Source organism: Cyprinus carpio, chromosome A22 (genome assembly GCF_018340385.1).
Source record: "Cyprinus carpio isolate SPL01 chromosome A22, ASM1834038v1, whole genome shotgun sequence".
Lineage (NCBI taxonomy): Eukaryota > Metazoa > Chordata > Actinopteri > Cypriniformes > Cyprinidae > Cyprinus > Cyprinus carpio.
In genome coordinates, this window is record NC_056593.1 from 19,901,213 (window position 1) to 19,962,160 (window position 60,948).

Below are 60,948 nucleotides of genomic sequence, written 5' to 3' on the forward strand. Positions count from 1 at the left end.
TCCTGTACACTGGAGGGAGTTTGAGGCGGACTGCCACCGGGCTAAGGATCTTGGTGACAGTGAACGGGTCGAAAAATTTGGGAGCAAGTTTATTAGAGACGGAGCGCAGAGGAATGTTCTTGGTAGAAAGCCACACTTTTTGACCAACGACGTATACGGGAGGCCTAGACCGGTGGCGATCGGCTTTGGCCTTGGTGCGCGCTCCCGCTTGGAGTAGAGTTTCGCGGGCTCTAGTCCAAGTGCGATGACACCTCTGGACGAAGGCGTGAGCAGAGGGAACCGTGACTTCAGATTCCAGACTAGGAAAAATTGGTGGCTGGTAACCTAGACTACACTCAAATGGATATAGGCCCGTAGATGATACCGGTAACGAATTGTGGGCGTACTCCACCATTGACAGTTGTTGTCTCCATGAGGAAGGATTCTTGGAAACCAGACATCGCAACGTTCTCTCCAAATCCTGGTTGGCTCTCTCAGTCTGGCCATTGCTATGGGGATGAAACCCAGAGGACAAACTCACAGTCGCCCCCAGTAATCTACAAAACTCTTGCCAAAAATTTGGACACAAATTGAGGTTCTCTGTCGGAAACCACGTCTGTCGGGAGGCCATGTAACCGAAAGATGTGGTCAACGACAATTAATGCTGTCTGCTTGGCTGAGGGTAATTTGGGCAAGGGAATGAAATGGACCGCCTTCGAGAACCGGTCCACCATGGTCAAAACTACCGTGTTCCCCTGAGAGGGTGGGAGGGCGGTGACAAAATCTAGTGCGATATGGGACCAGGGTCACGAAGGGATCGGCAGCGGTTGAAGGAGCCCATCTGGGGGTTGATTGGAAGTCTTACCAGTGGCACAAAACTGAGCAAGCCAAAACAAAACTGTGAACGTCGCGAGTCTTACGTGGCCACCAGAATCGTTGCTTGACTAAAGATGTAGTGCGACTGACTCCTGGATGGCAAGCCACATTGGAACAATGCCCCCACTGAATAACGCTGGACCGTAATCCCTCTGGCACAAATAAACGGTTCGGTGGACAGTCGACCGGAGGCGTTACCCCCTTCGATTTGACCTCCCATGAGAGTGTGGAGATAATTAGGGTCTCCGGACAAATGCACTCGGGAGTAGACGTGCGATCGGAACGGTCAAAAATGCGTGATAAAGAATCGGGCTTGATGTTCTTGGAGCCCGGGCAGTACGAGAGAGTAAAGTCAAAACGTCCGAAAAAAAGTGCCCACCGAGCCTGCCTGGAGTTCAATCTTTTAGCAGTTCTAATGTATTCCAGATTCTTATGATCGGTCCAAACGATAAAAGGTACCCCCGACCCTTCTAACCAGTGGCGCCATTCTTCCAATGCTAACTTGAATGCCAACAACTCTCTGTTACCAATATCATAATTACGTTCGGCAGCGGATAAAACGGTGAGACAAAAAAACGCGCACGGATGCATCCTGTCGTCTGCAGAAGAACGTTGGGGATAGCACTGCACCTACCCCCACCTCTGACGCATCGACCTACCACCACAAACTGACGTGATGGATCAGGGGTGATTAAGATGGGGGCTGAAACAAAGCGAGCCTTCAGTTTGGCAAACGCAGCCTCAGCTGCGTCTGACCACCTGAACGTAGTTCTGGGGGAGGTCAAGGCAGTCAGAGGCGAGGCTAGTTGGCTGAAATTGCGAATGAAACACCGGTAGAAATTGGCGAAACCCCAGAAACCTCTGTAGGGCCTTACGGGAATCTGGACTTGGCCAATCCACCACAGCCTTAACCTTCTCAGGATCCGTACGTATTCCTTCAGACGACACGATGTACCCTAAAAAAAGGAACAGACTGTGCATGAAAAGCGCATTTCTCCGCCTTGACAAAAAGCCCATTCTCTAGCAGCCTCTGAAAAACTTGTCGAACGTGCTGCACGTGCTCCTGGAGAGAAGAAGAAAAAATCAATATGTCATCCAGGTAGACATATATGAACTGGTCGACCATATCTCGCAGTACGTCGTTGACGAGTGCCTGGAAGACTGCTGGGGAGTTGGACAAGCCGAAAGGCATGACCAAGTATTCAAAGTGCCCTCTGGGGGTGTTAAAAGCAGTCTTCCATTCATCTCCCTTCCTGATGCGGACCAAATGATAAGCATTACGTAAGTCCAATTTAGTGAAGATCGACGCTCTCTGTAACCTCTCGAAGGCTGTAGACATCAGCGGCAAAGGATAAGTATTCTTTACCGTGATGCTGTTCAACCCCCGGTAGTCAATACAAGGTCGCAGGGATCCGTCCTTCTTCCCCACAAAAAAGAACCCCGCCCCCACTGGAGAAGAGGAAGGACGAATGAACCCCGCTGCTAGAGAATCAGAAATATATTTCTCCATAGCCTCTCTTTCTGGAACAGAAAGTGAATATAACTTGCCTTTAGGCGGAGACGTACCTGGCAGTAACTCTATGGCACAGTCGTAGGGACGATGCGGAGGGAGAGAAGCAGCCTGAGACTTACTGAACACTTCCTTCAGGTCCTGATACTCCGTAGGCACGTTTGACAAATCCACTGCTTTCTCCTGAAACGCAGAAACAGAAACAGACGAACAGGCAGACACAAGACAGGACTCATGACATTCACTGCTCCATTCCACCACTGATCCTTGCTGCCAGTCAATCCTTGGGTTGTGCTTGATGAGCCAGGGGTGCCCTAAAACAATGGGTGCGAGGGGAGAGACCAGAATGTAGAATGAAGTAGTTTCCGTGTGGTTGCCAGATACGATGAGGGTAATGGGTCCAGTGGTGAATGAAACGTTAGGTAGTGCTTGGCCATTAAGGGCGTGAACGGCAATGGTGCGGGTGAGAGGTAACAGGGGAACGTGAATCTTGTGTGCAAACGTATAGTCCATGAAGTTCCCTTCTGCCCCGGAGTCCATAAGTGCCCGACAGTTGTGAGTGTTGGCTGACCACCTTAGTCTTACCGGGAGGAGTGTAGATGTTGATGAGGTCTTCTCAGCGGAGATCCCACCCGACAGTAGCCTCAGATTTACTGCCGGGCTCGCCCCTTTTACCGGGCAGTCATAAGCGAAATGACCTGCAGTCCCACAGTAAAGACAAAGGCCCTGGGATCTCCGCCTCTCCTTCTCCTCCCGGGAAAGCCGAGCTCGGCCGACCTGCATGGGCTCGTGATCGTAGACGGGGCTGACCGCATCCGCGCCACTGGATCGCCTGGTTTCTGCTGCTCCAGAGAACTGAGTGGGTACCTTCAGTCGTTCGACTCGCGAGAGTCGGGAATCCACGCAAAGTGCCAGTTCAATTAATCCATTGAGTGTAGCAGGTAAATCCAGCGCGTAGATCTCTCTCAGGACGCGGTCAGCCAGCCCATGCAGGAACATATCCCACTGCGCTTCCTCGTTCCACTGACACTCGGCCGCCAAAGTCCGGAACTCGATAGAGTAAATCTGATACCGATCCTCCGCCTTGTTTGAGGTCCGCGAGGGTCCGTGCCGCTTCTCTTCCTGCGGCCGCGCGGTCAAACACTCTTCTCATCTCGGCAGCGAGTGTCTGAAACGAGGCACAGCATGGATCTTGGTTTTCCCACACCGCCGTCCCCCATAGCGCTGCCCTCCCAGTCAGTAGCGTGAGCGCAAATGTCACCTTGCTCTGTTCCATGGCAAAAGTCCTGGGCTGCAGAGAGAAATGCATCAAACAACGTGTCAGGAATGCTCTGCAATAGTTCGGCTCACCGTTGTATGATTCAGGAACCTGTAGGCGGGGCTCCGACTGGGAGACGCTCGGTGGTGGTACGGGAGGAACGGCCGGTGTGGGCAGCGCAGTGGGGAGCTCGTAGATGTTGCATTTGCTGGGTGAGCTCGGACACCTGCACCACAAGAGCTTGAATAGCCCGACCCGACTCCGTCATGTTCCTCTCCTGTGCATCCATCCGTGAAATGCTGGACCTGATTAATTCCTCCAAAGACGAAGAGGATCCGCTTGCTGCTTCCATCGTTTGGTCAGATCGTTCTGTCATGACACGAGAGGCGGAAGCAATGATGCAAGGGTTTCTTTATTAAGAGAAACAAACACAACGTAGAAATTGGAGCTCGGGTGGGCTGGTGGTGCAGGGACTAGGTGGTCAGCGTGCTGGTGAAGACAGGTGATGGTGGATTTCCAGACAAGATGAGACGAACATCACAGGACACCGAACAGGAACTAGACTCAGGAACAGAACTGGAACGGATCACGACGACACAACCTGTGGACATCCAAACAACAATCTGACAACGAGAGGAGAGTGCGGTGAGTCCTTATAGTTTGAGTGAATTGGCAGCAGCTGGTGAAGTGAATGAGATCAGCTGGCATGCTGATCAGTCGAAACGAGCAGACACGCCCACTCACACACTCATTCACGCACAGAGCAACAATACACGGGACACGAAGAAATCAGTGAATTCATGAACCGTGACAGTACCCCCCCTCTCCTAAGAACGCCTCCTGGCGTCCCTTACCTGTCGATTGTAATCATCATAAGGGAGTGATCCAATATGTCCCGGGCTGGAACCCAACTTCTCTCCTCGGGACCGTAACCCTCCCAGTCCACCAAGTACTGGAATCCGCGTCCCCTCCGCCTTGAGTCCAGAATCCGACTAACCGAATAAGCTGGTTCCCCATCTACTATTCGCGGCGGTGGGGGAACCGGGGTAGGCGGATTAATATGGGAGTGAAACACAGGTTTTATTTTGGAAACATGGAAGGCGGAATGATCCTCCTGTACACTGGAGGGAGTTTGAGGCGGACTGCCACCGGGCTAAGGATCTTGGTGACAGTGAACGGGCCGATAAATTTGGGAGCAAGTTTATTAGAGACGGAGCGCAGAGGAATGTTCTTGGTAGAAAGCCACACTTTTTGACCAACGACGTATACGGGAGGCCTAGACCGTGGCGATCGGCTTTGGCCTTGGTGCGCGCCCCCGCTTGGAGTAGAGTCCCGCGGGCTCTAGTCCAAGTGCGATGACACCTCTGGACGAAGGCGTGAGCAGAGGAAACCGTGACTTCAGATTCCAGACTAGGAAAAATTGGTGGCTGGTAACCTAGACTACACTCAAATGGAGATAGGCCCGTAGATGATACCGGTAATGAATTGTGGGCGTACTCCGCCATTGACAGTTGTTGACTCCATGAGGAAGGATTCTTGGAAACCAGACATCGCAACGTTCTCTCCAAATCCTGGTTGGCTCTCTCAGTCTGGCCATTGCTCTGGGGATGAAACCCAGAGGACAAACTCACAGTCGCCCCCAGTAATCTACAAAACTCTTGCCAAAATTTGGACACAAATTGAGGTCCTCTGTCGGAAACCACGTCTGTCGGGAGGCCATGTAACCGAAAGATGTGGTCAACAACAATTAATGCTGTCTGCTTGGCTGAGGGGTAATTTGGGCAAGGGAATGAAATGGACCGCCTTCGAGAACCGGTCTACCATGGTCAAAACTACCGTGTTCCCCTGAGAGGGTGGGAGGGCGGGGTGACAAAATCTAGTGCGATATGGGACCAGGGTCACGAAGGGATCGGCAGCGGTTGAAGGAGCCCATCTGGGGGTTGATTGGAAGTCTTACCAGTGGCACAAACTGAGCAAGCCAAAACAAAACTGTGAACGTCGCGAGTCTTACGTGGCCACCAGAATCGTTGCTTGACTAAAGATGTAGTGCGACTGACTCCTGGATGGCAAGCCACATTGGAACAATGCCCCCACTGAATAACGCTGGACCGTAATCCCTCTGGCACAAATAAACGGTTCGGTGGACAGTCGACCGGAGGCGTTACCCCTTCGATTTGACCTCCCATGAGAGTGTGGAGATAATTAGGGTCTCCGGACAAATGCACTCGGGAGTAGACGTGCGATCGGAACGGTCAAAAATGCGTGATAAAGAATCGGGCTTGATGTTCTTGGAGCCCGGGCGGTACGAGAGAGTAAAGTCAAAACGTCCGAAAAAAAGTGCCCACCGAGCCTGCCTGGAGTTCAATCTTTTAGCAGTTCTAATGTATTCCAGATTCTTATGATCGGTCCAAACGATAAAAGGTACCCCCGACCCTTCTAACCAGTGGCGCCATTCTTCCAATGCTAACTTGACTGCCAACAACTCTCTGTTACCAATATCATAATTACGTTCGGCAGCGGATAAACGGTGAGACAAAAACGCGCAGGGATGCATCCTGTCGTCTCCAGAAGAACGTTGGGATAGCACTGCACCTACCCCCACCTCTGACGCATCGACCTCCACCACAAACTGACGTGATGGATCAGGGGTGATTAAGATGGGGGCTGAAACAAAGCGAGCCTTCAGTTTGGCAAACGCAGCCTCAGCTGCGTCTGACCACCTGAACGTAGTTCTGGGGGAGGTCAAGGCAGTCAGAGGCGAGGCTAGTTGGCTGAAATTGCGAATGAAACGCCGGTAGAAATTGGCGAACCCCAGAAACCTCTGTAGGGCCTTACGGGAATCTGGACTTGGCCAAACCACCACAGCCTTAACCTTCTCAGGATCCATACGTATTCCTTCAGACGACACGATGTACCCTAAAAAAGGAACAGACTGTGCATGAAAAGCGCATTTCTCCGCCTTGACAAAAAGCCCATTCTCTAGCAGCCTCTGAAAAACTTGTCGAACGTGCTGCAGGTGCTCCTGGAGAGAAGAAGAAAAAATCAATATGTCATCCAGGTAGACATATATGAACTGGTCGACCATATCTCGCAGCACGTCGTTGACGAGTGCCTGGAAGAATGCTGGGGAGTTGGACAAGCCGAAAGGCATGACCAAGTATTCAAAGTGCCCTCTGGGGGTGTTAAAAGCAGTCTTCCATTCATCTCCCTTCCTGATGCGGACCAAATGATAAGCATTACGTAAGTCCAATTTAGTGAAGATCGACGCTCTCTGTAACCTCTCGAAGGCTGTAGACATCAGCGGCAAAGGATAAGTATTCTTTACCGTGATGCTGTTCAACCCCCGGTAGTCAATACAAGGTCGCAGGGATCCGTCCTTCTTCCCCACAAAAAAGAAACCCCGCCCCCACTGGAGAAGAGGAAGGACGAATGAACCCCGCTGCTAGAGAATCAGAAATATATTTCTCCATAGCCTCTCTTTCTGGAACAGAAAGTGAATATAACTTGCCATTAGGCGGAGACGTACCTGGCAGTAACTCTATGGCACAGTCGTAGGGACGATGCGGAGGGAGAGAAGCAGCCTGAGACTTACTGAACACTTCCTTCAGGTCCTGATACTCCCGTAGGCACGTTTGACAAATCCACTGCTTTCTCCTGAAACGCAGAAACAGAAACAGACGAACAGGCAGACACAAGACAGGACTCATGACACTGCTCCATTCCACCACTGATCCTTGCTGCCAGTCGATCCTTGGGTTGTGCTTGATGAGCCAGGGGTGTCCTAAAACAATGGGTGCGAGGGGGGAGTCCAGAATGTAGAATGAAGTAGTTTCCGTGTGGTTGCCAGATACGATGAGGGTAATGGGTCCAGTGGTGAATGAAACGTTAGGTAATGCTTGTCCATTAAGGGCGTGAACAGCAATGGTGCGGGTGAGAGGTAACAGGGGAACGTGAATCTTGTGTGCAAACGTATAGTCCATGAAGTTCCCTTCTGCCCCGGAGTCCATAAGTGCCCGACAGTTGTGAGTGTTGGCTGACCACCTTAGTCTTACCGGGAGGAGTGTAGATGTTGATGAGGTCTTCTCAGCGGAGATCCCACCCGACAGTAGCCTCAGATTTACTGCCGGGCTCGCCCCTTTTACCGGGCAGTCATAAGCGAAATGACCTGCAGTCCCACAGTAAAGACAAAGGCCCTGGGATCTCTCCGCCTCTCCTTCTCCTCCCGGAAAGCCGAGCTCGGCCGACCTGCATGGGCTCGTGATCGTAGACGGGGCTGACCGCATCCGCGCCACTGGATCGCCTGGTTTCTGCTGCTCCAGAGAACTGAGTGGGTACCTTCAGGTCGTTCGACTCGCGAGAGTCGGGAATCCACGCAAAGTGCCAGTTCAATTAATCCATTGAGTGTAGCAGGTAAATCCAGCGCGTAGATCTCTCTCAGGACGCGGTCAGCCAGCCCATGCAGGAACATATCCCACTGCGCTTCCTCGTTCCACTGACACTCGGCCGCCAAAGTCCGGAACTCGATCAGTAATCTGATACCGATCCTCCGCCTTGTTTGAGGTCCGTGAGGGTCCGTGCCACTTCTCTTCCCGCGACCGCGCGGTCAAACACTCTTCTCATCTCGGCAGCGAGTGTCTGAAACGAGGCACAGCATGGATCTTGGTTTTCCCACACCGCCGTCCCCCATAGCGCTGCCCTCCCAGTCAGTAGCGTGAGCGCAAATGTCACCTTGCTCTGTTCCATGGCAAAAGTCCTGGGCTGCAGAGAGAAATGCATCAAACAACGTGTCAGGAATGCTCTGCAATAGTTTCGGCTCACCGTTGTATGATTCAGGAACCTGTAGGCGGGGCTCCGACTGGGAGAGACGCTCGGTGGTGGTACGGGAGGAACGGCCGGTGTGGGCAGCGCAGTGGGAGCTCGTAGATGTTGCATTTGCTGGGTGAGCTCGGACAGCTGCACCACAAGAGCTTGAATAGCCCGACCCGACTCCGTCATGTTCCTCTCCTGTGCATCCATCCGTGAAATGCTGGACCTGATGAATTCCTCCAAAGACGAAGAGGATCCGCTTGCTGCTTCCATCGTTTGGTCAGATCGTTCTGTCATGACACGAGAGGCGGAAGCAATGATGCAAGGGTTCTTTATTAAGAGAAACAAACACAACGTAGTAACGGAGCTCGGGTGGGCTGGTGGTGCAGGGACTAGGTGGTCAGCGTGCTGGTGAAGACAGGTGATGGTGGATTTCCAGACAAGACGAGACGAACATCACAGGACACCGAACAGGAACTAGACTCAGGAACAGAACTGGAACGGATCACGACGACACAACCTGTGGACATCAAAACAACGATCTGACAACGAGAGGAGAGTGCGGTGAGTCCTTATAGTTTGAGTGAATTGGCAGCAGCTGGTGAAGTGAATGAGATCAGCTGGCAGCTGATCAGTAGAAACGAGCAGACACGCCCACTCACACACTCATTCAAGCACAGAGCAACAATACACGGGACACGAAGAAATCAGTGAATTCATGAACCGTGACAGTTTACTGCCAGTGCATTAAATATCCTCACTGTGCCTTATGACTGAATGTAACTGAACTCTTCAGATGAAGGGTGAGTTAAAGTACAGCAATGTGCAGTCTTTACCATGGTAATGCCTCTATATACAGTATCACATGGAATAATGTAATGTAAAATGCTTTATTTGATGACATCTGTCATCCTCCTTCTGATACATCTCTGATCAGTCTCTGATCAGTTCCTCTCCCTTGTCTTCTGCTGTATGTTCACAAATTACAAAACACACAGTTTTACAAATGAGGACGTTCCTCAAAGAGAGATTTTGGGTGATTTTGTTAGGTTTTGCTCACTTCTGGGTTACAATTTGTCCCCAAAATATGTAGGCGCACACACACACACACACATCTGGTTCACTATCCTTGTGGGGACTCTCCATAGGCATATGTATTTTCTGTATTTTCTATCACCCTACACCTAAACCTACCCCTCACAGAAAACTTTGTGCATTTTTACAATCTCAAAAAAACTCATTCTGTAAGATTTATAAGCTTTTGTACCCATGGAGACCTCAATTTACGTCCCCACAGTCTTCATGAGTTGGTGTGTATTCAGGTTTAAGTCCCCACCAGTGTAGAAAAACCCGTTAGTTAACAGTGAGAATTGGTCCCCAAACTAAAGTGGGACCTAATATTTTCATTTATTATTATTATTATTATTATTATTATTATTATTATTATTATTATTTCATAATTTCATCTTTATTTTATTTTATTTATTTATTTTGTTTTTAAAGTTTCTAAAGCAGAAGAAATTTAGTTTTTTAGCAGTACAAGCACTTCGATTCTTCTAGACTTGACCCGATACCTTTATGTTTTCATTATACAGCTAGATGGTGTGACCTCAACCACGGATATCCACTTATCGTGTGTTTGTTTGCTCTTACTCAAGTGCTCTCATAAAAAAGGAAGTACAGTAGGGCGTTTTTTTATTCTTTTTTTCTGTGAGGTAAGAGGGTCTATATATAGTACTATGTGACCACCATGGACGCCTAAAAGATTTTTTTCATTTTTTGTCAACTGGACTGGATTCTGATTGTGGCAGTGCTGTTTTAAAAACTCAGCTTCCCAGGATCAGAGCCAGCTGCTAATGTGATGACAAATGATGGTAATAATTTAGAAAAAAATCTCCTCATAGAGATGGTGGCCTTGAGTCTTATAAAGCCGAGAGCGTTTGGTTTATAGCAGCCCACTTTCCCGGTCACTGCAAGGGCTCCCTTCCGCTCCTCAAAAGACTTTACTGGCAAAACATATAAAACACCAACCCACTTTTCCTTTTTTTTCTCGAATTTGAGCTATTGTCAGACACAGTGCATGACTCATGGAATATATGAATGTAAAAAAAACATAGACAAAAAAAATTATCAGACCGCATGAAGTCAACCAAGATTGTTTCTGCAGCCCATTAATGAGGAATACATATTTTTAAAATGAACTGAATGAAGCTAAACGTATTAAGTAACAGAAATAACAGTAGCAAGTTATACAATACTGATATTTTACATACCTGCAAAGCTTGAAAAAATATACCAGTGAATAAAAACTTTAAGAGTGTATAATGTCTAATTGCTGGAATAATACACACACACACACACACAAAACCTCATGCAAATGGTAGAACAAAAAAAGAGATGTTTTGAAGAATGTTAATGCTGCTCATTTCCATATAATAAAAGTTGGTTCATATTGACTTTCATTGGATGGAAAGGAGCAGCTTGAACTTTCCGTAAAGTTAGAAAGTTCTTTTTTTATTTATTTTTTATTCTAGCAGGATACGATTTATTTATAACTATTGTTTGGTGGAATAGCTAATTGTTTTCTATATATATATATATAACTACACCATTTCACACTTGTCTTAACTTGAAAAGAGCACTGAAATCGAAAGCCAGACACATTTTGAAAATTGCTGAATGAGACTGAATCAGTTTCCAAAAAAAAAAATTGGCTTCTATTCTCAAAAGGCAAGCTGTAAATCAATTTTAATTAAAAAAAGAAGAAAGTATTAAAAGACATAGATAAACAAGCAGATTACTTAATACTTAGAGACATTTTGCGGCCTTGATGAGGTTTCAGAGAGAATGAAAACATGCTCCGCTATCTTTCAGGTGCAGCTGGGGTTTGAGCGGCTCTCAAAAGGCTGTCAGCTACTTTATTGATCTCAACCGACTGATTTAATGCTTATTCCACCTAAAACAGGACTGTAGCAAACAATGCCAGTCAAGATATACAGAAAGCCATTTCATTTTTAATAGTGACATGACAGTCAAACCCAAACTAATTAAACAAGAATATTAAATTTAATGGTTTGGTTTGTAAATTCCTGATGTGGGAATGCTGCCTTTCTCTATTTCACTTTTTTCCACAAAATAAATGTTGTTTATGAGATACTTGTGCAATAATATCCAATGTTTCCATGCATGATGTCTACATTTTATATGCAACATCAGTTTAATGATGAAAGGGTATGGAAATAACTTTTTATTGTCCAGGTGTCCAAAAGCATTGCCTGAGAATAGTAATTTATTCAAAATTCCAAGAACTTGAATGAATAAAATACAAAATAAAATTAATCACTTGAGTTACTGAAGAAAACGCGAATGGTATTCTTGAACTGACATGATGGTAGAGTAGGTGTTTGCCAGGGTGTTGTAATGCAGTTCCTAAAGAGTTGAAGTGGTTTCTTAGTGGTACATTTACTTTTGTTTGCAAATTTTTGCAATTATTTCAATAGCAATCAACACAATTGGAAATATTACGTGAAAGATTTCCCCACACAAAAGGTTCAAGTTTGCCATGTACATTTTTGTTATGTTGTGCAACAGAAAGGGTTGCCAGGTCTGCAAAACAAAACAAGCCCAGTGGTTGGCAGGGAAGGCGATTTTTGCACAAGTTACACTTTAAACAGATGCATTTTTTTTCATAGCTTAATTGCCCATAACTTTATATAGCAATAATGCAAATTATTTTTTTCTTTTTTTTATTGTGCATTTTATAAATTATATGTATCTTTAATTCCATGAAGTTTAATTTCTGTCTCACAGTTGAAAGCTGTATGTGTTCGATACGTTACAAAGAATCAAAAGTCATTCATTCAGGAATCAGACTTCACAGGTTGTGCTCTACATTTTTTTATTTATTTTTTTTGGTGTAGATTCAGTAGTGAAATTCAATAAATTGTTGCAAGAAACATGAGACCAGATTAACTAAACAGGGCAAATTAGTGTGAGAGTGCAATCCTATAAAAGTGTGGATGGAAGTGGAAAGTTCTGGGGATTTACTGATAATGCACAAATTAGATTTCCAATTAAAAATGAAAAACTTTTTGGCCATTTATTTACACGTCAACAATGTTTTGTGCGTCTGAAATGCGACATTTTGAAAACGTTTCAAAGTGCACGCTTTTGAAAATGTTACCATTGTCGTCTCTGTGTAAACTACAAAAACGCAAATTTGTGAAAACAGTGATGCCATGTGTATGCAAATTCCGTGTTTCAGTAGTGTTTCTTTGCTATCTCCATCTACTGGCCTGGCATGCATAATACAGCATTTTAAGTTGTGTTCGCAGATCTATGTGAACCAGTATCATTTTTAACAGTGCTGTCTGTATGCACAAAAACGCAAAGGAAAAAATTTCCATTTTTAGCACATTACTGTCGCGTAAACTACCCTTAAAGAACACAGATGCAGCCAGATCATTTCCATAATGACCAAAGAAATCCACCAAGAGCATCAAAAATTACAGTAGAGTCAATGATAATCAGGTGTAGGTAGTCTACTCACAACACAAAATTACTTAATGGCACAAGCACTGACTACCGCCAACTTTAGTAAACTACCTTTTAAGGTGATATTATTTAAATCTCCTTCCATCACTTTTACAAATGCATATGCAATAAGTTCAGCTGAAAAAATAATGCCCATTTCCTTTTATTGCTAAATGTATCATTAGTTAATCCTAAAAAAAAAAAAATTACGCCAAAAGAGGGTTTGCACTGACACAAGCTATTAATAAATTGGGCCCTTACAGTATTCTATTTGAGTCTTTGTGTAACAATGCACAAGAGAGAACCGTTAAATTTGAACAGAACATTTTTAATGGATTTGGAGAAGAACTTGTTCTCAGTTCCCAACTCTACTTATAATGGAAAAAAAAAATCTACTGAGTTCGTGCTTTGGTGTATGATTTCCCAAAATAGACATTAAATGCATTACAAGACACAAAGTATCCGGAACAATCAGCTTTGGGGTGAACAAAGGTTTGACATAGAGCGAAAACTACTTGGTGAGTGGAAGTGTCCTCAGGAACAGCTGAGTCTGAGTTTACCACAAGGTTTGACAATGGGTTTAACATGATTCATTGCGATATATGACCCTGCTTTTATTGAAAAAAAAGAAAAAAAAACGAGGTCATGTTGAGTTCTTATTCGTTGAACTTTTACATGGCAACACAACCATCGTCTTCGGGAGAGATGATGGAAACTTGTTTATCACTATTGCCATAGCCACTAACTGCTTTTCCATGCAATCACGTCGGTACCTCTGCTGCAGAAAAGGGGCCAAGAGATGCCGGGTTTGAACCGCAGCCCAGGCCCGCCACCATTTAACTGGTGATCCCAGCATAGTGGTTAACCTCCAGATGTTTCAGTCCTTCCTACTGTAAATTTGGGGTTTAGGCAACAGGCACAACCCTACTTCCATCCTTACGGATGCCATGCCAGTGCCAAATTCAACCTGCAATGTCCAGACTCATGAAAATTATGGAAGCTGTTGTAGTTTTGAAAATGTCGCTGTTTTTTCTTAATTTTTTTAGTTTTGTATGTTCACTTTCAATTGCAAGTTAATTGGTTCTGATGGAACATAAATAGTTTTAACTTTTCTTGAAGCTTTTGAAAATTAATGTTTTTGGTCAACACTTCAAAATAAAAATTTAAAAATGCTTCAAATTTTTTGGGTGAAGTTTCAGAACAAATGACAACTTTTTGTCTACCACTTTAAATGTATTCAAAAAAAATAAATAAAAAAAAATTATATATATATATATATACTTCTAATTTCATATATATATATATATATATATATATATATATATATATATATATAAAAAAAAATAAATAAAAAAAAATGAAATTACAATAATATATATATATTTCTCAATTTTCACTTGAAAATTACTACTTTAGGTTTACACCTCAAATCAATTCAATTAATTTAATGCATCCTTGGTGAATAAAAATATACATTTTCTTTAAAAAAAAAAGTACTTACCCTCAGGCCATCCAATATGTAAATGAGTTTGTTCCTTTATCTGGACAGATTTGGAGAAATGTAGCATTACACTTGCTCTGCAGTGAATGGGTGCCGTCAGAATGCTTTCTCCATACTCAATAATGTAGCTAAGATATTTGAAAAGCTGATTTTTAGGCAATTGTCTAAGTATATTAATGACTTTTCCCTCTTATCTCCAAATCAATCAGGATTTAGACCTCATCACTCGACAACAACAGCCCTTACATTATTTACCAATGATATTTTTTCAGCACAAGATAATAACAGGTCTACTGGTGCAATCTTTATTGACCTCACTAAGGCATTTGACATGGTCAATCATTATATTCTTCTTGACAAACTATATGCTATTGGTCTTTCCAAATCAGCTGTTCTCTGGTTTAATTCATATCTGCATTACAGATGTCAAAGCGTGTCTTTTAATGATGTTCTCTCCCAGACTAGAATTATTGAAACAGGTGTCCCTCAAGGTTCTTCCTTAGGGCCTCTTTTATTTTCCATTTTTATAAATGATCTTCCACAATTATGCTCAGACTGTCAGATTCATCTATATGCAGATGACACAGTTGTGTATACATCCAGCTACGATATATCTAAGATTCAAACCTCACTTCAATTTGATTTTAATCTTATTCAAACATGGTTTTCTTCTAATTTACTTCTGCTGAATAAAAACAAGTCTTATAGCATGCTTTTTGCAACTAGATCTGCACTCCATAAGCAAAATAATTCTCTTCATGTTAAATTTGTGGATGGTACACCTCTAAAGAATGTTGAGGAGTTTAAATATCTAGGCCTTTGGCTCGACTCCCAACTTACCTTTAGAAATCATATAGATTCTATTGTAAAAAACATAAATTGTAGTTTAAGAATATTATACCACTCAATTAATTGTTTTACAAAACAGATTAGATTAAAAATTATTACTCAACTATTATTGCCCGTAATTGATTATGCGGATGTTGTTTATCAGAACACAGCTGATCTCAATCTTAAACCTTTGAATGTGATTTATAATAGTATATGCAGATTTGTTTTGAGGTGTCCATTTAGAACACATCACTGCCAAATGTATCAGTCATTGAATCTTCTTTCACTAAATTCTAGACGGCAGTTTCACTGGTTGCAGTTTGTTTACAAATGCATTTTTTCAAAATATCCATCTTATTTGAAACAATATTTGATTCCATACCAAACATCTTATAGCCTAAGAGACACGGACTATCTTTTCTTTTCTGTACCAAAGATATCCAAGGAAAGTGGTAGGAGAGCATTTAAATTTAAAGCCCCTTCTGATTGGAATGCTTTACCTAGGTCTTTTAGATCAATTTCCTCCTTCTACCAGTTTAATATGTCTCTTCTTAATCATTTGCACACCAGTTGCAACTGTTTTCCTAATGTTTGACATGAATATATTTGTCTATATGAATGACTCTAATTGTTTGTTTAATTTCTAATGGTTGAATTGGAGACGAAATGGGTGGTTTTGATGTGATGGAGAGCTTTTGTCTTTGTTTTGTTAGTATGTAGGCTATGTATGTATGTGAAGTATGTTTTGTTTTTTTTTGTTTTTTTTGAGGTCCCCTCGAAAACAAGATGTTACATCTCAAGGGGTTTTCCTCTTCACAATAAATTTAACAAAAATACTGAATATTGTTTCCTCCAGTGAAAAAGTAATCTCATCTGAATCATGACAGAAATATGCACAGATCAAGCACCATTTACAAGCCAAAACAGCTCTAAACAAACATGTAGGTGAATTTTTATTTGAGAAACAACTGGATGAACTTTTTCCACTGAGCGTCATTATGGTTTATAGACTCAATTTTAGCAAGTAATGACGGTTTAACATTAAAAACACCTTGATGGATTTTTTGCTTACAAACTCACAGCTTTTGTCTTCTCAGGATGTTAACTGATGGACTGGAGTGTGGTGGATTACTTGTGGATTATTGTGATGTTTTTATCAGCTGTTTGGACTCTCCTTCTGACGGCACCCATTCACTGCAGAGGATCCATTGGTGAGCAAGTGATGTGATGCTACATTTCTCCAAATCTGATGAAGAAACAAACTCATCTACATCTTGGATGACCTGAGGGTGAGTAAATTTTCATTTTCCTTTAAAGGAATAGCTCACATATGAATTATAATTCAGTCATCATCTCATGTCTCAAATTGGTCAAATATTTACACTCACTAAACGGCAGTGTATGATCTCCATAATTGTGTGTAGGCTCTGCGTGGGACTGTATGCAGATTTCAGACTGCACACATGGCTTTGTGTACATAACGTGAATTAGAAACAGAAGTTTCAGAAGCCGGACTGAAGCCTCACTTACTACTCATTACAAAGCAAACACAACGACTCAACCCATTTTTATTTCCATACTGTGATGGATATCGATTGGTGGTTGTTTAAGCGGGTGGTTCTTGGGCAGAATATGCAACAATTTGCACCAGACTTTATGGAAACTGACAAATTGTCTACTTTTTGAAACAGATGTACCTTAAGTGGAAACTAACTGTTTAAATAGATCATCAGCTACTAAAATGAATGTTTTTCCTTGCACCCGTGTTATAATATGTAGATGAGTCCACAGCAGCATGTGGAATTTTTTTAATGTAAGCAAGGCCCTGTCCCTCTAAAAAGGGACTTTTATATCACAATGAAACACATTATTGCGTTCCTTCACTTGCAATGACATACATCCTCCAAAATGTTCCATTTGCATTTAGTTTTACAACAACACGTCTCACCCAAACCTCCAAAATATGGGTTGTTTAATGGGCGTTTAGGAACAATAAATGTTTTTTGTTTTTTTGGGAGGGGGGGTTGTTTGTTGTCAATATATAGATAATTATCACATTTTTGTATTGTGAAACTATTATAGGTCAAAGCTTGAGGTCGTTTTAGTTGTGGTCTAAACATACGGCTTTTAAAGAAAGAAGGATAAATGATGATGCAGTAAAACTTGCTGTGACTTCTGATTTAAAATTGAAGCCATGATGGCACTTCCCTAGTGTACTTCTCAACACCGTTTGCATTAAAACAGCCATGTTAGCTGTAACAGATGCTTTTACAGTTATTGCAAACTGCTAAACACAAACCACACTAATATTAAAACCAGGCAGCTCTTATGATGAAGCAGGCAAACTAATATTTGCCTTGGAATAGCTGTTGACCTAAGCGTACCATGTGTCATACCTCACTTTTTCATCATGTGGTGACTTTACTCAAGTTCGGTTGACAAATCAATGAAACACCTCATTAAACTGCGAGTTGAACACTGACAGAAGTATTTGTTCATAACACAAAGTTTAATGACATCAACAATATCCAAAGGCTGATATTCTAATTCCATATAAAATATATTAAAATGTTCAAACGCTCTACTTTTTTTAAGTTCAATGCTAAGGAACGTTACTTTTAACAGTAAGACATTTTGGACAGTCTAAACCGTACAGTATCTGAAATGTCAATGGGGATTTGTAATGTAAAATGTGGGAAAAATTTGATTCATTACATTTATAGTGTACCTCATATATTAAAAGTATATATATTTTTAAAAACTGTATTTATAGACAAAATAACATGACTGAAATAAAAGGGCTCTTAAAAGAGTACACATTAAGTAGGGGAAATTTGTCATAATGTTAAATTAAATGTCATTTTAAACAATCATGCTTCAATAATTTTAACTGTAGTGTGTTATTATATATTATATGGAAGCCCTGAACCGCAACTTGTACAAAAAACAAAACAAAACAAAAAACAAATTAAGGTAGGAGAAAAAATATACCTAGTGTCTTAGACCTTAGAATGTTTTTTTTTTTTTTTTAACCTTTTTTTTCTCTCCAAAAACATTTTACCCCTCTCTATCAACTGTTGTATGGGTTTTGGGTCATGAAATAATTATTTTGATATAAAATATGGAAGAGGATTAGGGCATCTTGAGATTAAAGTCAGTATAATGCAAGATTAAACTCTTTAAATTTAAAGAAAAATGTCTAAATAAAATGTTGAGAATAAACTCATTAAATTACGCTAAAAAAAGTCATTGTGTTTCGAGAAAAAACTAATAAGATTTTGAGAAAAAAAACGTTGAAATAAAATGTTGAGAATAATCTTATAAAATGATGAGAAAAAGTCGTGTTTCGAGAAAAAACTAATTAAATTTAGAGAAAAAAAAGTCGAAATAAAATGTTGAGAAAGAACTCGTTAAATTTCAAGAAAAAAGTTGAAATTAAATGATGATAATAAACTCATTAAATGACGAGAAAAAAGTCATGTTTTCAGAAAATACTCATTAAATTTCAAGAAAAAAGTCAAAATAAAATGTTGAGAAAATATTTGTTAAATTTCGAGAAAAAGGTTTAAATTAAATGTTAAGAATAAACTCATTAAATTTCGAGAATAAAGTCGAAATAAAATACTGATAATAAACACTCTCATTGGACAGTGTTAATCAGCGCAGGTCGTAGAGAGCGATGCTCGTGAATGAAGCGTATAATACGGTAGACCAGAGTTCGAATTTGCCTTTTGCTGAACTCTCTCTTCTTCACTTTTTCATTACATATCACATCGGATGCAAATAGATGCTATTTACACTAGGTGAAAATAGTGATATATTCTATTTACACTAAGTGACAACAGCAGCATTTTTAGCGATGTGCTATTTACACGAAGTGAAAATAGCTATTCTATTTACGCTGTGTAAAAGTAGCAGATCTTTGCAATAAGTGTCAATAGTAATTAATTAGATGCTATTTATACTTATAAATAGTGACAGATATTATTTGCACCTCAGTATTGTTGTATATTAACAGGATGCAAAAATAACAGAGTATAAATTATTTTCTTTATTAAAATTATTAAATAGACGCTGACTTTTCTGGAAATTTAACGAGATTTTTCTTTGAAACACACCGACTTTATTCTCGAAATTTTATTATTTAATTCTCAACATTTTATTTAGAGTTTCATCTCACATTATAATGACATAATCTCAAGATGGTTTTATTATTATTATTTTATTATTGCTTGGCCCTAATCCTCTTCCGTAGTTGAGAGGAAAAAAAAAAAAGATTCTGAAGAGAAAAAAAGTTTTTGAAGATAGAACAAAAGTTTTGAATAGAGAAATAAAAACGTTTCGAGGAGAGAAAGAAAGTCTACGGACTTAGGCTTAGGAAGGATCTAAGTCACTATATTTAGGGTTTTCCCTGCGTGGAATTTTTTATTTATTTTTTTTTTTCACGTTGCGGTTCAGGACTTCTGTAATATGACATTTTAAATTAAAATATTTTAAATGTACTAAATTGCAACTTCATTATTACAAATGTGTAATTGCAAATATATTTGCAAACACTGCATACAAGTTTCAATAGAAATGCCATTGAAGAATGGTTTATTTTAGTTCATCATAAATGCTTTAGGCGATACTTTTGCCATATTTCAAAACAATAGATGTAATTATAAAATTACATTTATAAATTTACTTGCATCCTATTTAATTGGGTCTTAAAAACACTCTAAATTTCAGCTAATTGTATTTCATATAAATTTAAAAAACTAAAATAAATTTCAGTTTAATTGAAAATAGCATGCAGTTAAGTTCATTAAACATCAAACATTATTGCTGTAAGTACTTGTTTAAAAAAATACTAAAATGTACTTCTTTTTAAAGGGTTATATATCATTTGAGGTTAAAAGAATATCAAATTCTTCAGTTGATTTTATTGTATTAATACTTTGAAATTATAATACTTTTATTCTGTGATTTATATATCACAAAGTGCAATTTATAAAAGTACAAGCATCAACCAACTTTACTGAATCAACACGGTGTCCTCCAGACCAGGTGGAGGCAGTAGAGAGGTGAGACATGTTGCTATATTATATGTTTAGAAACACATATAAGGATAAACAAGGCCCACTGCACAAACTTCAGTCAAATTTACTTGTCAAACAAACCCACAAAGTTCTGTATTGGATTTTGACGCATTATTCGCCCCACGGCTTTATTATGCTACAGATGTGAATGACATCTCAAATTGTAAATTGAGAAAAAGGTTTGTTATTACTTTTCTAAGAATGCTTGATTTTGGGTCTATTTTGATTCATGCACAGGCAAACACATCTTATACTTCCTTCAGACAACAAGGCGCAACATAACTGTCTGTATTGAACAAAAAAACGAATCTCCAACTTGTCGACTGTGTTTAGAAACGTTCCAGTTCTGCTACTCCCATCTTCCATATTAGCTGGAGAAAGCTCCAGAAACGACATTATATGATTTTAAAGCAAGTCACCGTCATGCTATTGGACGCAGGAAATGACATCATCCGTTACTTTTACTTTGTGATAGTGATGTGAATAGCAGTATCCATGTGCTTTGTATCACACTATGAAAATATCCTCAGCACTGGTACAGCGCAACCGCCGCGCTGACCCCTTACATCACTGAACCGCCGCTGAACAATCCCACATGTGAAAGCCTTCAGAGACACACTTTGCAGAAAGCATTCAGAAAGAGGCATAATAAAACTGTTATTTATAGGACTCTAACAGACATGTAGTTTGTCTTGAACCAGCCCCAATCGGCCGGTCGTTGCTGAAACACTTAGAGAGGAGCTCAGTGGCACACAGCGCTCTGCCCGGTGCTCCTCCACACTTACGGATCTAAACTTCTCTGCTTTTTCCGCCACATGAAAGCTGAAGAGTATATTAAAAATTAGGTATATAACATTTTGTGGTTGAAGTTTAAAAAAAAAAAGATGCAGAAAAATGTTCTTGGATATTTTTTATGATGTCAATGGGAAAAATCTACAACATCATTAGATGTATGAGAGTATGAGGAGTATAATTTGTTAGGCCAAGCTTTCAGCATGGCAAAGAAAAGTGTCTCGGGCTCATTAAAAAAATTAATCTGAAGACTGGAATATTGTAACATACTAGCAGCTACACAACAAGCACACATTAGAAATGTATTACGTCTGTCCACTAACATTGTGAAAGAGTTTACATATACTACACATCCTAGGACAGTTTTGTCCTTTTATTGCTTATTTTTTAATGAAAGTAATTAAATTCATAGCACACTGTCATTCCATCAAGTTTCATATTATAGATTGTTTTCCCTGTCAGTGTGTTTTTTTGTTGTTGCTGTTGTTGTTGTTTCAAGAAAAAACAGAACCACTCCTTTTAAACCAAAAAATAAATGAAGAGTTAATTTGCAAAAACAGATAACTCCTTTTTTATTAATTTTCATAAATCACTTGTTGTTGTTGTTGTTTTTTTGTGCATTCCAAGTAATATGAATCAAACTGCAGTTGGATTGTTTTGTTAAGCAATAATAACGTCTCGGTTACGTACGTAACCCTCGTTCCCTGATGGAGGGAACGGAGACGTTATGTCGAATGACATATGGGGTCTCACTTGGGAGGCCAATCATCTCTGAGTTTAAGAGAAAACGCCAATGAAAATTGGCTAGTGGATTTAACATACCTGAGCCACTCCCCGTGCCTACGGGTATAAGTAGGCGACAGGTGCATCCACTCATTCAGGTTTTACGCTGAGGAGCCGAGAACGTGTCTCGGCAACAGCGAATGGTTCAAGGTTGTGGCATGGGGACATAACGTCTCCGTTCCCTCCATCAGGGAACGAGGGTTACGTACGTAACCGAGACGTCTCCCTATCTGTCGGTCACTACGAGTTATGTCGAACGACATATGGGGTCCTATGGAAAACGCCACAACCTGAACACCGTCACAACCCTGTGGCGCTGCAATTGTCGACAAGCCGCAGCGTGTCACAAAAGCTACGCTTAAGGTCGTGACCTTCCCAAAGCCCCAGCGCAAATTCACTGACCTTGGTACCGAAGGGGACCAAAAGGGTGAGTACATCGCTGCTGGAGAAGGCCATGCTGCTGTTCCGTCCACAAAAAGTTTTTGGAAGGGATTTCAACCTTCAGTGAAAGATTGCTTCAAATCTTCCCTATTTGTTCTTTCAGCTTGGCAGAATGATGGGGAAGCGAGCCTAGGAAAAAAGTCGCTACGGAGAACACATCCTACCCGTAGGGAGGTGACATGTGGAGATACTGATATGGACTGACCCAGGGGGCAGTACTACATATGGAATGGGTCTCTGAGGCAGGTCCTACCTTGGAGTAGGGATGGAACAGCTGCCAGAAGAGACTGACAGAGCGGGTCTGTCAAGGGAAGACACGGGTTTACCAAGAGGGAAACCTTACCGTGGAAGAATACACATATGGGATTACCCGTAGGGAATCAAGCCATATGGACACCTAGCCCAGTACCGGGGCTGACCGGAACTCCGGGCATGCTAACACCAGTACTGGGCCTGGCGCCAGACTGCTCCGCCAAGTCTGACCGCCGAGGGTGCTGGAGGATGCTCGACCAGGGTACACCAACCGGGGAACTCTACTGGGAGAAGAAAGGCGCTCGCATCCCCGTGTTAGGGGGAATGGCGCAGCAAGCGTGACACCGAGCCAGTCCTTCCCGCCAATTACCTGTTACCCAACACACGGGAAGAAACTGGGTCTACACGAAGGTTGTAAAACCTCACAAAGGTGTTAGGTGTCGCCCAGCCCGCAGCTCGACAGATGTCTGCCAGAGAGGCGCCGTGCGCCAGCGCATAGGAGGAGGCCACACTCCGTGTGGAGTGGGCCCTCACCCCCAGGGGGCACGGCTCGCCTTGGGAATGGTACGCCAAGGCGATGGCATCCACTATCCAGTGGGCCAACCTCTGCTTGGAGACAGCCTTCCCCTTCTGCTGACCTCCAAAGCAGACCAGGAGCTGCTCAGAGCTTCTGAAGCTCTGGGTGCGGTCCACGTATATGCGAAGCGCTCTTACGGGACACAGCAACGCCAAGGCTGGATCTGCCTCCTCCAGGGGCAGCGCTTGCAGGTTCACCACCTGGTCTCGGAAGGGAGTGGTGGGAACCTTGGGCACGTATCCAGGCCGGGGTCTCAGGACAACGTGAGAGTAGGCCGGCCCGAACACAAGGCACTCTTCACTTACCGAAAATGCTTGGAGGTCCCCGACCCTCTTGATGGAAGTGAGCGCGACCAGGAGCGCTGTCTTGAGAGACAGGAACTTAAGCTCGACTGAATCTAGCGGCTCAAAGGGACCCCCCTGAAGTCCAGCCAGAACAATAGAGAGGTCCCAGGAGGGAATCAGGGGTGTCCTAGGAGGATTTAACCTTCTGGCACCCCTCAGGAACCTAACGATCAGGTCATGCCTCCCCAGGGACCGGCCGTCCACTGCATCGTGATGGGCTGGAATGGCAGCCACATACACTTTCAAGGTGGAGGGTGACAGCCTACGCTCCAACCTTCCTTGCAGGAAAGAAAGCACGACTCTGACCGAGCATCTCCGGGGGTCTTCTCGGTGAGAAGAACACCAATTCGTGAACAGACTCCACTTCAGAGCATAGGCCTGCCTCGTAGAGGGGGCTCTAGCCTGAGTGATAGTGTCTACCACCGCCGGTGGCAGATCACTTAGGTCTGCCGCGTCCCATCCAGAAGCCACACGTGGAGGTTCCAGAGATCTGGACGCGGGTGCCAAATGGTGCCCAGCCCCTGAGAGAGGAGGTCCCTCCTCAGGGGGATGCACCACGGAGGGGCTGTCACGAGGAGCATGAGTTCCGAAAACCAGGTCCGGGTGGGCCAGTAAGGCGCAACCAACAGGACCTGTTCCTCGTCCTCCCTGACCTTGCACAGTGTCTGTGCGAGCAGGCTCACTGGGGGAAACGCATACTTGCGTAGAGCCCGAGGCCAGCTGTGTGCCAGTGCATCCGTGCCCAGGGGGGCCTGGGACAGGGAATAGTACAGCTGGCAGTGGGAGGACTCGTGGGAAGCAAACAGATCTACCTGGGCTTCCCCGAATCGACTCCAGATCAGCTGGACCGTCTGGGGATGGAGTCGCCATTCCCCAGGGAAAGTGAGCTGTCGTGAGAGCGCATCGGCTGCACGATTGAGCTCCCCTGGGATGTGGATAGCGCGCAGCGACTTGAGCCGCGTCTGACTCCAGAGGAGGAGATGGCGGGCGAGTTGAGACATGCGATGTGATCGTAGACCGCCCTGTCGGTTGATGTACGAAACAGCCGCAGTGTTGTTCGTGCGGACCAACACGTGCTTGTCTAGCAACAGCGGCCGAAACCGCCGTAAAGCTAGATGCACTGCCAGCAACTCCAGACAGTTGATGTGCCAAAGCAGTCGAGGTCCTGTCCAGGACCCTGAAGCTGCCTGCCCGTTGCATGTCGCGCCCCAGCCCGTTTTGGAGGCATCTGTTGTGACAACAACATGCCGGGACACTTGTTCTAAGGGCACGCCGGCCCGTAGAAAGGCAAGGTCTGACCAGGGGCTGAATTGGCGGCGACACATCGGTGTGATGGTGACACGATGTGTACCGCGGCGCCATGCCCATCTCGGGACTCGGGAGTGCAACCAGTGCTGAAGTGGCCTCATATGAAGCAACCCGAGCGGCGTGACTGCGGCTGCGGATGCCATATGCCCCAGGAGCCTCTGAAAGTGTTTCAGTGGTACCATTGTCCTGCCTCTGAAGGAACTCAGGCAGTTCAGCACTGACTGGGCACGCTCGCTGGTGAGACGTGCCGTCATACTCACCGAGTCTAACTCCATACCGAGATAAGAGATTCTCTGCGCAGGGGAGAGCTTGCTCTTCTCTCGGTTGACCTGAAGCCCCAACTGACTGAGGTGCCGGAGCACGAAGTCCCTGTGATCGCACAACTCCTCTCGGGACCGGGCCATAATGAGCCAGTCGTCGAGATAGTTGAGGATCCTGACGCCCACTTCCCAAAGTGGGGCAAGGGCGCCCTCCGCGACCTTCGTGAAGACACGGGGAGACAGGGAGAGCCCGAAGGGGAGGACCTTGTACTGCCATGCCTGACCCTCGAATGCAAACCGCAGAAACGGTCTGTGACGAGGGAGGATCGAGACATGAAAGTACGCGTCTTTCAGGTCGATCGCTGCAAACCAGTCCTGGGGCTGAACGCATTTGATAATGCGTTTCTGCGTCAACATCTTGAACGGGAGCTTGTGCAGGGCCCGATTCAAGAGCTCGCAGATCCAGGATAGGTCGAAGGCCACCGCTTTTCTTGGGTACGATGAAGTAAGGGCTGTAAAACCCCGTCCTCATCTCGGCTGGAGGGACCGGCTCGATTGCATCCTTCGCCAGGAGGACAGCAATCTCCTCGCGCAAGACAGAGGCGTCCCGGACTGCCACCGAAGTCTCGAGCACGCCATTGAACTTGGGAGGTCGCCGGGCGAACTGAATCGCGTAACCGAGTCGGACCGTCCGAATGAGCCAGCGTGACGGGTTGGGCAGCGCAAGCCACGCTCCCAAACTCCGTACAAGTGGCACCAAAGGGACAGTCGACATACCCGCAGTGGTGCAGCGATGGGGAGCTGTGTCGGATGGCCCAGAAAGCATCGCGTTCCGAGTCATCACAGCCACACTCCCCGTGTTCCCGGAGGAACTGGCCAGAGACGCGTGGAGAGGCGTTGCGTCTCCGAACCGCGACCTCTTGACCGCTGGCGAAGGGGGCGTCGTGGGTGAGAATGAGGAGGCAGTGCGTCGCTCATCGTCAACCCACGAGCCTTGCAACTCGGAGGAAAGGGAAATTGCTCTTTTATTGAAAAAGTGGGTGCCGCCGGCCGTTGGACCAGCGGCGGAAACAGAAAGAAACGTAAACTGAAGATTCTCCACCCGGCCCTCCTCCGGGGGAAGGAGTGGCGCTGTTTCCGCCAACTCCTGAAGAGCAGTCTCCCACATCTCCGAGTTGCCCGTGTCAGGGCCGCTTAGTCGTCTTCCTCGAGGACTTCGCAGCCGGGAGTGACACGGGGGGCGCCGCTCTCCTGCGCGGGGCTCGACGCGCCGGCCTCGAAGAACTCTCAGCACGGGGCGGAGCTGGTGTGGAGGACGCAGGGGGGCGCCCACGGCGACGAGCAGGCTGAGGCGCTGCCCGCGACGGAATGGTGGCAAACGGAGGATCACGTCGGGGCAAGATGTGTTGGATGGCCTCAGTCTGCTTTTGCACTGCTGAGAACTGCTGGGCAAAGTCCTCGACAGTGTCGCCGAACAGGCCTGCCGGGGAGATGGGGAGCATCAAGAAAGCGAGCTTTGTCGACGTCTCTCATCTCGGCCAGGTTTAGCCAGAGATGGCGCTCCTGGACCACTAACGTGGACATCGCCTTCCCGAGGGACCGCGCCGTGACTTTCGTCGCCCGTAAGGCGAAGTCAGTCGCCGTGTGCAGCTCCTGCATCAACCTCGGGTCGGTACCACCCTCATGCATTGCTTTTAGTGCCTTGGCTTGATGTACCTGCAGGATAGCCATGGCATGCAGGGCAGAGGCAGCCTGGCCCACAGCACTGTAAGCCTTGGCAGCCAGAGCCGCCGACAGCTTACAGGCCTTGGACGGGAGACGCGGACGATTCCTCCAAGTGGCGGCGTTTTGTGGGCACAGGTGCACCGCAACCGCTCTCTCCACCTGGGGAATGTCCACGTACCCCCTGGCTGCGCCGCCATCGAGGGTGGTGATGATGTGAAGCAACCCGAGCGGCGTGATTGCGGTTGAAGGGGCCGTCCACGACTTCGTCACCTCTTCATGCACCTCCGGGAAGAAAGGAACCGGAGCAGAACGCGGTTGTGAGCCGCGCTCCGCGCCGAGAAACCAATCATCCAGCCGCGAGCGCTCAGGGTTGGGCGGTGTGGTCACCTCCAGCCCGATGCTCACGGCTGCCCGGGCAAGCATGGCTGACAACTCTAAGTCAGATTCGGCAGTGGCGACAACACCCGAGGGGGGCAGCCCCGCCGAATCCTCATCCTCAGAAGCCGATAGCCCATCCCCCCCGATGCTGCAATCGACATCTGATCCTCGGGCGGTGCACCGAAAGACACGCTGGGGCCGCCGTGAGACGGCTCAGCAGAATCAATCGGCAGCCGCACGGGACATGCGCTGCGGGAGGAGTGAGAGGTCCGTGGGGCGTGGCCCGGCGGAGAAGCTCTCACTGTCACCCTCAGATCTCCCAGAGCGCCAGCCGGCGGTCCTCTGCTCGAGCCAGAGAAACCGGGACGGGTGGCGACAGAGGGGTCTGCTGCACTCCCCTTGAGGAGTGAGAGACGCGATCGCAGCGATGCCATGCTCATACGCCCACAATAGACGCATGAGTCATCCACGAGCGCTGCCTCAGCGTGTTGGACGCCCAGGCACTGCAGACAACGCTCGTGACCGTCAACCGCGGACAGGAAACGACCGCATCCAGAAGGACACGGACGAAACGGCATCTTGAAAAAGACGCGAATCGTCCGTGATTTGCTCTTTTAGGAACTGCTCTCTTAGCCGAAGCGCCCAGGGGAATCACTGCTGCAGGGACACCGCTGTAGTGCGCCGTCACGCCGACCAGGAACAGCTCTCCACAACACAAAGATGAAACGGCTTTGTAGTGATATCCCATCAACTACTCGGCTCCGAAGCAAAAATCTGAATGAGTGGATGCACCTGTCGCCTATTTATACCCGTAGGCACGGGGAGTGGCTCAGGTATGTTAAATCCACTAGCCAATTTTCATTGGCGTTTTCTCTTAAACTCAGAGATGATTGGCCTCCCAAGTGAGACCCCATATGTCGTTCGACATAACTCGTAGTGACCGACAGATAGGGAACTAAAAGGTGACTTACAAAATTAAAGTTTATTGAAAGTATTAGAATGAAAATAAAAATTGTGGTGGATATGATGGATAAATCGACTATTTTACACACACACACACACACACACACACACACACACACACACACACACACACACACACACACACATTTTCACACAATAAATATTGAAATGGTTTATGTTTTTAACAATGTTTATGCTTTTTAACAATGTTAATGTTGTTGTTTTTTTTCATTATTATTATTATTATTTTTTTTTTACTTTTTGCTAGCTTTTTCATAGTTTACATAACATAACCTGTTTTAATTTCCAGTTTAAGATTAAAAATCTGTGTCTTAGAAAGTGTAAAACAATCAAATGTTTGAACCTCCAAGCTTTCAGTAACCAGACGATTTCTTTAACAGCTGCACCAAACCTTCGTTACTGATGCAGTGAAATAACATTTCTTTGCTTTCTCTTTGAATGTTACCTACCTTAATTTGCAAAATGAATGGCCTAGTTACTTATGACATCCACTCATCTGCCATTCTGCTGTCAAAAAGCATCTTTCTCCATTGACGACCATTCAAAAGCATATGTGTATCTTATGAATTAAAAATGTACCAAGCAACATATAAATCATAAATATGTTATTATATTATAGTAGATGTTTAGCCAGTGCTCTTCAAAGCATGAAATGGATAGGTTTCCCTGACCACTGCCACTGACGTCACAGCTCAGGCCGCTCACTAGTGAATGACTTGTGACTGTGCACATTCTTGCGGTGCTATCAGCCAATCAGCACCGACATGACATCATTTCCCTCTGCGTTTATGGCCAGGCAACTGCTACTGAATGGGAATGCTAATGGATGGCTTTTCCTCCAGGTATTACAGACCTCCTGGATCTCTCCGAGTGGCCATTCAAGAAAATTCTGCAGACAGACCGACAGACTCGACCACAATGCTTTGAAAAAGCTACATAAGCAAGAGTAATGGCCACAATCTTTCTGAGTGCAAGTCGTGTCCTCGAAGACATTTACATCTACTGATGCTTTTATCCAAAGCGACTTACAAAAGCGATTCGTCTTGAACAGGAAATTGCATTAGAAGTTTTAAAGTTGGTTTAAAAAGAAAAAAAAAAAGTACACACAAATACAGAGAATAAAAGGGTTGAATATAACTATCTAGTAGGTCAGTTCATCTCGCAGCTTATTATTATTATTATTATTATTATTATTATTATTATTATTATTATTTTAACAAATTTGTTGCTAGAAATAAAAGTGCTATATAAATGTTAGCTGAAATAAAATATTAAAAATAAAACTTAAACTTAATTTCATTTCAGCAGTTGCCAAGGAAAATGACAAATTTTAATTTTGTTTCATTTTTCAAATTTTCACTTGATGTACTAAATAACTAAAACCAAAACTGTAATAAATATGAATATATATATATATATATATATAAATGGCAAAATCACACTATAAAGGTACTAAAAATATCTAAAATGAAAACTGAAAATATAAAAACTAATTCAAACTGTTAATGAAAACTATAATAGTGTATTTAAATTTTAATAAAATAACACTGATCATGACAATTCATTATCATTTATTTATTATCAGTTATTATTTTTAATTGCATTTACTTCATCAGAAAGAAAAAAAAACTGCAAATCATTGTTGTATATATTTAATTACATTTTATATTCTAAATTTAAATTTGTAATGATAGGTATAATAATCATGGAGGAAAACGTGAGCAGTCAGGCTTGATAGGACTTATACAGAATTGAGGAAGAGAGCTGCTTTTTTCCACATTGTGACAGTTAAACATAAAATCTGTGATCCGTATGATTTCCTTTTGTTAAATACGACCACCAAATATCTTGTGTTTCCATTTTAAGGCTGCAGAAAACCTTCATGCCTTTTACATCTGGGAAATTGTCTTAAGGATAAGGCAGCGGCTTTTTGAAAGGTCACAAATTTTAGAGGACTCAGTCATATCTATTTTATGAAAGGAAACAATCGAGTACTTAAAAGTCATATTTTATTCCTTTTCCATTTTATAACAATAACTGCTAATATAAAATGGATAGTTGCAATCATCGATGCTGATTGACCAATACTGGCAATAAATAAATAAATACATTAACAGATTTGAGACGTATTTAAAAATAGCATGAGACGATATGCTGGACAATATTAGGAAATGTTTAGCTACAGACAACGAATCATGAACACCTCTGTGCCAGCCTCATTAAATATTCAGGAGGTATTCATTGTGACCTGTAAACTGTGTCTATGGCTATATTTTTCCCTTCATTTACACTTCATCCCAGCAATCAGTGCACTGAATGTCACTTTAGATAAAAAAGGGTATCCTAAATGACAACTGACCTATGTTCACATTCATCAACAACACATGTTAGGCAGTCAGGAATCATAACATCAGGATTAATGTGGACCCCGTATAGATTCCCTGAAATGATTCATTTGAGAACGCCAGGCTGAATGCTGTCATGGTTGTCTGGCACCTTGTGTTTTCTAGACCTGCTTCATATATTCCTGAAGAGGACGTGCTCCATCACTGACTCCAGTTTCCAAAAAGTAAACTTGGTAGTGCTGGTACTAAATACAAAGTATCCAAATCATTACATTTTTTGCAGTCTGAGCACTCAAAACCACATTTGTTTTAAAGGAATAGTTTGCCTAAAAATTTAAACTTGCTGAAAATGTACGCACCTTCAGCTAGACCATCCAAGATGAGTTTGTTTCTTCATCAGATTTGGAGAAATGTAGCATCACATCATTTGCTCAGCAATGGATGCTCTGCAGTGAATGGGTGCCGTCTGAATGAGAGTCCAAACAGCTGATAAAAACATCATAATAATCCACACCACTCCAGTACATCAGTTAATGACTTGTGAAGTGAAAAGATGCATATTTGTTAGAAACAAATCCATCAAGACATTTTTAACATTAAAATTCATAATAAGGTTACCTCCAGTGAAAAAAAGTAATCTCATCTGAATCAGGAGAGAAATCTGCACAGATCAAACACTGTTTACAAGCCGAAACAGTCCAAAACAGCTCTAAACAAATACTGTATGTGTGAGGTTTTTGATGTGAGAGACAACCAAAGATGGGCTTTTTCACTGGAGGAAGCTTTATTATGGATTATGGACTTAAGTATTAAATATTTTAGCCAGAAGCAGCATTATTTAATTAAAACACCTTAATGATGGATTTTTCTCTTACAAACACGCAGTTTTTCACTTCTCAGGATGTTAACTGATGTACTGGAGTGGTGTGGATTATTGTGATGTTTTATCAGCTGTTTGGACTCTCATTCTGACGGCACCCATTCACTGCAGAGCATCCATTGCTGAGCAAATGATGTGATGCTACATTTCTACAAATCTGATGAAGAAAACAAACTCACATACATCTTGGGTGGCCTGAGGTGAATACATTTTCAGCTAATTTATTTTTTTGGGTGAACGGATCCTTTAAGCACTGGTTTGAAACCAGGATCTTTGTAATATATGTTTGAAGTAAATTTTCATTCAGCATGCAACACGGCTTAACATCAGGAACCCCTAGGTGAGCTGCACAATTATCTCTAGCTTTGAAAATAGTCCACAAATGAGATTTATTGCCAGTAAAAAAACAAAATATCAATCTTACAGGCAATAAGTAAGTTTTCTTGCTACTAAAGTGAACAATCAGGAGGGAAAATTATCCATTGCAGCATGCATAATGCATCATAAATGCATCATCATGTGCATTATTTAATTTCTTTAAGCTTCATTTAAAAATTAAAACAATTCTGCAAAAAATAAAAATAAAAACAAATCGAACGTAGCAAGAATTGTTGTATTTTTATTTTTGGCCCAGTGTGACAGCTTCTCCCAAACTTGAGAACACATTCATCTTGAAGTATCTTGAAGTGTAATTAAAACTGAGCACCCATTCACAGCAAGAGTATGAGCACTAATTTTAAAATCCCTGTTTGTAAACGATTATCCCATCTCTGCGACTGAAATCTGCTGGACTGCTGAACATTTCAATCAGCATATACTGCCACGACAAAGAAGTGTCTCGACTCAGGAAAGTGATTCTCAACGAGAGGAGCCCTCTGCCTTTCTCTGCTCAGCATATATGCGGGTATTTCTTTTAATGAATATTTAGGTTATTTTTTTAACAAAAACTCCAGCTGACATTTTAGTATCAGATACACATAATGTAATCTAATTTTAAAAGGTGTTTTATTTATTTGAGATTATTATAATTATTTTCACAACGTATTTACATGAAATGTTTTCATTTAATATATATGTATAATGCCAACATGCAAATAAAATAATTCTTGCTTTTGCTTAGTTTTTTATTTATTTTTTTCTTCTGTCTATCAGAATTTTAAGTAGTTTCTATATTTGCAGGACTTTTAAACGGCGTATGGCATTAAAACAAAATTTAACTCATTTTACTTCAGCTAAATGCTGTCTGGTGATTCGTGGTTATCATGAATGATTTCGCTGGTGATTGTTCTTTTCCCACCTATACTTAAGTGGTCACTGCAAACGATGACTAAACTAAACATCCAGCATAAATATCCTCTGATCAGTTTCAGAAACATTGATATAATGAAATAATGAACGGTAACCTATGACGCAGCCATCGGGGGGGGTTGGGTGATGTCACATCGGCTATAAAACCCTGAGCCGAATTGCATTGAGAAAGAGTTGAGCTCGACACCTCTGGGAGTAAAAAAGTCGTGTTTGTGTTCTCCAATCCGTGAGACGTATTGAAACGACTGCCCTTCTCCACTGACATCCAACGCACTAAAGCAGCATCACGATGATCAGCTCGCATTTGGTGGCTTGTGGACTTATTCTGACCCTGCTATCCGTCAGCACGGAGACAAAACCACTAACGCAGGCAGAACAGAGGGTGAGGTTGATATTTAGACATTTATGTAACAAATTGTACAGTTTGTGTAGTATATAGCAGGCTGAAACAAACTCTAAAGCATGTATGATGCACGGTTTGATGTATAAAAGTTAATAATAAGGTAACTTGGGTAAAAGATGCGCAAAATCTCGGAAATGCAGTTCCGCGCAGTGTATGCGTGAATCTAGCAGTGTTTAAATAAACAAACATCATCTCAAGTTCAAAATGGGCTTTTCTGCTATTCATCTGTATGTGCTTCTCCTCCCCATCATCATGAAACAGCGGTTTGGGCGCATCATTAGAGCGCAGCAGCTCCACCAGACTCGGACACTTGTCCGGAGCAAAACTTTTGATTCATTCATTTCTGAGGCTCATATATCAACAGGTTCTCGTTCTCAAACATGAAAAACAAGCAGATTTACACTCTAGACGCGTTGCGTATAGTTTACTTATTTAAAACATAAATGACTAAATTCGAGCTCTCTCTAAACTTATATTAAACCTAAAGGAAAATTCCACGAATCTCCTATAAATAGCAATAACAGATACACTGGGACATAAAACAAATACACTATAAATAGAAATAAAGTAGTAATCTAGTCTATTGGTATATTAATAGATTGATTTAGAAGCTGGAATGGAACTTTGTGGAAGAGTTTAAAGTGCCTGCTCAAGGAGCTCAAACTGGATCGTGCGTTTTGTCATGGAAACTAGGTTATTCTAGTCAGAAATCTTGTTTAATATTAATAAAACCTTAAATCGATAAAATCAATTTTTAAGAATCAGATCAGGTAGAAATATCTCTTTGTACCAGTTTAGCTGGGCAGTACATATAGACACACACACACACACACCACACACACACACACAACAACACCAAAAGGATGTTTTAGCAGGTGAAATGAGAACATAAATGAGTAGTAATAGTGCACTTTGTTTTTCTGAGCACTGGTGAGAGTATTGAGAGTGTTTCTGAAGTGCTGCATCCATGTTTCCCGCAGTCCCTGCGGATGCTGTTGGGAGAGGAGCTGTCTGAGTTCCTGGCGTCCGATGAGAGCCAGAGGAGGATGGAGAACAGGGTTCGTCTGCTCAGGGACCTCCGCATGGACACTCGGGCCAAGGGCCCTTGGGCTCGGATCCTGAACGAGCAGCCCGGCTCACGCAGACTCAAAGCTGGATCTAAGAAGGGAGGATCGACGGGCAGGAGCGGATGCTTCGGACACAAGATGGACAGGATAGGAACCATGAGCGGAATGGGCTGTCAACCCTCTCATTACCAGCCTGCAAATAACCTCTCGATGGGTGAAGATGTGAGTTTCTAGAGATCTCAGTCTTAGATACTTCTAGAGATACATTTTTTTTTTTTTTTGAATTTCATGTATTTTTATTAATTTTAATTCTATTTATTTACACACACACACACACACACACACACACACACACACACACAACTATATATAAAAAAAAAAAAAAAAATATCAATTGTAGAGATCTAAATCTAAATGTATTTATTTATTTATTGAATGAGTATCTGTAAAGTTTTAAATCATGTTTTTTTTTTTTTTTGTGGGTAAACTAAATACAATTAGTTTTTAAAAATAAAAAAGCACAAATTTTTAAACTAATGTTAATATAAAATTCATTTATATATGATGTAAATATTATTTCTGAGAGGTATCTAAATTTTTGGGTAATTATGGTAATCTTAAAAAATGTAAATTAATTTTATTAAATTAATATTTTTATATATATATATATTTGTGTTATCACATATTTAATTTTTGTAGTGTCTGTATAGTCAAAATCATTGATATTTGTAAATATACTCTTTAGATCTATCTATCTATCTATCTATCTATCTATCTATCTATCTATCTAAATCTTAAATATTTGTAGGTATTATTTTTTGAGAAATTTCATTAAAACAAATGTATTGCATTTATTTATTTATAAGATGTATAAAATTGTGTGTGTTGCATATTACCTTTTGTGTGCCCCTTTGTATATCATATGTATCATGTGACATGTTTAACTCACTGAATTTCTGATTATTACTGAGTTTCTTGATGCAAAAGGCTTTACATGACATTATAACAGGTGCTGTATGATTGCAGGGAGCTTTGTTGTGACCTCTGCATTGGGTTTAATAGATTTGGAGAGTGTAAGTGTAGTGGATAACTAACTATGGAGCAGACAGATTTCAAGTGCGTCATGTGCCAAACTGATGAGAAGAGTATCTGACTGTGTGATGCAGGACTGTTGTCAAAGAATCTGCCGTCAGCCACAGATGTCTACATCAGTCCGTCTGACTAAATGTCCTCTCTTTTTTTCAGAGCGAATCACGGACGTCATCGATTTTGGACAGAACAGACTTAGTTGCTCCTCTTCTGAGGAAAAACCTAGAGAATCAGACTCATGGTACGAAGCCACTACGACGACCATTTGTGGGGACAATGAAACATACAACTGAAATAAAATAATTAGATAACATATATGTACAAAATAAAAGAAACACATGGCGGATGATGTGGATAAAAGCTGTATATTGTTGCTGCTGCTGTACATTCATGTATTTCATTCTCGCATAAATGTATTTATGTTTTAAAAAAACTATTTATATGTTTATAAAAGAGATATTTATAAATATGAGTTTATTTATGTAACATTTTGAAATGAATGCAAACTGCAGGTCAATTCTGTTTGTAACTATTTTGTCTCTAATAGTTGTAAATGTTTTAAAAATCATTAAAAATGCACAAATGCAAAAAAATAAAATGGATCACTAAAGTTTTTTTTTAAAGTTTTTTTTTGTGCGAATTAAGATGAAAACGTTTTGTGTTTTATTTTTTTGGTATTTTATATTAGGAATAGTTTTTTTGTTAGGATAGGTATTATTTAATAGGCATAGTTATGATTTCTTCCCCACTATGATGAGAGAGAGAGCGCTCAGAACTCATCAGATGATCGCATCATTTAGTGGAACATTAATATAGTAATATAGAATCATCCTCTGTAAAGAAATGAAGTGTGAACATTTGAGAATGTATCATTATCTTTCTAAATGTGCGCTCTTTGGGGCTAAAGGCTTAGTGCAGCTTTTTAAAGTAGCCAGGTGATATCAATCGGTGCAGACCAAGCCGCAACCTCCCGCTCTCTCTCGTGAAGCCAACACGGAAGTGACTAAAACTGTAATTCATCGACTGGCCGCTTGAGGCTGGCTGCAGAAGGGAGTCAGTCCCATAGACTCCTCATGTTAAAATGCCCAACTTTAGAGCAGAAAAAAACATGTTTACAGCCTGATGCAAAAAATGATTTTAGTCTATATAGCTAATTTTTCCCTTCATGACAACTGTGAGGGAGGTGAATTTTTTTATAACTCATCCGTTTAAATTATATTAAGCCTTAAAGTTCTGCATAATTAAGGGCGTGGCCACTTGAGTGACAGGTGGATTGCCGCTGCTGACACTGCTGTCAGTGGGCGTGGCTTTAGCTACTAGCTACCGCCCTTTTGCCCATTTCCGATTATCCGGGAGAGTCCCGCGGTGACGTGCTGCCAAGATGGCTCCGCCCACTTTGAGCTTCAAAAACGCTCTTCAGAAACCTACGGGTGACGTCAAGGACACTACGTCCATGTTTTTATACAGTCTATGGTGCAGACGCAATTCAATACGTGTTCTTCTATGTTTTTTAAGCATAGCTTAAAAAGCTTCTTCTATGTGAAATAATCATAAATACCAGTTTATGCTGTTTGATTGTGGTCTCGAAGGTCATAGTTGTAAGCTGTTGCCCCAGCTGCCCGTTTAGATCTTGTGTGTGCAGTGGAAAAGCAGCTAATCATTTCTGAATTCTGACTAGCATATAACGAACAAATCAAACAAACAGGCAAAGGCGGGGCCCCCTACAAGGTGGTTTATATTAAACATTTTTCATCAATATTTTTGATTTTGTTTCAGTAAAAATAACAAAATTATATTAAGCTATATTGGTTTTCACAAATTTTTACAGTTTACTTAATCCTACATTAATTCTCTGAAACCAATAAATACAATAAATTACCTTTAGAAATAAATACAGTAAATCTTGTTTTGAGGATTTTTGGATATTTCTACTCAAAATCAGGAAAAAAAAAGAGAGAGAGATTTTTTCTTAGAAAAGCGAGTGAGTAAAAAAGCCTGTGGTCTCTATACTGAATATTTCATTAATAAACCTGCTGTAATGTATAGGCGGGGACATGAGAGAGCAGTATGTTCAGATGAATCTCTCAAACATCAGGCAAGCGTTTAGCAGAATTTTAACTGAAATGGCAAAAAGGAGTCCAAAAACATTGCTTACTACGATTAAGTTTGACTCACTAAGTGGGCAAAACAGCAGATTTATTACAGTGAATTAGTGCTGTATATATTTGTAGAGTGCTTTTAAAGGAGAATTACACAGAGAAGAAAAAAACGGTGTTTTGTCCTTGAAAGCCAATTTTCAGTGACTCACGCTGGCTCTTTTGGGTCTATATATTGTAAAACAAGAGACACTGTGACAGATAACCTCACTCCAGTTAAACAAATGATGAGAAACACGATATCTGACAACTGAACTTACGAGAGAAACTGGGAGAACAACAGCTTGTTCAGACTTAAAGCTCACAGGAACTATATAAATAGCTATACATACTGATAGAAAAACTATATTTGTAATTATATGATTAACACTGGATCATTTTTACACCCTGGCCATTTAATATCCAACAGGTGGGAACAGGATTCTTACGCTTTCTGACTAATTTCTGTGAGGTCATAGAAAAGAAAAGAAAAAAAAAATCACAATCGGGTCAGTAAGATTAATGGGGTCAGTATATATTATATATATATATATATATATATATATATCTGTTCATCATTTATTTGATCAAGAATACAGTAAGAACTGTTCAGTATTTTTAAAACTTGAAACAACTCTTTTCTATTTGAATATATTGTAAAATGCAATTTATTCCTGTGATCAAACATTACTCCAGTCTTCAGTCACATGATCCTTCAGAAATCATTCTAATATATGCTGCTGATATTATTATAATAATATGATAATATTTGCAGTATTAAAATTGCAACTTTTTTTTCCCAGAATTATTTAATGAATATAAAGTAAAAAAAAAAAAATTTTTTTCCCAGAATTATTTTTTTTAAATGTAATTTTTTTTTTTTTTTTTTTTTTTTTTTGATAAATTGAATGCATCTTTGGTGTATAAAAAACATTAATTTCTAAAAAAAAAAAAAAAAAAAATCCTGACCCTTAAGTTTTTGAACTGTAGTGTATATATCAAACTGATTAAAAAAAAAATATTATACATTTTTAAATAATAAAAATTAATTAGATTTTATTAATATTCACCATGACTTTTTTCCAAAAACCATTGTAGTAGTAGAAAGCATATAAACCATATCCAGAAAAATATGACCTGGAGAAAACTTAATTAAAAGAGTTAAAAAATAAAATAAAGACTTCCACCTAAGAATATACAGAAAGAATATGAAGAAATACTTTGTTTGTTCTGAAGTTGCAGTACCCCTAATAGCCTGCAGGCGGTCACTTCTACAGCTCTGCAGTTTCATCATGCTTCAACTGCAGTTTAAAATGCAATGATGCCATCTTGTGGCCAGTGATAATCTCCTATAAAAGATTCCTCATTGACACTATGTTGCTGTGTGGTGAGGTGTGTAGGTGTGGGATCTGCTGAGGACAGAGGCCTGTTGCATGAGAGGAGAAGATGAAGAACATCTTACATGCTCTGTTTACAGGGGTTTACAGACTACGCAGTATAAGACCCGAAAAACATGTGTTCTCTTACGTCTTGTCTTTGTCTTAATTGTGTTAGTAGTGTACTTGCATTGTCTCATAGGCCAGAGTTGTCAAATGCATTCACTGGACAAAAGCATCACCTTATTAAGGTAGAATTTGTTATAGTTGTCAAATGCATTCACTGGACAAAAGCATCACCTTATTAAGGTAGAATTTGTTATACCTTACTTCACCTATTGTTACATTTGCTCCAAAACCAGGGTGTCAGACTGGGGGTAAACCAGTACTGATTACCAGGGCCCCCATGGAAGAGAGGGCCCTTGAAAAGTCTGGAATATATTTTATTTTTACCTGGATATTTTCAATGGGGGGGCATGGGTGTCCCATCATGACTGCCTATGCATATGGCCCGGGATCCTTGTGCAACGCCCCTGTTTGTTATACCTTACTTCACCTATTGTTGTCATGATTTTATAATCATGTTATTTTGTTTAGTTAGTGTATGAGTTTTTTTGTTTTCTAGTGATATAAAATAAGTTATTTTGTTTCGTTTGTGGAAAATATGTTTTTTTTTGTAGGATGGAAGAAGGAATTTGTTTTGTGTGGTGTGGTTGTTTTTGTTTAGTTATGAGTTAAATTTAATATTGAAATTGTGATTTTTTTTTTTTACAATTCAGACTTTTGAAGAAAGAAAGCCCTTTGTGGTTTATTCACCAATGAATTTTATTGTGTATTTTTTTATCACAATTCAGACTTTTATGATATATTATTTCAGAGACGGGGGTTGGGCAAAAGTATTCAATATTATAATATTTTTTTTTTTTTTTTTTATATATTAGTAGAAGCATACTGGTATTTGACTTTTTTTTTTTTATTAATTTATTGTATTAATTTAAACACTATATCACAATTATTTAAACTGCATGTTTTCTGCTATATAAATAAGGGTCCTTTGTGCCTTTGGACTTGGACTAAAATAAAAATAGAAGGGCTTATTGAAAAATGCTAATTCCTTCTTTTACGCTTTTCGTCAGGAATTATAGCCATGTCCCCGGTAACTGCAGTAAACAACGCAGCAGCACCTGATTTAGCCACTTTGCAGCGTTCATATTTAATCAATTAACCATAGCCTTTTGATGTTGTAAGCTATATCTCAATTTTCATGTATATTGTTGATGTTTCCCACCGGAGCACCACCTGAGTCTTCTCCTCCTGTCCCGTTTCTATCCTTTCCTTCCTGCAGTACTCGTCACTGTTGTAGGTTGCCAAGTTGAGGGAACAAACTCAGAATTGCTAAATATTATCCCAGAATTGCGAGATATAAACTCAGAATTGAGGGAACAAACTCAGAATTGCTAAATATTATCCCAGAATTGCGAGATATAAACTCAGAATTGAGATTTAAAGTTTAAATCTCATAATTCTGAGTTTATATATCATAAGTCTTAGATAATATTTTCACAATTCTGAGTTTAAATCTTGCAAATATTACTTTATATTTTGTAATTCTAAGATAATATTTTGTAATTCTTAGAAAATATTTCAGAATTCTGAGTTTATATCTTGCAATTTTGAGTGTATATCTCATAATTCTTACTTTATATATCTGAAATCTTAGATAATATTTCATAATTCTGAGATAGTATTTTGCAGTTCTGCAATTCTAAGTTTAAATCTCGCAAATATGACTTTATATATCGTAATCCTGAAATAATATTTTGTAATTCTGATATAATATTTCGCAATTCTTACTTTATATATTGTAATTCTGATATAATATTTCGCAATTCTTACTTTATATATTGTAATTCTGATATAAAATTTCATATTTCCGAGACAGTATTTCGCAATTCTGAGTTTATATCTCTTTTCTGAGTTTATGTATTTCTGATATAATATTTTTTGTTTCCATCATGAAATGGGATTCTTCAGAAATTACGAAATATGATCTCAGATTTACGAAATATTATTTCAGAATAATGATATGTAAGTAAAAATTACGAGATATATAAACTCAGAATTACGAGATATAAACTCAGAATTGTGAAATATATCTAAGAATTATTAAATAATATTCTCACAATAGGATGATATATAAAGTAAGAATTATGAGATATAAACTCAAAATTGCAAGATATATCCTCAGAATTGACTGATATAAACTCAGAATTGCTAAATATTATCCAAGAATTACGAAATATTATTTTGAGAATAATGATATATAAAGTAAAAATTACGAGATATAAACTCAGAATTGCGAGATATAAACTCAGAACTGCTAAATATTATCTCAGAATATCTCAGAACACTTTAGGGAAAGTAATCGACACGGCAGACGAAATGGAGGGGATCAAGCGATCATTAAACTTTATGTCTAGTGAGCTGGCAAAGGTGACGTCGCAACAGGAACAACTGCTCAAAACTTGTGGACGAAGTGACAACATTGAAAATCATGATGAGAGAAAAGGACCCACGGATCTCTACGCGGGAGCAGCGGATTGATGAACTGGAGCAGTATGGAGAATATGTTGATCAGTTGTGTGTATAGAGCACCAGGGTCCTGTGTTGAACTATTTATAGACAAAATCCTAGAGATGTTTGAAAAAATTAATAACAAATCATTAATTTTGTGTGGTGACTTCAGTATAGATCTGGGAAATCCTACAGCATCAAGTGAATTTAAGAATTGCATGAAAAGCACAGATCTATACCCAATGATAACTAGACCTACAAGGGTGACCACACATAGTGCTGCAACTATTATTGATAATATATTTACAAATGTACATGGTAAATTAATTAGTGGTATCTTTAGACAGACGTGAGTGATCATCTCCCTGTATTTATAATTATGAGAAAACATCATATGACATCATAGAAGATGAATTTAAAACACTCTTTCGAGATAAATCTAGTAAGGATTTTAGAGGCCTTTAGAGAAGTTTTGAAGAAACAGAGCTGGGATAGAGTGTACACAGATAATGTAATTATTGCATATGAGGCTTTCATGATGACATTAATTAATCTGTATGATAAAAAATGTAAAAATAACCAAAGCAAATGCTCGTATTAAGAAAAATACTGTTAACAATCCATGGATGACAAATGGACTGAAAAATGCCTGTAAGAAAAAAAACTATTTGTACCGATTGTTTTAAGATCAAGAACTAAAGATGCTGAAGTTAGGTATAAAAAATATAAAAAACAAATTAGTTGGAATCATAAGAAGGCAAAAAAAGGATTACTACACTAAATTGTTAGACAAAAATAAAAATAGTACAAAAGACACATGGAGCATTATAAATTCTGTTATGCAAAAAGGCAAGGTAAAAACAAAATTTCCAAATAAGTTTACAAAGAACAGTGTTGATATTTGCAATAAAACTGAAATTGTAAATGAATTCAATAATTATTTTGTAAATATTGGCCCTACTTTGTCACAACAAATTCTAGATGGAAACATCAATGGTGGCACAGTACCAGATAATCTTGGCAGTGTTTTTCTTGAAAGTGTACAAGCGAGTGACATATTGACAATTGTCCAGAAGTGTGCTAATAAAAAATCAAATGATTATACTGATATGAATATGGAATTGATAAAGCAAATTATAGATGTAATTATTGAGCCTTTTACCTATATCTGTAATTTGTTATTTATTTTAGGGATATTTCCAGACTGCATGAAAATAGCCAAAGTAATTCACACTGTTTAAAAAAGGAAATAAATCTGAATTTTTTAATTATAGACCAATATCATTACTTCCACAGTTCTCTAAAATTCTGGAGAAGTTATTTGCCATTAGACTGAATACATTTCTAAATTAATTTAAGATTTTAAGTAACAGCCAATATGGGTTTTGTCCTAATCACTCAACTGCTACAGCAATTATGGAACTAACTGAAGAAATTACCAATGCTATAAATAAAAAGCACTATTTAGTAAGCATCTTTGTGGATCTTCAAAAAGCGTTTGATACGCTGGACCACAAGATATTGTTGCATAAATTATACAAATATGGTATCAGAGGTGTGTGGCACATCAAAGGGTTACCAGCTATTTAAAAAAACAGAAGTCAGTTTGTTGAAATTGACAACATAAAGTCTAATAATTATAATATAACTTGTGGGGTACCACAAGGATCAGTCCTAGGACCTATACTTTTTCTTCTATATGTAAATGACATTGTGTCTGTGTCTCAGTTACTTAGGTGCATTCTGTTTGCGGATGAAACCACTTTATTTTATTCAGGAAAAAATATAAAAGATGTCCTACAAATTGTAGAGAATGAATTTCAGAAAATTATGAAATGGTTCAATGCCAAAAGATTGTCCCTAAATATCGGCAAAAACTAAATTTATGATATTTTGTAGTAAAAAATATATATATATATATGTCAAAACATCATTGTTTATTAAATGGATTAGAAATTGAGAGGGCACATGAGATTAAGTTTCCAGGTATTATAATTGACGAACATTTGACATGGAAATCACATATTTGAATTTAATGAATTAGTAGAGTATAACCTTCTAAAAACCATGTATAAAGCTCATCTGGAAAGTTTACCGAATAATTTGCAAAACAGATTCACCAAGAGGAAAAGTAGATATGAACTAAAAGGTACTGAGGTTTTTAAAAAACCCAGGTTCCAATCGGCTGTAAAGGAAAAATGTGTCACAATCAAAGGTACTTATGTGTTTAAGAAGTATGTTAAATTATCACTGTTGCAGAAATATAATGCTGCGGAAGTAGTAGCAGATCAACTTTATTGATGTAATTTTGTGTTTTGATGCCTTAGAGAAAGAGACGGCTGCATGAGACAGCTTAAATTAACTGGAACTGTAAATGATTTTGTGTTGATGGGGGCAGACATTATAAGTTTTTTACTTCTTTTTGCTCCTTTTCATTCATGTTAAATGCTGTTGTTGCATTTGTTTTTAAATGAATTAAATAAATATAAAAAAAGAATTACGATATATAAACTCACAATTGTGAAATATTATTTAAGAATTATGAAATATTATCTAAGATTTCCGCTATCTCAAGTAAGAATTATGAGATATACACTCAAAATTGCAAGATATAAACTCAGAATTCTGAAATATTTTCTAAGAATTACAAAATATTATCTTAGAATTACAAAATATAAAGTAATATTTGCAAGATTTAAACTCAGAATTGCAAAATATTATCTAAGAATTAAGAAATAGCTCAGAATTATGATATAAACTCAGAATTGTGAGATATAAACTCAGAATTGCAAGATATACTCAGAATTGAGAGATATAAACTCAGAAATGCTAAAAATATTATCTCAGAATTACCAAATATTATTTCAGAGTTACGATATATGAAGTAAGAATTGTGAGATACAAACTCAGAATAACGAAAATATGATCTCAGAATTGCGAATTATGATCTCAGAATTACAAAATATTAAGAATTGCAAAATATTATCTCAGAATTGCGAACTATTATATCAGAATGACGATATATAAAGTAAGAATAACAAGATATAAACTCAGAATTTTGAGATATAAATGCAGAATTGCTAAATGTTATCCCAGAATTATGAAATATTATTTCAGAATTATAATATATAGAGTGATATTTGCTAGATTTAAACTCAGAATTGCAAAATATTATCTAAAAATTGTAATTGATTGCCAATTTGTTAAACAGAATATACAGTATGAAGTCTGTATTGCATTGACCCTTTTGTACGGAGCAGCTAAAGCACTTTTATTTTGAAATGAATTTAATGTGCAAATCGGACTGTATAAAGCGTGACACTTTTCCACTGTTTGTATGTGTGTGTGTGTACATTTTGTTTTGTATAAAGACTGAGGTTTGTTGTGTTTTTTTTTTAGTTTTTTTGTACTTGTTGTTGTTTATGAAAAGGGTAATAAGGTAAATGATTTTGTACATTGTATGATGCATAATGTAATGTCAGGTTTCACGACTGGCTAGAGCAGCTTCCAGATCCTCAGTACTCATCTTGCTGGATCTGTCTGCTGCTTTTGACACAGTTAACCACCATATTCCCCTGTCCACCCTCAGAAAGATGGGCATCTCTGGAACGGCGCTCCTGTGGTTTAAGTCCTACCTCTCAGGTAGGTCCTTCAGGGTGTCTTGGAGGGGTGAGGTAACAACTTCTTGCTACTGGGGTTCCTCAAGGCTCAGTGCTTGGAACACTTCTCTTCTCCATCTGGCATCACGTCATTAGGGTCTGTCATTCAGAAGCATGGCTTTTCTTATCACTGCTATGCTGATGACACTCAACTCTACTTCTCACTTCCAACCAGATGATCCGACGGTAGCTGCTCGCGTGTGCAGCCTGTCTGAGAGACATTTTTAGCTGGATGAAGGACCATCACCTTCAGCTCAACCTTACTAAGACAGAACTGCTTGTGGTTCCAGCTAACCCATCATTTCATCACAACTACTCTATACAGCTGGGTTCGTCAACCATAACTCCTTCCAGGACAGCCAGAAACCGAGTTGTGATCGATTATCAGTTACGCTTCACAGATCATATTGCTACAACGACCCGGTCCTGCAGATTTGCCTTATACAAACATTAGGAAGATTCAGACCCTTCCTGTAAGAGGAAGCCACACAGCTTCTTGTCCAAGCTCTTGTTCTCTCCAGACTGGACTATTGTAATGCTCTCTTGGCGGGCCTTCCTGCATCCTTTCCTTATCAGGTTACACTGGCTACCAGTAGCTGCTCGCATCAAATTCAAGGTACTGATGCTTGCCTACAAGACGTTCACTATCGTGGCACCGATATACCTAAACTCACTAGTACAAACTTATGTGCCCTCCAGAAGCTTGCATTCTGCAAGTGAAAGGCGCCATCCCAAAGAGGTTCAAAATCACTAGGGTGCCCAGGTGGAATGACCTCCCAGTCTCACTTCGAACAGAGTCTTTACTCATCTTTAAAAAACATCTAAAGACACATCTTTTTCGCCAGCACTTGAGCAACTAATACTAGCACTTACATTTTCTTTTCTTTTCTTTTCTTGAAAAAAAAAACATACCTACGTGTTCTGTGCTAGACTAACTGAGACTTGTCATGGCACTTGTATACTGTTGTTGTTCTCTCGCTGGTCTGATTGCTTCTATTGTTCTCATTTGTAAGTCGCTTTGGACAAAATTATGATATATAAAGTAAGAATTACAAGATATAAACTCAGAATGGCGAGATATAAACTCTGAATTGTTAAATATTCTTCCAGAATCATTAAATATTATCTCAGAATTACGATATATAAAATAAGAATTGTGAGATATAAACTTAGAATTGCAAAATACAAACTCAGAATTATGAAATATTGTCTCAGAATTATGAGATGTAAACTCAGAATTACGAGATTAAGGCCTGGTTTCACAAACAGGATTTAGTTTAAGCCAGGAATTAGCCCTAGTCAAATTAAGATAATTAAGCAACTTTTACAAAAAATGCCTTAGAAGAAAACATTAAGGTCTGCATCTTGACACATAACAATGACACTGACATACAGGTCATGGAAAAGTTCATTTATTTCAGTAATTCAACTCAAATTGTGAATCTTGTGTATTAAATAAATTCAGTGCACACTGACTGAAGAAGTCTGCTGGCAGGAGTTTTAAAGTTAAGTCTTTGGTTCTTTTAATTGTGATGATTTTGGCTCACATTTAACAAAAACCCACCAATTCACTATCTCAACAAATTAGAATATGGTGACATGCCAATCTGCTAATTAACTCAAAACACCTGCAAAGGTTTCCTGAGCCTTCAAAATCTCACATTTAACAAAAATCCACCAATTCACAATCTCAACATAAAATGCTGATCTGACAGTTGTCCAGAAGACAATCATTGACATCCTTCACAAGGAGTGTGAAGCCACATTGCCAAAGAAGCTGGCTGTTCACAGAGTGCTGTATCCAAGCATGTTAACAGAAAGTTGAGTGGAAGGAAAAAAAGGTCTAGAAGAAAAAGATGCACATAAACCAACCTAGAGAACCGCAGCCTTATGAGGATTGTCAAGCAAAATCGATTCAAGAATTTGAGTGACCTTCACAAGGAATGGACTGAGGCTGGGGTCAAGGCATCACGAGCCACCACACACAAACGTGTGAAGGAATTTAGCTACATTTGTCGTATTCCTCTTGTTAAGCCACTCCTGAACCAAAAGACAACGTCAGAGGCGTCTTACTGGGCGAAGGAGAAGAAGAACTGGACTGTTGCCCAGTGGTCCAAAGTCTTCTTTTCAGATGAGAGCAAGTTTTGTATTTCATTTGGAAACCAAGGTCATAGAGTCTGAAAGAAGGGTGGAGAAGCTCATAGCCCAAGTTGCTTGAAGTCAATTGTTAAGTTTCCATATAAACTCAGATTTAAACTCAGAATTGTGAGATATAAACTCAGAATTGAGATATAAACTCAGAATTATGAGATATAAACTCAGAATTGAGATATAAACTCCAAGTTGCTTGAAGTAAACTAAAAAAATTGAGATAGAAACTCAGAATTACGAGATAGAAACTCAGAATTACAAGATATAAACTCTGAATTGCTTGATATAAACTCAGAATTGCCAGATATAAACTCAGAATTGTGAAATATAAAGTAAGAATTATGAGATATAAACTCAAAATTGCAAGATATAAACCCAAAATTGCCAGATATAAACTTTCAATTGCAAAATATTATCTCAGAATTACAAAATATTGTCTCAGAATTACAAAATATTTAGTAAGAAATTATGAGATATAAACCCAAAATGGCCAGATATAAACTCAGAATTGTGAAATATTAAAATCAGAATTGCTAAATATTATCTCAGAATTATGATACATAAAGTAAGAATTATGAGATACAAACTCAGTATTGCAAAATATAAACATACAATTACGAGATATAAACTGAGATAAAAAGTTACAATTATCTTTTCACATGGGGGTACGGTCTATTAAGGACATGAGGTAAATGAGTAAATTTTTCAACTAATTGAGAAAAATTGAAATATAAACTCAGAATTTGCGAGATATAAACTCACAATTGAGATATAAAACTCTGAATTGAGATATAAACTTAGAATTGTGCGATATAAACTCAAAATTGTGAGATATAAACTTAGAATTGAGATTATAAACTTAAAATTGCGAGATATAAACTCAGAATTGAGATATAAACTTAGAATTGTGAGATATAAACTCAAATTGTGAGATATAAACTTAGAATTGAGATATAAAATTAGAATCGCGAGATATAAACTCAGAATTGAGATATAAACTGAGAATTGAGATATAAAACTGAGAATTGCCAGATATAAACTCAGAATTGAGATATAAACTTAGAATTGTGAGATATAAACTCAGAATTGTAAGATAAAACTCAGAATTGAGGTATAAACTAAGAATTGTGAGATAAACTCAGAATTATGAGATATAAACTCAGAATTGAGATATAAACTTAGAATTGAGATATAAACTCAGAATTGAGATATAAACTCACAATTGCCAGATATAAACTCAGAATTGCCAGATATAAACTCAGAATTGTGAAATATAAAGTAAGAATTATGAGATATAAACTCAAAATTGCAAGATATAAACCCAAAATTGCCAGATATAAACTCAGAATTGCAAGATATAAACTCAGAATTGCGAGATATAAACTCAGAATTAATATAAACTCAGAATTGCGAGCAAGACTTGAATTTTTTATTGTTTTAGTAATTTTTATTATTTTATAATATCAATTTTTATTTTGTTTATATGATGTAAGGATTTAGAGATGTTTCTCACTGCACACTAGCAATTTTTATTATGGATATAAACTCAGAATTGAGATATAAACTGAGATTTGCCAGATATAATCTTAGAATTGAGATATAAACTTAGAATTGAAATATAAACTCAGAATTGCCAGATATAAACTCAGAATTGCGAGATGTAAACTCAGAATTGAGACATAAACTGAGAATTGAGATATAAACTGAGAATTGCCAGATATAAACTTAGAATTGAGATATAAACTTAGAATTGTGAGATATAAACTCAAATTGTGAGATATAAACTTAGAATTGAGATATAAATTAGAATTGTGAGATATAAACTCAGAAATGAGATATAAACTTAGAATTGAGATATAAACTTAGAATTGAGATTTGCACTCATAATTTCAGGATTTACATTTAGTTTTGATTGATATATTGTATGAATTCTGAGTTTTGATATACTTTTAGTATTGCGAGATTAGAATTGAGATATAAACTTAGAATTGAGATATAAACTCAGAATTGACATACACTTAGAATTGCGAGATATAAACTCAGAATTCTCAGAATTGACATACACTTAGAATTGCGAGATATAAACTCAGAATTCTGATAAGAAAATTCTAAATTATAAACTCAGAATTGCGAGATATAAACTCAGAATTGAGACATAAATTTTCTCTTTATGAAAACTTTGTCTCACAGTTCAGATTTATTTATCGGAATTCTAGGTATTGATTAATAATTGCGAGGTATTGATATATATATTTTTATATTTAAACTCACAATTGCGAGATATAAACTCACAATTACGTTGTGTAAAATTAGGATTTAGATATAAACTCAGAATTATGAGATATAAACTCAGAATTGTGAGATATAAACTCAGAATTGTGAGATATAAACTCAGAATTACGATATAAACTCAGAACTGTGAGATATAAACTCAGAATAATGAGATATAAACTGAGATTTGCCAGATATAATCTTAGAAATGAGATATAAACTCAGAAATGAGATATAAACTCAGAATTGAGATATAAACAGAATTGTGAGATATAAACTCAGAATTGAGATATAAACTCAGAATTGAGATATAAACTCAGAATTGCGAGATATAAACTCAGAATTGAGATATAAACTTAGAATTGTGAGATATAAACTCAAAATTGTGAGATATAAACTTAGAATTATATAAACTTAGAATTACGAGATATAAACTCAGAATTATATAAACTCAAAATTATGAGATATAAACTCAGAATTATATAAACTCAGAATTGCGGGTTATAAACTTAGAATTGAGATATTAACTCAAAATTATATAAACTCGGAATTACGAGACATAAACTCAGAATTGAGACAAAATTTAAGAATTGGAATTTTGAGTTAGATTTGAGAGATATAATTTTGAGATTTAAAGTCAGAATTGCAATATAAACTCAGAATTGTGAGATATACTAGAAAGTAGTGAGAGAATTGTGAGATATAAACTCATAATTGAGATATAAACTCAGAATTGTGAGATATAAACTCATAATTGAGATATAAACTCAGAATTGTGAGATATAAACTCAGAACTGAGATAAATTCAGAATTGTGAGATATAAACTCAGAATTGAGATATAAACTCAGAATTGAGATATAAACTCAGAATTGTAAGATAAAAACTCAGAACTGAGATATAAACTCAGAATTGTAAGATATAAACTCAAAATTGAGATATAAACTCAGAATTTGCGAGATATAAACTCACAATTGAGATATAAACTCAGAATTGCCAGATATAAACTCAGAATTGCGAGATATAAACTCACAATTGCGAGATATAAACTCACAATTGAGATATAAACTAATAATTGAGAGATATAAACTCAGAATTGAGATATGAACTCAGAATTGAGATATGAAATCTCAATTGAGATATAAACTCAGAATTACAAAATATTATCTCAGAATTACAAAATATTTAGTAAGAAAATTATGAGATATAAACTCAAAATTGCGAGATATAAATTTAGAATTGAGATATAAACTCAAAATTCCGAGACTTAAACTCAGAATTCCGAGAAATTTAGAATTGCAAGGTATATAAACTTAGAATTGCCAGATATAAACTCAGAATTGCGAGATATAAACTCAGAATTGAGACATAAATTTTTAACAAATAAATTTAAACAATAGAATTGTGTGTTTAATTTTTTTTGAAATATATTTAATTAGTATTATTGTGTGTTTTTTAATAATTGTTGTATTATATCAGAATTGCAAAATATAAACTTAGAATTGAGATATAGACTCAGAATTGACATATAAACTCACAATTGAGATATAAACTCAGAATTGAGATATAAACTCAGAATTGAGATATAAATTCAGAATTGAGATACAAACTCAGAATTGAGATATAAACTCAGAATTGAGATATAAACTCAGAAATGTGAGATATAAAAGAATTGTGATATAAATTCAGAAATGTGAGATATAAACTCAAAATTATGACATATAAACTCAGAATTATGATATAAATGCAGAATTATGAGATATAAACTCAGAATTGAGATATAAACTCACAATTGCCAGATATAAACTCAGAATTGGGATATAAACTCAGAATTGAGATATAAACTCAGAATTGGTAGATATAAACTCAGAATTGTGAGATATAAACTCAGAATTGGTAGATATAAACTCAGAATTACAATTCACAGTTGTGTGATGCAAACTGACAAAATGTAAGAATAAGAATAAAAGTCTAAATTATAGATATAGTAACTTTGCAAGATATAAACTTGCAAGATATAAACCCAAAATAAACTCAGATTTGAAAAATATTATCTCAGAATTGCTAAATATTTTCTAAGAATTATGATACAAGAATTATGAGATACAAACTAAGTATTGCAAAATATAAACGTATAATTACGAGATATAAACTGAGATAAAAAGTTACAATTACCTTTTTGCTATATAGTTTGTAGGATTTTTGATTGAATTAACTCAATCAACATCTGAATCAAGCTAAACTTAAAGTAACAATTAAATTGGATATATGATTTAAAAAAAAAAAAGTATTAAGTTTGATATATGATTTAAAAAAATGTATGGCATTAACACCGCGGAATTTAATGATGCTGCATTAACATGGGATTGTTTTTGTTTGTTTTGTTAAATTATAGTAAATTTAAGTTCTTTTTGTTGTTGTTTCCCATAGTAAATTATAGTAAATTTAAGTTCTTTATTGCATGTCTTTATGTTGAATCGAGTAGCACACAGATGTAAATCTTAGTTAGTTTTCAATGGTTATTACATACAAATAAATAATAAATATTTCAGCTCCTTTATATTTGTACTTGTGGTACGTATTGAGTGCTCCAGATGCCTCAGTGAGTGATGAACTGTCCGAGTGATTCAGATTGAATAGCGAACCTATGAACCATTTGCTAACAAGCTTGACGCATTCATTAAATAGAAACGACTCAAAGACTTAATCAAGATGCAGGATTTTTACCTTTCATACATTTACAGTATACAGGGTAAAACTTGCATTGCAATGTAAATATAGTCAGCTACTGTGCATTAAAAATAAATATGAACATGAGAAATAATAAAAGGGTAAGAGGCCTAGTAGTAGGCTAGTTGTAGCAACAACAACAAAGGAGCAATTTGAGTCATCAAATGCATTAAAACATTTTTTCAATTGGGCATTGCTAATTAATATTCAAACATTAACATCATGATTTTTAAACAATTAAAAAATCCCTTCACAAATATATACAAATAAGAATATTGTTTATGATATATATACTGAATAAAACAGTGTGGTTGAAAATTGATACAACATGACACAACGTGGTTCATTTTCATTTGACGAATAAGTCTGATTTATTCAATAATCACTCAAAATGATTCATACATGTTATACAGTAATACACTACAAAGATCCGGCTCAGGTGAGTCGATTGTTTGAGAACCGAGCATTGCATTTGTTGTACTGCATGTATGGTTTTGATTCACTAAAAAAAATGAATATAAACACCACGGGTACACACTATACACACACACACACACACACATATATATATATTATATATATATATATATATATATATATATATGATAACAATATCGGGTTAGTATTCATTTTATCTTATTTTCACAACATCAGTAGTTTTTTTTTATTGTTTCATAGATTGTATTCTTTACATGCATTTTAAAACGAAAAGTAGACAGGGCCGTTTTTCCTTGTTTAATTAAATGTCAACCTTATTTATTTGCCATCCGCGCCAGAATGTTATGGGCCACGTGATGGTGTAATTACATCAAGACATTAAAGAATCACTGAATCGAAAGAGAACCGATTCGCGGAAACGACTCGGACCTCCCGTCGCTGAATGTCATTGGAGGGCGGGCTCAGTGGGCGGGGCCTCGCCGGACGTACTAAAAGCGTATGCGAGCGCTCTTTTCCGTCCTGTACAGAGAAGCACGTGTGACTGAACGGTTTTACCTGCGCCACGCTCCTGTTATCACCCTTACTGTTAAGAAAAAAAAGACAAAAAACAAAACCTTCAGTCATGGTGAAGCTTGCCAAGGTAAGATATCTGCAAACACATTCTAACTCAAAGTGTCGATTTAAATTTAAACGGTCGAAACGCTAAATGTTCCGTTTTTCGTTGTGCCGCCTCTGATGTGGAGAAGGCCCACATGTGCGACACATGTATCTCGATCATGTGTGTTTCATAGCTTTACACAGGTAAACTCAAAGAGTGCAAATGATTTTTAATGCTAAATAGTTGCTTCTAAAATAAACTAATTCTAATCTAATAGCCGTTTGTGTGGGTTATTCGCTTCGCACGGGCGGGCCACGCTTCTCCTTCTTTAGGCCTCAGCTGACACGCATGGAGTATTTTTTTTTATCAGTGTGTATGTGACACGTTTTGTAGTGTTGTAAAACCAGCCGTCGTTAGCAAGCGAGGTTTCTCGAGCTTTTAGAGTGTCGCGGTTTCGCGCTAAATCGCGCGCTCGCCACGTGAGCCGTGTAGCGATGTAGCCGGATGCTAAACGCCTCCATTTTGGCTCTTTGAAGCGGATGAGCGGACATTTAACACGGTGCTTTAAACCGCGGCGCGTCGTTAACGCACATTGTGTGATTTGCGTGATTATAATATGCGAGCCTGGCACGTGTGTTCATAAACTAGCCTGTTGGATAGCGTGCATGTGGGTTTTCCACGTGTAAGGAGAACCCCACGTGGGTTCGTCCACGCGGGGAGTTTCACGCGCAGTGCGGTGCTTTTCAACTTCATTTTTAACTCCTTTTAATAAACTTTTAAACTCATTTCTATACTCGGACGTAATTTTTTTTTTTTTTTTTTTTGTTAACCTTTGATCGGTGGTTTTATTTAAGTGATCAGTTATTTAATACTAGTTACACAAGATAACTAACTAAAATTTGCAATTACCAAATTCACCGCGCTAAAGTTTTACGCGAATACGCATAAATGATCTATAAAAATAAGAGATGTTTTTGCTCTTTGATGCTTTTCGAATAAAAACGATCAAATGGTGTTTGATTAGGCCACACCTCCAAACATATGCTGTGTCTCATACTAGCACTGGAGATGAGTGTATTAGTTTATTACTTATATTGTATTTATTTGTGTTCAATGCGTGAATACAATACGAATAACTGAAAAGTGCTTCTTTTTTTTTTAAATATAAAAAAAAAATAACTGCACCTCCAACCTGTTTCTATACAGAACAGCCCTAGATGTTGTAGTTAAAATTAAAACAATCATCTGTAAATATTAACTTAAAATGTTTTCTGCAAAAAGTCAAACGCCCGTTATTTCGAGACGAAAAACACAAGTGGCTTTTATTCCCCACAGTTTATCACACGGAAATAGTCACGTGCAAGCCATGTGCAAACATTATAAATGTTAATAAACTGTAAACTTGTATTTTTAGTTCCCTTCACTCTAAATCTTTAGTGGTGTTTTCAAACAGGAATGGAAAAAATGTTATAGTACCATTATAAAACTAAAGCGAAAACTGAAAGTTGTTTTGGAATAGAAGTAGTGGCACATTTCAGATGATAAAAAAAGTTGCATGTGTTTCAGGAAACATGATAAACATCGGCATAATTGCAACAATTTAAAAAAAAAAAATGCATTTGTCACTAAATCGGTTTCAGTCCTCACAAATCAGTTTTTCTCAACGTTTGCAGGCAGCTAAAAAGCAAGCTCTTCCTAAGAAAAAGGCACCTCCGCCTCCCAAGGAAGTGGAAGAGGACTCCAGCGAGGAGGACAGCGAGGATGAGGAAGAGGTGAGGAATTGATCTACTAATCAAGCGTTTTAATCTCTCTGTGAATGCAGAAATTGTTAGGTTTAAATTTTGATCCGGCAGGTGCCGCCAGTTAAAGCTGTAGCAAAGAAAAAAGCAGCACCGGCGAAGGCAGTGAAGAACGGAAAAGCTGCCGCCAAACAGGAGAGTGAGAGTGACGACGATGATGATGATGAAGAATCTGGTAAGCTCATGTTTTCATGATGGTCTTCTCAGGGCGGTGGTGTTAGTCTGAAGGGCGAAATCCAATCATTTCTCCGTTCTTCTCAATAGAAGAGGAAGCTCCTCCAAAGAAGGCTGCACCTGCCAAGGCAACTCCTGCCAAGAAGGCCGCGCCTGCAGAGGAGTCTGACGACGACGACGAGGAGGACGGTATGAACATGTCTCAGGATTGATACTGTGTTTGAGTGATTTTGAGACCATATACATTCTAACAGCTGTTTCCTGTCTTCACAGATGACGAATCAGAGGAAGAGCCACCGCCTCCTCCCAAGAAAGCCACACCTGCTAAAGCCACACTAGCAAAGAAAGCAGCTCCTGCCAAGAAGGCTGCTCCTGCTGAGGAGTCCGATGAGGATGATGGTGAGAAATACTCTAATGATCAATCCAAGACTCGTACTGAAGTCGTTCTCACCATGAGTGCACCACCTTTCAGTATTAATCACCGTCTCAATTTGACTGTAGATGAGTCTGAAGAGGAAGAAGCCCCGCCTCCTAAAAAGACTGCTAAACCTGCAGCCAAAGCACCTGCTGCAAAAGCACCCGCAGCGAAGGAGGAGTCTGATGATGATGAAGATGATGAGGATGACGATGATGATGGTGTGTGACCGGACAGAATTTATTTATTTTTCTTTTAAAGAGCTTCATATGTGATGCACTAAGGGATTTAATAGTGAAAGTGTTTGATGACTCTATGGACTGATGCTTGCAGTGTTGATAGTTTTGGCGTTTCGTCCTATATGTTTGTCTAAAATATGATTGTGTTTCAGAAGAGGAGGAAATGGACACGACTCCCGCGGGCAAAAAGGCAGGAATGGTGAAAGCGAAGGAGGAATCTGAAGAAGACGAGGAGGATGACGATGATGAGGACGATGATGATGAAGAGGAAGAAGGTATGACAGTGAAGTTGATAGGATATTTTGAGTTTTATTTTATGATGATCAGGTGCATGATGATGATGTACATGTTTTGAAGGCATTATTAGAGTTCAGATAGTGTTTTATACATAAGGAACAGAAAAAAGGATATTTTGAGTTTTATTTTATGATGATCAGGTGCATGGAAGTCCTGGTTATACCCGTGTATAGCAATACTCTTTATTGTTTCGTTTAGTTTTGTTTTTGGAGCTTGACCGCGCTGGTCACGTCCAGTTCTTTAATTCCGTTGTTCTGGGTTTTGTTCTTCAGAAACCCCCGTCACTCCAGGGAAAAGGAAGGCCGAGGCCAAAAAAGAGAAGGGAACGCCGCCAGCTAAGAAAGCTAAAACTGATGGCGAAGGTGAGACCTCACTTCTGTACGCTTCCGTTCTTGTGCATTTAACCACATGTGATGATTCAAGGGATTTAATACTGAAACGTGTGATGTGAGCGTTTGTTAAATCTGATGCTGGCTGAAGAGGGAAAGAGGCTGTTTCTTTGTCTTGGGTTGATGAACTAACGTTGCTGTAAATTTTCAGGTTTCAGTCTCTTCTTGGGCAACTTAAACTCCAATAAAGACTTTGATGAAATCAAGTCCGCGATCTCAAAGTTCTTCTCAAAGGAAGGCCTTGAAATTCAGGACGTCAGACTTGGCGGTAGCAAGTAAGGAGACAGTTGTTGTTGCATGTACTCTTTAAATCAGTGTTGTCATTGTAAAGGGGTTGTGGCTGTTGATTTGACTCCTAATACAAGCTTCATAATGTCTTTTGAAAAATTTGGTTATGTTGACTTTGCGTCAGAGGAAGAGATGCAGAAGGCTTTGGGGCTCAATGGCAAGAAGCTGATGGGCCAACCGGTGAAACTCGACAAAGCCAAAAGCAAAGAAGACTCCCAGGATAGCAAAAAAGGTAACGTCTCTCAGCTGCCGCTTTGAATGCAAATCAAACCAGAAATGATGACAGCTTTTCACTTTCCCGAACTCCCGTGTGGGTTTAAGATAGTCAAGTGCTGATCTGGAGCCGTCGCTTGTGCGGTAGTCACACATTGAGCTCGCAGACGCCAACGTTTTATCACCGTTCTTCCCTCAGAGAGAGATGCACGCACGTTGTTCGTGAAGAACCTGCCCTACTCCATAACGCAGGAGGAACTGCAGGAGGTCTTTGAGCAGGCTACTGATATCAGGATACCGATGGGCAGCAACGGTTCTAGCAGAGGGTAAGACTAAGCCGTGGCTCTTTGCGTTATTAAAAATGCGTCTTTTAAACAAATGCTTGACTGACGTTCTCTTTGGGTACAGAATCGCATACCTGGAGTTTAAGTCCGAGGCGATCGCTGAGAAGACGATGGAGGAGGCGCAAGGCTCGGATGTTCAGGGCCGCTCCATCATCATAGACTTCACCGGAGAAAAGAGTCGGCAGGGCAGCAGAAGTGAGTAATGACAGCTGGGTGCAGTTTTGTCTGGTTTGACTTTTATTGTGAATGTTAATGGAATGTTTTCTGTTCATTTAGCCGTTGGTCAAGCCAACAAAAAATCCTGGTTGTAAACAACCTATCGTTCAGCGCGAATGAAGAGTCCCTCCAGAGTGTGTTTGAGAAGGCCGTGTCCATCAGAGTACCACAGAACAACGGCAGACCGAAGGGGTAGGTCAGGTGCTTCGATGCAGTCAGACCGGTGTAGACGTGTTTTGAATGAGGAGGAGTTGATTAGGATGATTTAAGGCTTAAATGAGGCTCGTCAAAGTATTTGGCCTAAATGGCCTTTCAAGATGGAAATGTGTTTTTCTCCTTCAATTTGTTCACTAAATGAACACCAGGAAGAATATTTTTTGACTTAAATGATTGAATCACTTTAGAATTGATTCAGATTGCATGAAGTTAAGGAATCATTCAAACTTTACAACCGCTGGTATCCAAAAGCTTCTTTAGCACACACTTTGTCTATTCAGACCAATATCTAAAAAGGGAAAACATTTGACAGGCTAAAGGAGAATTCAGAATCACTCTGCCAGTAGGTGGCGTTTAAAAGCAAAAAAAAAAGACTGGTACATTTCTAAATTTAGCTTATTTTTTTTTACATTTTTTTTTTTTACCTGGAATAATGTTCTGCTATTTGTGGTAACCAAAGAGCATGAATCTTATTGGTTGGTCAGTTTTTGACATTATAATGGAGGAAAAAAGCAGCATGCAAATGTTTGTTGGTGTTTAACAGCCTTTTGCTCAAAATAAAATTTCACACCAATTTATGTGTGGACAGGCCAATTGTTGCACTATTAAAATTATGCTGTCATCCCTGAGTATAGCCACATTCAAGTGTCTTGATGTTTTTGCTGTGCTGACTTTTTGGCTAATGTGGTCTAATTTTTTTTTTTTTTTTTTTTTTCCAGATTTGCGTTTTTGGAGTTCGAGAGCGTGGAGGATGCCAAGGAGGCGCTGGAGAATTGCAACAACACAGAAATCGAGGGCAGAAGTATCCGATTAGAGTTCAGTCAGAACGACAGAGATCGCAGCAGTGGAGGAGGAAGAGGAGGCTCTGGTTTGTAGATTGCCTCTTATTCACTCAAGTTTTACCAGCCTTTTTTTTTTTTTTTTTTTTTTTTTTTTTACCTTCACGAATGCTAACTGGTTCTCCTTCTGTTTGTAGGGCCAACAAAAACCCTGTTTGTCAAGGGTCTGTCAGAGGACACCACAGATCACTCTCTGAAAGAAGCTTTTGAAGGAGCCGTCAACGCCAGAATCGTCACCGACAGAGAAACCGGATCATCGAAAGGGTACGGCCGTGTTTGATACACTCACGTGTTTTGTTTCTCATGAGCTCGTCTCTGTCAGTCCAGTGGCAGTGCATGGATTCACAGCTAAACCGGTGGTTCCACTGTACTGGGATATACCCATGTCTGATGTGAGACGTGATGTCTTTTGGTATGTTAACCGCTGCAGCTTTTCCTTCTGCATATTTACCGAATACCGTTTCCCGCTCCAGGTTTGGTTTCGTAGACTTCGATAGCGAAGGAGACTGCAAGGCAGCCAAAGAGGCCATGGACGACGGAGAGATCGACGGAAACAGAGTCACCCTGGACTACGCTAAGCCCAAGGGCGAAGGCGGCCGAGGGGGCGGCAGAGGTGGTTTCGGAGGAGGTTTCGGAGGCCGAGGCGGTGGACGGGGTGGTTTTGGTGGTTTCGGAGGCCGAGGGGGCGGCAGAGGCGGTGGCTTCAGAGGAGGACGAGGAGGAAGAGGCGGCGGCGGTGGCTTCAGAGGAGGAAGAGGCGGTGAGTGTCCATCTACTGATATAGACTTCTACCATTCTATACTGTACCTTATTGTTTTGTTTATTAATAATAATGGAAGTTATTATTATTATTATTAGGAAGAGGCGTTATATTATAAATATGGTGTGCTATTTTATCTTAGTACTTGAATTATTTCTATAAATAGTGGTATGCTGTTTATCTTTGTCATTTAATAAAATCTAATTTTTTACATTTATCTAAAATCTATAGTAGTTTGTCAAGTTAATCTAATTTTGGTGGTTTAGTTAAATCTAATATTTCTGCTTGAATGTAATCTACTTAAATATTTTGTCTAAATCTAATTTAGTTTTTATATAAATATAATTCTTTACGTTTATTTAACATTTATTTTAGTTAAATCTAATATGTTAATGAAATCTATGTATTGATTCCTTTTTTTTTTTTTCTTCTATTTGAGCCTTTATTTGTGAGGTTTTAGTTGAGCTGTGTAAATTAAAAGCGCTCTTGTTTTTCAGGTGGACGAGGTGGATTTGGGGACCGACCACAGGGGAAGAAGATCAAGTTTGATGATTAAGTCTGTAACTGAACTGTTTCCATTTGCTTAAATCCACTTTGTCAGAGCGTTTCTAGGACATTCCAGGAAGCATCAGTAACTGTACAGTGACCCCTGACCCCTCACTCCCTTTTAACTGTGTGAGTTCTGAAATGTCCCAACCATCCGCGTGAAAATTAAATGTGAATGTTGTAATTATGCTCTGCTGGTTTAGGTACATGTTGTACATGCAACAGGTTGTTGTTGTTGTTGTTTTGATTTGTTTTTTTTATGCCGTTTCTCTCTCCCGCCCCACCTTTCCCCTCTAAATTTTATTTAATTTTCGCTATTCTTAAGTTGGCTTTAGATGCTAGTTTAATGTGCAGTACCTTTTTAATGTGCAAAGCATATTGTAACATACATGGAATTGACGCCTATTTAGTATTTAGGTGTAAATCTATTTGAATGGGATTAAGATGGATAACAAGTGTGTTGTAAGGCTAACGTCAAATTTATGCATCAACTAAATTTGGCTTGTGACTGAGGGTTTTGCTCTTTTTCCAGTTCAGATTTTTCATAATGTAAAGAACCATTTTGATTAAACATGGTTTTTAAACTCTTTGGTTTGTTGTGATTTTTTTTATAGTTCTTGTGTTTTAGATGAGATCTACAGAAACTTGTCGAACTCGGACCGTTTTGAGATGTATGGTTGACAGAATCTTACTACAGGGTTCCCACAGGTCCTTGACAATTTGTGAATCTGGAAAAAAAAAAGAAATCGATGCAAAATAAGGGTTGCCAACTGTTCCATTTAGCCTAATACAGAATTGCCCCGTATTTAAGGCAGTTTGTCCTGTATTTGCAGGCATATGCCATATGGCCATCTAGACCATACAAGTAACAAATTAATCATTCTTTTTGCACAAACCGTTGTTTGAATTGTGAATGTAGCCTCTCAAGGAAGGCTTTGAGACCTTGCACAATCCTCTGCCACCTGGTCGCTC

General features: G+C 39.2%; 2 protein-coding genes across 2 annotated transcripts; both read left to right on the plus strand.

Annotated features, from left to right (window-relative positions):
* The first annotated feature begins 32,943 nt into the window (after nucleotides 1-32,943).
* On the plus strand, nucleotides 32,944-35,904 carry LOC122135048 (C-type natriuretic peptide 4-like). Its single transcript, XM_042712498.1, has 3 exons — nucleotides 32,944-33,134; nucleotides 34,136-34,435; nucleotides 35,468-35,904. The coding sequence occupies exons 1-3, from the start codon at nucleotides 33,042-33,044 to the stop codon at nucleotides 35,612-35,614; spliced, it is 540 nt and encodes a 179-aa protein (XP_042568432.1). The 5' UTR covers nucleotides 32,944-33,041; the 3' UTR covers nucleotides 35,615-35,904.
* Nucleotides 35,905-53,128: 17,224 nt separating this feature from the next.
* Nucleotides 53,129-60,563, plus strand: LOC109082092 (nucleolin-like). The gene is given in 18 exon segments (XM_042712222.1): nucleotides 53,129-53,283; nucleotides 54,915-55,013; nucleotides 55,095-55,215; nucleotides 55,305-55,403; nucleotides 55,488-55,613; nucleotides 55,716-55,850; nucleotides 56,021-56,143; nucleotides 56,438-56,527; nucleotides 56,706-56,830; nucleotides 56,939-57,074; nucleotides 57,255-57,381; nucleotides 57,464-57,594; nucleotides 57,676-57,692; nucleotides 57,695-57,807; nucleotides 58,551-58,699; nucleotides 58,808-58,934; nucleotides 59,144-59,430; nucleotides 59,928-60,563. Coding segments are annotated over 18 exon segments (2,082 nt in total). The 5' UTR covers nucleotides 53,129-53,265; the 3' UTR covers nucleotides 59,987-60,563.
* Nucleotides 60,564-60,948: the final 385 nt, after the last annotated feature.

Coding starts and splice junctions, on each gene's coding strand:
- LOC122135048 (XM_042712498.1), top strand. CDS start 33,042: ATGATCAGCTCGCATTTGGTGGCTTGTGGACTTATTCTGACCCTGCTA. Junction 33,135..34,135: donor TAACGCAGGCAGAACAGAGG/GTGAGGTTGATA, acceptor TGTTTCCCGCAG/TCCCTGCGGATGCTGTTGGG. Junction 34,436..35,467: donor CTGCAAATAACCTCTCGATG/GGTGAAGATGTG, acceptor TCTTTTTTTCAG/AGCGAATCACGGACGTCATC.